Here is a 71,070-nt window from a genome sequence, read left to right as displayed (position 1 = left end):
TGATCTGTTCTGCTTCATTATTTTTTTCCCAACAAAATCAGTATATCTTTTTGTTGGCACTCTGATTTAGCTGATTCCATGTATTTAATACTGAGACACTAAATTAAAAAAATATATATATGCAACAAGATTCAAAGTACTGGTGGATTGTATATTAAATACTTGATGATATGCTAAAAATTTGTGTAGTGAAAGAGATTAAAACTTAAGCCTCTATGTTTTTTGGGAAAAGGAAAAGGAAAAAATAAAAAACAATATGAGAACCATGTTTAAATAAAATACAAGTCAATTAATTGTTACATGCATCATGCTAGGTTCCAAAATGGCAAAACTGTAACCATATAATCATATATTATTGTAAATGTTCATTGTTACAAACTTACAATGAATAATTAATTTTCCACAAAAGTTGAGGACCAGTTTTTCAAGATCTAAGAACAATATACGGCAGCATCAACATTATATACTTGAAAGCCACCTTTGAGCACTGAGCACTCGTATAAAAAATTTACAAGACGTAACAAGACAACGTTGTTATTTGTTGCCATGATCGGTCACTCAGAAAATACAAACCAGATTAATACACTTCACAATTTTTGGGCCTTGCTTAATACTTAACGTGATCAAAATGAATGCTAGTGACTTAAAGAAGTCAAAATTCATTATCAAAATAGTTTCCGTGGCTGCAATTCGGTTTTAGGTAAAAGAGTTTTTCTTGTAGACTTGCAAGGGTTTTATTATCCACTTAAGGTTGCGTGCTGACATATCAGTGTATGTGGTCTCTGATACGCACGTCATGGCACGGATATGGTCCCCGATACACACGTATACGCACCGATACGGAAAAAAAAAAAAAAACCATTCTGATACACTTGATCTTAGCCAAAAGGCCTAGAAATGAACAAGTTTCAACGGTGTTATGCATGAATTATCTTATGGTGTGTTTGGGTGCCAAGGAATAGTAGGGTCAATAGGGTTAGTGATTATTCCAAATTCGGTTTAGCAACTATTCCATGTTTGGGTGAAAAAATAGCTATTCTCAACACTCATGGGTTGGCTCGAGTTAGCTGCTATCTGCTAACCCATTGAAATGTTAGTTTAGCGGCTATTCCGAATTCAGAGTTAGCACGACATTTTCACTAACCTCACTCTCAATCCAAACGTACTGTATAACAACTCCCAAAGTTCCAGCAGAGGTGTGTGGGACTAAGCATTCCGACCTTTCGCTTCTAAACAAACTGACCGCTTCTCTCTGTAAATTAAATGGGCCTTTGAGGTAATACATCCAGATATACAATTAGTGTTTCTTTTTTATTCTTCCTTTACTATTAAGGCCCAATTACTACACATGCTTAGTCCAATTGAAGGCCCATTTTAACTTATTTCACCATATCGTCAATTTTTGTCCATTTTAAACTCTGGTTGGTTCGTTCAGACAACCGTCAACAGGCATCGACCCCATAAAAGTATTGAATTAAAAAATATAATTAAAAAAATAAAAAGATAATATATATAATTACCGTATTGTATTCTAGATTAACCAAAATTCCTATATTAATGTATCCGATACAATACCTATATACTCGTATCTATGCAACATAAATTATCGGAGTGGAGGCGTTTGGAGAGTCCGTATCCGGTATCCTCTTGAAATATCTCAAACTTTTGATGAGTGATTTAAAGCAAGTCAAATTTTATTCGGTGTCTATTTGAAATGGTGGGCCACTATTTATATGTTTTGAGATTCGTGAAGAGAGGATTTGAATAGTTCAGATTTTTCACAATGGGGATACTTCCTTTTTTAGAGAAAAAGTGTTATAGGGATATAAAATAAACAATATTCTATCTTTTATTTTCTTTTTTTGAAAAATAGACGATTTTTTTTTCCGTGCCTATATAATAAAGAAGGGCTATTTAATGTAGGCTAGAATTTTATGATGCGATATTCAATTGAGATCATAATATATTGACTTGTCAAATTGCTATAAGATGACTTTTTTTATATATGATCTGGTACAAAATGGATAATTGGAATGTAAAAATGGTATAAATAATTAACTTGAAGATAATTTATTATTTAACTAATAAAAGCTCCGTGTAGATAAGTCATGACGTCAATTTGTATCATATATCATGTTGCCTCAGTTACGTTTAAATGTTTAATATAATTATTATTTATTAAATAACACCGATACACTCTAACACTTTTACATGCTATTTTCGAAAATTAAACATTTCTCTCTGCACTGAGTCAATAATTGTGGTTAGATATATCTTTTACATGCCAGTGACTGTGATTTGAGAGCCTTCGTCATGGATGCTAAAAAAAAGCTTTTGTCATGATGTTCGACAAAAATGAATAACAAAATGATTTGATCATAAAAAAATAAAAAATTATACAAACACAAAATTTGGTGACTTTCCGAACATTACAGTTTTGTTTCCCTCATTCTTTTCACATCGCGTATTAGTTTGATTCTTAATCATTTACAAGCTACACTATGACCTGTCTATGGTAAAAAAACGTCCATTTAGACTGATTAATCAGCCGATTAGTTGTTGGCGGTGACCAAACTGTTATTCTCAATTAATCACTTGACGATACTTTGTTTGTCCGGCGACCGCATACCGTTATTTACAACAATGGTCTATGCTCGTCACAAGATTCTCATACTCACAAGATTATTCTGATGGGTCGACGAACTGTGTGGATTGAATAAACACCGCGAATGTTTTGAGTGGACCAACACTTTCGAGTTTACATTGACTGAATCAAATATTTTCATATTTTACGGTTTAAATTTGATTGTGCGATTGACAGTAATTGAAAGGGAAGTATCGTGCAAAATAAGCAACTCATCAAAACTCATTGTCCACAGAATAGGAGGTAGAAGTCGGGCAACAGTCGATCTGAAATGGACCACTGAAGAAAACCAAAGAATTAGTCTTACATATGGAAAACTACAGCACCTGCTCTCTGTATCTCTCTCTCTAAATTGAAGCTTTGCAGGTTGGGAACTTGCAATAGATGTGAACCAGAACAGGAAAAAAAACACAACGACCATAAGAGAGATGATGAAAAGAGTGCATCGTTCAATGGTAACACTAACAATATTCTGCCTTTTGTATCTTCTCTTCTTCTGCGTATTATCAGCCATGGCCGAAGATGTTGATAATCTAATTTCTTTCAAGAATTCTCTCTCAAATCCTAATTTGTTATCCAACTGGAACCGTGATGAACCATAATTTAATGCATTATTTGACATACAGTTGAGCTCAAAATTTATCCTAATTATCATGATTTATTGTATTTTATTTATCATTTCGTTCATTTTTAATTAATGTTAGTCGAGACACAAGATACTGCGCAAGTTGTTAATTATTGCATAATTGGAGCACGAAACCGCGCGATCTGCATGTGCACAAAAGATCAAGAATATCAAGCCGAATAAAGAAACTAATGGATCTATGATTTTGCTGCCAACTAATGCATTTCATATTTGGTTGCCACATCAATTCTTACCAATTAATTCAATTAAGGCATTTCTGATTGGTGACCGAGATTTGGCAGGGGCTATTAATTAGAGGTTGATTTAATTATGGCAGATTGGTGCATTTATCTCTTATGGCAAATTAAGGCAATTGGATTGCTGGGCATATGGCGAATTGATTTTCTTACCAAAGTTTTCATGGGATGAGAGTAGGATATATATTCGGCTCTGCCAAATTAGAGGGACTATCTTTACTTTAGCATTTTTATTTTACACTTTGAATAATTGAGATAATTTGGCCAGAGGCAAAATTGAAGAAGGGGAGTTCGGCCAAAGGCAAAGTGAAGGAAGCTAGAGCCGTGTTTGATTTAAGGGAGTCTTTATTCTTATTTTTCTTTTATTTTTCTGATTTTAATGGAATCAAATATGACTTGTGCTTGTGTTGAAAGTATGCTTGGCTAAATATTTTATCTAGGAATATGGGAGTAACTTGATATTTTTGTTATGTTAATTTAGTTGTTTGAATTTTATTTGTGGTTGTGATGTTGATTTGTTTATGAATGCTTGAATGGTTTGTTTAGTTATTTCTTATTTTATTAAGGGATCTGCTAATAATAAATTGAGACCGAAAGGAGAAATTTATATTAGAAGTACTTTTTAAAATAGCGATAGTTATGCAAACAATATTAGATGAATTTGTTGATGGACCGAAAGGAGAAATTGAATTGCTAGAACAACATAAACAAACTTAAGTACTCGGAGCTATGAAAGTAGTCCAAAAGACTTTTGGGGAAAACACGGGTTATCAAATAGCTTAATGGATTTAGATTAAAACCGGTAAGCCACGGACGTAGGAGACCTATTTAATCTAGATACGGTGCGAAGCCGCGAAAGTGGATAAACATCTACCTTAGGATAACACCCCCTCAATAATTGCAACCCAAATATTATAAAAACAATTAGAAATACATAATTAAAAGTATCATAGTGAAACCATAATCCTAGATATTCATTCCCTCTGATTTTTCTCATCATTTACTGTTTCTGGAGTTCAATCTGCATTCTGTTGCATTCAGATAATTCAATCTGCATTCTGTCTGGAATTCAGGCTGAGGTTCTGGAATTTAGTCTGCATTAGTTTATAATTCATCCTGCACTTAGTTAATTCATCCAGCATTTTTATAATTCAATTTATAAAAAATCACTCAATATTTGCTTGTCTAGATTATTGAAAACCGGTAAACCAGTACTTGCAATACCTCTCTATGGTTCGATACCCAAATTACTAAACGATAAGGTCATGCGTTTGTGACCGAATTGTATTGGGATTAGGGATTAAATTGATAAGCTACCAAAATCACATCAAACCGCATGCATGGAGTATGTGAATTTCAAGGCGTAACATGTAAAGGAAGTCATGTGTCCTCTCTGACAATTCGAGGGCTGTCACTCCAAGCAGACTTTAGTTCAGTCTTAGCTCACATCCTCTCTCCTGGAAACCTAGAAATGATCTCTCTCCATTTTACCAATCTCACTGGATCCATCTCAGCCCTTGCAAATTGCACCATACGACTCAAAGAACTGGATCTATCCAGAAACAGCCTTAGAGGCTTTCTTTATGATACAACTCTCCAATAACTATATTGGCCAGTCCTACAATCATACCTCTCCAGTTCTCTGCGGCTTGAAGATGCTTTATCTCTCCTATAACAAGATTACAACCAACAAAGATCTCCAGTTCTTATTTTCTAAGCTCGGCTTACTGAATCATCTGGACCTCGCTCACAACAATATACAAGGCGCAATACCAAAGATTACCCATTGCACTTTCTTGCAATTTCTTGACCTGTCCTTCAATGAACTCTCTAGTACAGTACCAGCCGGTACGTTCTCGAGTTGCCTCAATTTAACTTATCTAAACCTCTCATCCAACCATTTTACCGGTAAGGCCCCACCCGATATAGAGGCATGCATGAATATCAACACGCTGAGCCTCTCCAACAATAATTTTTCTAGTGTATCCCCCATCTTGTCCATGGTTGCCATACCGAGACTCCAGGTTCTAGAGTTGGCATTAAATAACTTCAATGGTAGTTTACCCAAATCTATTCTAAAATTTACAAGTCTCAAGTTATTGGATCTTAGTGCAAATAGCTTATCAGGCTCAATACCCCGATCTTTGTGCACTGGGAGTGCCTTTAGATTAGAAGTGTTATACTTACAGGATAACTATTTTACTGGGTATATACCTTATTCACTTTGCAACTGTACCAACTTAGTCTCACTTGATCTGAGCTTGAACTTGCTTTCTGGGTCCATACCTAAATCTCTAGGATCCCTAATAAGCCGAAATTGTATCTATTGAAACCTAGGGTTTGTTATGTAAATTAAGCCAAGTTTTGTTGCAATTAGGTTTGATTAGGTTAGAAATGTCCAAAAGTTCAAGTTACTGCCCTAGTTATGTTTATCTTGCAAGTAATCAAGTGTTTGGAGCTTAACAGAGCAAAACGGGTGATTTGTAGCAAGTCAGCATGAAGTTGGAGCAGTTTCACTTTCATTGCGGTCCGAAATGATTTCATTGCGGCCCGAAATCAACCCAGCAAATTTCCAGGTTTCAGATGGCTTTCCTGGACTCTCATTTGCAGTCTGCAATAGGTTTTATTGCGGCCCGCAATGAGTTTACAGTTTCTGCACGACAAAGGGTTAACTGCCTGCACTCATTGCGACCCGCAATAAGGCGGTTCCAGAGCCCGAATTTGCTATTTTTAGGGATTTATTTATGGGCTCCGCTGGGCCATATAAAAGGAGACCTGTAGAATAGATTAAGGACGGTTTTTTTAGAAAGAAGGAAGAAGAGAACATCATTTTCATCGATCGGTTTTATTATTTTCTTTCCTTTGGAACTCTTTTACTTGTTTATTCCATTTGTGCTTTAGCCATGAACGGCTAAAAGTCTTTCTAGGGTTAATTAGGGCTGTACTTGAAACTTTTGTTATGATTTAGTTGCTTTTATCTCATATCTTCTTGTTCTTTGTTATGACCAATTCTTTATTTTATTTGAGTGTGAAGACTTAGTTGAAATCGCATGAAATCTTAGGATTTTGTATTTGCAATTGAGAAATTGAATATTAGGTCCAGACCATAAAGAATTGGGTATTTGATAGGCTAAGTACCGAGAGGTGACGCTTGTCTTATACGGGCTTCACCCAATAGTTTAGAAAATTGTGCCAAGTACCGAGAGGTGAAAGATAGCTTTCTAGATTAATTGGGACAATAAAGAACTTAATGACTTTAGATTAGCGTAGCTAAGTACCGAGAGGTGACGTTTATTCTAATTTAAAGATGGTATTAATATAGATATATCACTTTGTACCTACAACATCCAACTGTGCATTCATAAATATAAGAACAAATTTAACAAACCAATTAATCATAACACTAGTAGATAGCAACCCTAAGAAACCCTAATTTCTCATACTTGTTAAAAATCAGATTTCGCTTTCAGATTTTAGTTTAATTCAGTTTAATCGCAATCAAACCAACCTTTTGAACAAACAAAAATCTTTTTTTATTTTCTTTTACTAAATTAAATTGTTAGGTTAGATTTGATATTCCAACTTATCCCTATGGAGACGATCCTTAAGTACTACTTGATAAGGTTGTATACTTGCAACCGGATTGAGTGCAATTTAGGATTTATTACTTGTATTACAATCAACACATCACCCTCTCCAACTTTAAGGATCTTATAATGTGGCAGAATAATTTGCATGGTGAGATACCAGCTGAGTTGTCATCCCTCAAGTTACTCAAAAATCTACTTTTGGACTACAATAATCTAACAGGTGCAATACCTGATCAGGTCGATGCCCATTTGGATTGGTAAGCTAGAAAAGCTTGTGCTTTTATATTGAGTATTTTGTAGATAGGGAATTGCGATTATTTTATACTTTTTATGCCTTTAAATTTATAAACCTAAATACTCAAAGAAAGGTTAGTTGCAAGCGCACAACCTATCATTCTAGTACTTTGGGTATCGATCCACAAGGAAATCGGGAAATACTAATCTTTAACTCTATCGATTCGTTTCAGATTTGTGAAAGAAAGTAAAATTAAATGGGGAGTTTTTTTCTAACAATCCTAAGGTTTTGGGTTCAATACCCAAGAAGAGGAGGTTTAAAACAATAAAAGTAAAAAAGGAAAGTAAAATCGAATCTTGGTTGCTTTCAAGAATTGGAAGATCTAGGGGCATTTGGTCTACAGTCCTTTGTTAATTATATCTATTCGGTATTTGTTTAAGTTCATGTATGATTTGATGAGGTTTCTAACCTAATATGTCATTAAGGGTCACTTTCGTGAATTAATAACGTGTCTAAGTAATTCGGACTTCACGATTAGGTCCTTCACCCTAGCTACCTAGACCATAAGCTCTTGTTAGTCTCTCATCTCCTCAAATATTGGTACTTCACAATTAAGTCCATCATACCAATACCCGATTCGATTTTAGATGTCCTAATTAGGGTTTGGCTTCACGGTTAGGTCATTCACCAAGTTCCTAACCTTAATTTCTATAGTTCCGGCTTAGATTAAATTGGTTACAATCTTAATCTAAACCTAAAGTATTTGCATTCATAATTTGGTACTATCCTATTGATCACAGTCAATTTTGGTTCTTTCGAATCCAAAACGGGATACAACAATTCAAGTACTAATTATGTAATTAACGCAAATGATAAATCACAGAAATTAACATCAAATCCCATAAAACAATCATAACAAAAACAAATATCCGAATAAAATAGAATTAAACAAGTTCATGTATTGACCTAAACCCCTAGAGAGGAAAACTAGCCTCTCATGGAGATGCAAGAATTCAACAAAAGATTCATTACAAAGATTGGCTAAAATAAAGAGAAATTAAATAGAGAAATATATTACACCCTTATCTAGATGAATAACCCTTATTCTTGCCTTCTTCTTGAAATCTTCTTCTTCCTCCTCCTTGAATTGCTTCCTTGATTACAGAATTTTACGCTAAGTATTGGTGAAGAAGAGATTTTGAGAGATGAAATTGATCTTTGCGAAGAGATGCCTTAAATGGAGAATGAACTCCCTTTTTTATAGCCAAAGACTATGTCCAATTAAGAGGCTAGGAAGTGGAGTTAGTGGGTGCTATATTTGGATTGTTTCCCAGGATTGCCTTGTCCACATTTGGCTATCAAAACTCGTCCTTGGTGCGCCAAAAATAGAAACCGTGTTGAAAACGTGTAATTTTGGCTTTCTGCGAGTTTAGTGCATCCGACTGACTCCAAATTTCCTTTTTTAGTTTCTCATGCTATAGAACTTCTTTCTAGCTTTCCAAAAAGTGGTCTTATGCCCAAAACGGAGTTACGAGTCAAAAGTTATGGCTATTTTAAGTTCAGACTCCAGTTATGCGTTCTACTACAGTGCGGCCAGGCCACCCGCACTGGGCTCGGTTTTTCCTGTGCGTCCAGATTTCGGCCGCATCGTAATCCATGCGTCCGCACGGATTTTGATGAATATCTTATTATACCTTTTTAAAATTGGCGCGCATCCAGAAATCCATCTAAGTACTTAGTGCAGCTGTATCGTAAACCGTGCGTTTGCACTGAGCATTTTTCTTCGTTTTTCTTCATTTTCTGCAAATTAAAATCAAACAAACGCAGTAACTTGATCCTAGGTATATTCTATTCACTTTATATTCAAAATACAAGATATTTGATATTATTTTGTGATAAAAATCAGATCGAATATGTATATAATTTAGGCCTATCATTTTAATACTTGGAAATAATTCCTTCACTGGGTCGATACCACTAGGGCTTGGTGACTGTAAGAGCCTGGGATATTTAGATTTGAGCAGCAACCAACTCAATGGGGCTATTCCACCTGCTTTGGCAAAACAATCCAATGAACTTGCGGCAGATATTGCAGGAGATGATCGCCCATTTTTTAGCAAGATAACTAATGATGATAGACTATGCCATCATATGAATATCTTTCTAAAGTTTGATAGGATTCGGTATAATGACATGTTGCGTGTGCCAAGTATAAGTTATACGGCTCGTATTAGCAGAACTAATTCGTCTATCCTTAGAACTAGAAAAATTACGTTAGCAGAACTAATTCGTATTAGGGAGAGGATGTCTCTATCCTTACATAACTCAAGCATGAGTTTCCTGGGTGTGCGCAACTCATCTATTATCTCCTCACTCGTTGCTTGAGGAGTGTCATCTATCTCCGGTTACCTGGAGTAGATCGGTGGCCGATGAGGAAGGTCCTCCTCTCTATAAAGAGGGGTTTGTATTATCTTAATTGGCTTGACCGCCACTCTGTGTTTGAACCCACCGACCATGAATGTGATTCGTTTGGGGATCCTACTTAGATCGTCAGTGGCGATAGCAACCGTCCAGCCAAAGAAGTCGACTGAGTTCCTCTGTTCCACTGTTCCAAGGAACAAGCCAAAGGAGCTAACCGCCCTTACAACTTCTTTCTCACGCCATAAATTAATGGGGACCTCCAACTCGAGCAGGACCTTGTATGCTGGGTTGATGACTGATGCAGCATGGTATGGGCTCCATTGTTGATATGTGATGCATGTTTCCCATTGTTTTGTTGGGGTAGCCTTGATGACGTGTCCGGGGACAGTCCTGCTAGTAGGATGATGAGGAATGAGTTGATGTTGAGGCCAGCAATGGAGATCTCATTAGCGGAGACTAGGTTGGATTGCAGTACAAGAGCTAGGACCTCCTCAGGTGTAAGGTCCTCTTCCCGGTTTCTTACACAGAGGATAACTCCCCTTTCTAGTTTGGTCATCTATACCCCATAGGCTTCATCTCTATCAACAAAGCATGTGATCTTCTCAGGTCTATTGTCTGGCAGCAATGAAGGGGAAGACGGGTACGGGCCAGAAAGGAGATCCTTGAAGGAAGGCTTAGTATGGGAGAGGGGAAGGGTCATGTTGTGTAGGTTGGTTGGTTTCTTTGGTTGTCCCCTGACCGGACCATCCTTAGTGCACTTGTTCCCTTGGTGACCATCCTCCCAACATCGGCCGCACTTGACCGGGTTAGGACACATGGCGTAGGTGTTGGAGTTTCGGGGTGCTATAACCAAAACCCGTTTAGGCTTAAGGGTCATGTTCGGCAACAAGGCTTTAGCTTCCTTAGAGTGGCTTTAGCTTTCTTAGTTGCTTAAGCTAGCCGAACAATAATTCCTTAGACAAGCTTAGAGCACCTTTCTTAAGCTTCCTTAGAGCAAATTCTTAAGCCAAAAAAAACATAGGCTTAGGAAAAAGTGCCTCCTTAGAGCCTTACTTTAGCATCTTTATACACTTAAGCTTCATTACTCTAAGCCTTTGTTAGCCGAACATCTCCTCCTTAGCACAGCTTAAACTCTTAAGCTGCAACACTCTAATCTTCGTTGCCGAACATGACCAAGGTGTGGAATGACCGTAGAACAAAAATTTCTACGGCCAACTTAAGCTCAGGATTAAACGGGGTATGTCAGGAAACTTTCCAAGGCGCTCCACCTTCAGTATTCCTTTGGCATCAAAACCCAATTTAATCCTTTTACAGATCTACTCCATGATTGATTTCTAAAACTTTAATCTACTTACCAATTAAATAGATTAATATAGCATATTTATACCTTGTTTCCAAATCACAGTTGGAATGCAGACCGAGCAAGTAGAGCCTCGCCAGGGAAGGAATCGACTCGGAGTATCACACGTGTGATACCTCTATCGGTTATCCACCAGGACTAACCGGAGAGCGGTTTATTTCTTCTGCCAGAAATACCGTAAATCGCGGAATTCTGCAAAACACTATTCACGGGGAAAAAGACGAAAACCCGTAAACACGAATTTTCGGTTGCTCAGTTTCATCAATATGCAAAACTGACATACCGCTAAATTCGGTAAAACATTATTCATCGATCCCTTAAATATACTCCACAACAACCCGCAAGATTATACGTCAACTACGTATAACTTTCTTTTCTCAACCGAAACACTATTTGGGAGAGAAACCGAGAAAGAGAGAAAATACCGATCCGTTTCGACACGAAACGGTATGAGTGAATTAGCGATTTTTCTCTCTACATGCACCCCTCTATTTATAGGCTTTTGAGGAGGTTCGCAAAAGATCGAAATACCCCTCAACTTATGCCTATTTACAAGATATGCCATTGAATGGATAAGGATGACATGTCATGTGGATAAGATCGATGACGTGTCATCTGGATAGGATCGATGACATGTCATGCGGATAAGCACGAATCTGAAAAGACCCGAATGCCCTCGGCCCGAACACAAATAATATTTGTATAATTATTCTGAACAATTATATATATTTTTCTGCGGTTGTTTGTTTCGGTATCGATGACGTGTCATCTGGATAGGATCGATGACATGTCATGCGGATAAGAAGAATCTGAAAAGACCCGAATGCCCTCGGCCCGAATACAAATAATATTCGTATAATTATTCTGAACAATTATATATATTTTCTTGCGGTTTGTTGTTTCGGTAATTTATACAACGTGTCCTGCACATTTATAAATTAACCGGTTAACTTTTATACAACGTGTCACACACGTTTATAAATTAACCAATGTTTTTGCTTGTTATTTTTACATAACATTTATAATTTAATTATAACACATATAATTAATTATAACCATCTTACTATTGATCATAACCAATTTATAATCAATCACAATAAGATTCTCCGATTAACTCCTATATGGTGTGACCCAATAGGATCTGTGTTATGTTGGTAAATAGAGTTAAAACTGTTTTAACTTCTATAATCATGGGTGGCATCTGGCAACACATCATGACCATCCAATTACACAGATGATGTTGTACTGTACAATATCACGATCCAGTAAACAATTTACTTGTGTCTGTTCTTCTGTCTCATAGCTATCAGATCAGTTTCAAGGTAGATGTGTGTCATCCTTGCTAACTGAATCTTTTCTTGATCTTGATCAGATTATCAAATATAATTACTCTTGTAATTATACCGCTAGCAGATAATCTAACTCTATCAAGGGGCCCAGTGATGCTATAGCTCATATAGAGATACGAGGGACAAATAGTATTCTTGATAAACTATCACTTCCTCAGCTAAGCTATACATATGGAAAAGCTACCGTTATGACTGCTTTTTACGGACAGCGGTAGATAACAATCACACATACATATTTCTCAGTGGGAACGATAAATACCTCATACTGTAGAACGTGACACTGAATGAAAACATAAATGACACGAACACAATTCTATTTAATGTTTCATTCGGTGTCTGTCAAATACCATGTTTCTAGAATATGTATCTATGTGATTAAAATGACATCTCGTGTTAGATGGTTTGTAAAACTTAACCATCTTTTAATCCACATACTAACCTTATCGCGGTAATTAGTGTTCCTGCTAATTACCTTGGTCAGTGACCTTTTAAGAGTATATATCATCTATATTATGGAGTTTCACAATTTCAGTCATGAACTCGAAATGATTCATAAATTCAATAATACTCAAGGCAACAAAATGATATTAATCATCCAATTCATGAACAAAGTTTTATGATAAATTATCGTATTATTGACTTCTAGATTATTACACTAACAGTAGGTGTGTCCTCTCTTGCAACAGCGGAAGCATCGTCCTCTCCTCTCCGGAAATGCAGTAGATGGCGGGAACCTCAGGGTGGTAGGGCTATGAGGAGAGGTGTAGTAGGAAGGGTTGGCTAGCCGTGGAGTGGTTACCGGGGTGGTTTTGGTGTTTTGAAGTGGGCAAGGAGGGGTGGTTGCTGGGGGTTGGGGGAAGGGGAAGGCAGTCACTTAGGCATAGGAGGCAGAGTAGGGAGAGTAGATCATGGTTGAGGCGGTGGGGTTCGGGGAGGTGAGGTTCTAGTGTTTTGGAAAGCTTCAGCGGTACTGAACAACTTTCTATTCGCTCTCCCTCTCCATTTTTCCCTTTACACCTTGTTTGGATGGAGAGTAGAGGAAGGGAGGGAATGGAAAGAAACAAAAACTTTCTGTTGAATCGTGTTTGGTTGTTAAAATTATATCGGAGGTGAAGGGTATAAGAGGTGAAAGGTTTAACCTTGAATCGGTTTCCCTTTCAAATTAGGGTGTAACGGATGGAAAAAAATTTTGTTACAAATATTTTTAAAAAAAATAACACAAATGCCTAACCCTATATTTTACATATATAATTCTCATACAAGATTTTTTCCTCAAACCTACAACAGTCACCGAATTTCTTATTAACCTCCTAAATTTTAGTCAACCAAACAAAAAATAAGACGGAAATGAAAGTTACATTTATTTTCTCTCATTAATCATCCAAACACGAAGAGGTTAAATATGTTAATCTTCCTTTCTATTCCATTTCATTCCCTTCTATTCTTAACCTCCTATTCCTTCCTCTACTCTCCATCCAAACATGGTGTTAAGTTCCCTCAATCAGCTTAATTTTAGGTGGGAGATATAATATGCCCGATATTTAATGCCTTGCCTTAAATGGTCCAACTACCCAAGTCCTGATGAATGCGAAAACAATTCATTTTTGAAAAGAATAGTGGTTCATTGTATCTCTTTCTGTGATAACTTTTTTAGCAAGTCACTAAATGTAGGACCCAATAAATTTTTCATTGACAAATCCGTACTGAAATCAATTGCTATACAGACCACTTCAGACAGATCAATTGTTCAATGTATGATCATTCCCCAACTACATAATCATCGGTATCGTCTGAAGTAGCTTAATTTTTGTACATCAAAACCGTCCAATCAGAATCCTGGCCAATCCGGTCCAAGATATAATGTATGGATCCTGTGTCAGAAAATATTTGACAATCCGGATCTAAACTCAAAATTTGTGTTACTATAGGGTATCTAATTATGTTCATTCCCCACTAGTGTATTGAAAACGAGCCGAACCGGGTGAATACGGGTCAAACCCGCGAGGGCAGGGGGTTGGCACGAACACGAGTTTCTCGGGTCCGCGGGTAGCTCGGGTAGGGTAGCACGGGTATATTTTCAAAAACCCTACCCTGGTCCGGCTCAACCCCCGGGTAGCACGGGTCCACGGGTTGGTTCGGGCGGGTACGGGTCCGGTCCGGACCGACTTTTTTTTTGTGCTTTTTTTGTTTCCTTTTTTCTTTTTTTCTTTTTCTATTTATGTTTTTTTTTAACCAATAAAATATAAAACAAAATTTATTTAAACTAAAATTCATTTGATATGACATGATTGCATATTTGAACTCAATAATTTTGTTATAATAAAATATAAATCAAAATTACGAATTATTTTGAAATCATAAGAAATCTAAATTAATACTTGGTTAAATAAATGTATTGTCCTTTTTTAAGTATCAATTTTGGAAACGAAAGGTATAAACATTTTTATTATCAAGTATAAACATTTTATGAGAGAAGTACAAAGATATTTGTTTGATGTAGATAAACTATGTGGATAAAGAGTATAGTTATTTGTTATCACTTCTCTATTTATTTAGTTTTCAAAATAACGGCCATTTTTATTAATATCCCTAAAAAAAATCAAAATTTTAAAAATGCCCATGTCTCCCATTTTTTTTTAAACATGCCCTGACCGCCAGAATTACGGGCAGCCCATTCCTCTAATGAGGCGCCAGCCCCTGGGGCGCCCCACTAGGCCTGTGAGGCGCCACCGCCCCAGGCACCCCATGGTATTTTCTTTTTTGTTTTTTTGTTTTTTTTAGAGATCTTAGTGTTTTGATTTGAATAATTTTGTGAAAAAAAAAGTTTTCTTATTTAGAGTGTATGCCAAAAAATAAAATATTTGATATATTTACGAAGTGATGTCGTAAATTTTTATAACTTTAATTTTTTTTTTTTAGTGAACTTTGATTTTATTTGTCATTTGGATATCACAAGTCTAAATATAACACTAATTAAGGACTTGGGCTTTATTATGGTTTTTACAATATATGTATAATATATACATATACATACACATAGACATACACATAGACATACACATATACACAGACACACATATACAAATATACATATACATATACTAGTATTTTGATTTAAATAATTTTGATCTAAACAAGATTAGAGTGTATGCCAAAAAATAAAACATTTGGATATATTTATGAAGTGGTGTCGTAAATTCATATAATATGCAATAATTTTTTTTTTTACGAAATTGATTTTCAGTGATTCGTATAAAAGTTATACAGATTCAATTAATTTTATGTATAAATATTTTCTTATAATTTTGAACGAAAATTTTAACTGAGAATTTTTATTCCCTATTATGTATGCACATATATGTTAATCAATGGATTCTTATTGGAGATGCAATATGTTGGAGACCTTTAACCAAGAGGCATCATGTCATGGATCACATGGGAGCTCCTTTTTTGGTATCTTGGATCTAATACGCCTTAGTTTGTATGAAATTTCGGTCCAAACTAGATCATAACCAAGCATTTTGGCAATTTGAGCCCAACTTGCCGAATTTTGGGCCAAACCTTGATCACATGGTTACTATATAAGTGGTAAGGACATAACTTTTATACAAACATTGTATTGGATTCAGAGGAGTATATGTTATGTTTTATCACATGGGATTGCATGTGTACAAAAGGCAATATGTATATATGTTGCATGAATTGTAATCTTCTACCTTTTTTTGTTACTAACTAATATTAAATTATAATTGTATTATGGACCAAAGCAAAAGTGTATGTGTATGTGTATACTAATATTATTTGTTAGTTGGATATCACAAGTCTAAATATAACACTAATTAAGGACTTGGCCTTTATTCATAATAGTAGTTTAGAGCTACTAAAATAGTATGTATATATATGTAGCTTTGTATATGTATATGTATATATGTGTATGTGTATGTGTATGTGTATGTGTATGTGTATGTGTATGTGTATGTGTATGTGTGTATGTTTTTGTGTGTGTGTGTGTGTATGTATATGTGTATATGTGTATATTATACATATATTATAAAAACCTTAATTAGTGTTATATTTAGACTTGTGATATCTAACTGACAAATAAAATCAAAGTGAAAAATCAAAGTTCACTGAAAAAATAAAAAATAAAAAATCATAGTTATAAAGAGTTACGACATCACTTCATAAATATATCAAATGTTTTATTTTTTGGCATTAACTCTAAACAAGAAATGTAAAATTGATTTAAAAACATTGATTTCAAACCATCTTAATAAATAATAAAAAAAATCAAAAAATGTAAAATTTGGTCTCCAAGTACATTTTAATATAGATTAAACATCTAATAGTTTGGATTTGTTGTTTAAACATCAAATACGAAGATATATATGACCTTGTAAGCACTTAGGTCGAAGTGCTACCGGTAGCAATTTAGCCATACTCTGTATATATATATCATGTCATTAATTACGAGAACGAAGCTCTCCTGCGACACAGTTTGATTGAAATTAGCATTTCCATCAGCTTCACTTGCTAGTATTTTGCAGCACAAACCACTGAAACTTAGTATTTGCATATCTACTCTTGATTAAGCTCACTGTTCGCATATGCACTTTTGTATCGTAGTAATATCAAGTGGCGATAAACATTGTACAAATAATTAATACCAATGAGTTATAAAATAAAGAAGTCAAAATACAGTCTTTTGCCTAACCAAATAATATAAATTATGACAAATTAATAAATAGTAAGGTTTCTCATAAGAAGCTACAGTTCTCTGAGATGCAAATATAACTTTGGGGTTATGTATCCAAAATTTTCTTTTCCAGGCCCAAGGTCATAGCCTCATAGGCGATAATAATTTCTCCTTTTCTCTTCTTCTTTTTTTTTTCTACTCTCAGCTGCATATTTGAATAAATTTTTACTGATTCAAAATCAAAACTCAACACAGTTCCTTTTTATGATGCCAATGAACACATTTATTTTTTATTGACCATTAACTGCACTGAAGAGATTGAACAACTGCTACTAGAAATCTCAAGAAATATTTGGTGCATATCAATAATTAACACCGATTATTTGTAGGAAACAATGGCCAAATTGATTAACTAATTAAACTTGAAGAAAGCTATGAACGCCACCGGCAGCCCTCTTCATTACCTCGTCGACAAAGGCCTGAATATTGCGATCAGATGACCCACCCTTTGCCACTGCTGTATTGGCAGTCTCCTTCCATTTCGCAGCATTTTCTTTCATCCCCTTAGCACCTGACCCATCCATTACTTCCTCAATTGCCGCATGCAAAGCATTACGCTGCACCGGCGCTTTTAGTCTTACTCCAACCTTATAAATGTCGACCAAGAACTTGGCGTCGGTTACTTGATCCCCCCATTGTGGATACGCTATGACTGGTACACCTGCTGTTAAAGTCTCCAATACCGAGTTCCAACCGCAATGTGTCAGAAAGCAACCAGTTGAGCTGTGATTTAGCACACTCTCTTGTGGGCTCCATCCTACCACCATGCCTCTTCCCTTGACCTCTTCATGGAATCCTTGTGGTAAAAGTTCACGACAGTCAGGCCTTACAACCCACAAGAACGGTCGCCCATTGGTTGTTAGCGCGTGAGCCATCTCTGCCATTTCCTCTTTGGTTAAAGTAACTATGCTGCCTAAGGAGATGTAAATTACTGAATGAGGTGCTTGTCTGTCGAGCCACTCCAAGCAGTCAGTGGCTTTAATTAGGTCGCCTCGCAGGTTAGACCCAGAGTTGTCCTCCTGTTCTACAAGGGGCCCAACCGGGATGAGTTGAGCATATTTGGAAATGGCATCGATGGCTTCTGGCTCAAGCTCGGTAAAAGAATTAACGAACACCCTCGAAGCTTTATTGATATTACGAAATTGCTCAAGGATCGCCTTGGTGAGGGATTTATAGGGGCTGGAAGGGAGAAGGAAGGATGGGATCTCCTCGGGAGTCATGGTGGGGATTCCTGGGAGGCAAACTGAGATGTTGGGGTTAGTCTCTGCCGGGAACTCACCCAAACCGTGGTGGTAGTGGTAGTAGGTGGAGAAGACGGCACATGACTGGACCCAGAGCACAGCACAAGGAATGCCCATATCTGTAGCCACATCAACCGCCCACGGGATGAACGGATTGTTGACAACATATGTTACCTGAAATCTCCACAAGTTTAATTAATTAGGCTTTATATTTAGTATAACAATATCATAGAAATAACTGTAGTGGAGCAGTTCATGACTATGATTATGCTATGAAAAGTGAGTTACGTTGGCTTGAAATAATTAGTGTGAAACTGTTAGGACCCTTAGCAGCTTCTTAAAATAATTAGTGTACGTGAAACTTTTTTTTGAAGGTAGAAAGTGAGCTTTCCTTTTTTCGTTTACCTTTTCTCTTTTTCTTGTGAATAATTATTGTACATAAACTTTTTTTTTTATCAATATATTGTTGGCCTAGGCCAACGTAACCTTGAAAAAAGAAAGAAAGTAGAAACGCTGTCTTAATTAACACGATGTATAGTTTTAACTAAAAAGTCAGCTAAATGTATAGTTTTATTTTTGACAAGTGATTACCGGTCGTCTGGCCATTGATTGTTTTCTGATCAAATCGGCAAAGGCAGCTGGACCGAGGGTATCCAGGTTGAGCATGCTCTCTTCAAGAACGTGCTTCTGGTCATTCTTATCCCAATTGAGGTTAAGGAACTCGAAACGAAGTTGGCCATTGCCGACCGGGACCCCATCATCAGCAGAGACCACATGATCAGACGAGGAGATAATTTTGTGGCCAGTGTCGGAAGTGGTGGAGAAGGTGATGAGAACGCCCTTGGCTGCGATCTGCTTCGCCAGACGGAGCAGCGGGTTGACGTGGCCTTGACCCGGGAAGGAGATCATGAGCACATGTGGCATAGGAGGCTCTGATCCCATCTTGAACTGCACGTCGTCTCTCTTTCTCTCCTCCTTAATTAATTTGCTTGGACCTCTGCTTTCTGGTTTGAGCCTTGAGGTTTTGTTTTATGGTGCAATTGTGTGGTCAAAGAGAAAAAGAGATCGAGATTTCGAATGTAGTGTTGGACTTGGAGCAGAGAGCCAAAGGCTTTAGACAGATAGAGGAGTCTCTTTCAATTTGTCCACGTTTGAATGAGATTAATTTGGCAGGTTTATAGCTAGGGATACACTTCTAGATTTATATATAGTCACGGTACAGGACTACTGGGTTATGATTCAACAACCACTAAATGATTTTTATCTGACAACTGGCAGAACTCACTGCTACAAAAATGATCATTATACACTGCACATTGTACACGGATTTAATAATTTTACCTAAAAACCGTTGATAAATTGTAATTTTTTAGAAACCCGAAATATCTGTAGGATCTCTATACGGATGTTTATTAAAGAATCAGTGTAGAAAGCCTTGAGAGAGCTACACGGACGTTTATTAGGAACTGTACACAGATTATTATTTAAATAACAGTGTAGAAAGCCTTGAGAGAGCTACACGGATATTTATTAAAGAACCGTGTAGAAAGGTAAGAATTGTACACGGATGTTTGTTTAAATAGCAGTGTAGAAAGCTTGAGAGAGCAACACGGACGTTTAATAAAGAGCCGTGTAGAAAGGTGAAAATTGTACACGGTTTTTTGTTTAAATAACAGTATAGAAAGCCTTGAGAGAGCTACACGAATTTTTTACTTAAAAATCCGTGTAGAAAGGTTATTCTAGGGTTTTGGTTATATAAAAGACCTTCTCCTTCCAGCAGCGCCGTTTTGATCAATTAATACTCTCTCTCTCTCTCTCCTTCCAGCAGTGCCATTTTGATTTCTGTGCACAAGGAGCTAGGATCTGAGATCTTTGAAGTTAATTTGTATTTCTCCTCTCTATCTTGCTAAGCTTAGTCATGTATATATATATATATATATATATATATATATTTCTCTTTTCTGTTACTAGCTTATTATTGCTTATTTAGGTCAATTATTAATTAATGCATGCATGCTTGATTTGTTAAGATAATGTAAATAATTAGTGTAATGTGGACCATTTTTTGAAAGTGAGAGGTAAAGAAAACGCCTAAGGTCTCCATCATCAGATCTGAGAAAAACCGTTGAAGATCAGTACTAACGCTTCCGCCTAAAGATGTCTGCACTTCAGAACTGTAAGATTTAAATTACTTTGCTATTTTATTTTGAATTTACGGATTCTGGATTGCTTGTGTTTTTTTAATTGCAAAACACGTCATGAATTATTAAGACTATCATTTGGTATCAGAGCCATCGTAAATTCATATAATATGCAATATTTTTTTTTTACGAAATTGATTTTCAATGGTTCGTATAAAAGCTAGACAGATTCAACTAATTTTATATATAAATATTTTCTTATAATTTTGGATGAAAATTTTAAAGGAGAATTTTTATTCCCTATTATGTATGCACATATATGTTAATCAATGGATTCTTATTGGAGATGCAATATGTTGGAAACCTTTAACCAAGAGGCATCATGTCATGGATCACATGGGAGCTCCTTTTTTGGTATCTTGGATCTAATACGCCTTAGTTTGTATGAAATTTCGGTCCAAACTATATCATAAACAAGCATTTTGGCAATTTCGGTCCAAACCTTGATCACATGGTTACTAAGTGGTAAGGACATAACTTTTATACAAACATTGTATTGGATTCAGAGGAGTATATGTTATGTTTTATCACATGGGATTGCATGTGTACAAAAGGCAATATGTATATATGTTGCATGAATTGTAATTTTCTACCTTTTTTTGTTACTAACTAATATTAAATTATAATTGTATTATGGACCAAAGCAAAAGTGTATGTGTATGTGTATACTAATATTATTTGTTAGTTGGATATCACAAGTCTAAATATAGCACTAATTAACGACTTGGCCTTTATTCAAAATAGTAGTTTAGAGCTACTAAAATAGTATGTGTATATATGTAGCTTTGTATATGTATATGTATATATGTGTATGTGTGTATGTTTTTGTGTGTGTGTGTGTATGTGTATGTGTGTGTGTGTATGTATATGTGTATATGTGTATATTATACATATATTATAAAAACCTTAATTAGTGTTATATTTAGACTTGTGATATCCAACTGACAAATAAAATCAAAGTTCACTGAAAAAATAAAAAATCATAGTTATAAAGAGTTACGACATCACTTCATAAATATATCAAATGTTTTATTTTTTGGCATACACTCTAAACAAGAAAACTTTTTCTTCACAAAATTATTTAAATCAAAATACTAGTATATGTATATGTGTATGTGTATGTGTATGTGTATGTGTATGTGTGTATATTATACATATATTATAAAAACCATAATAAAGGCCAAGTCCTTATTAGTGTTATATTTAGACTTGTGATATCCAACTGACAAATAAAATCAAAGTTCACCAAAAAAATAAAAATTAAAAAAATTAACGTTATAAAAATTTACGACATCACTTCGTAAATATATCAAATATTTTATTTTTTGGCATACACTCTAAATAAGAAAACTTTTTTTTCACAAAATTATTTAAATCAAAACACTAAGATCTCTAAAAATAAAATTACCATGGGGCGCCTGGGGGGGTGGCGCCTCACAGGCCTAGTGGGGCGCCCCAAGGGCTGGCGCCTCACTAGAGGAATGGGCCGCCCGTAATTCTGGCGGTCAGTGCCTGTTTAAAAAAAAATGGAAGACAGGGGTCTTTTTAAAATTTTGATTTTTTTAGGGATATTAATAAAAATGACCGTCAAAATAACTGAACTGATGTATCAAAATATTAACTCAACTTTTCGCTAAAATAGTCAAGTCTGTTTTCCTCTCATAAATAAACATTTGTATTATTTTAAATAATATTGAAGTAAAAGTCTCATCATATTGTTAGTACCAGCATTCTCTCGCATTCTCTTGCATTCTCACTATATTGCTAGTTACCAGCAAAAAGATTTACCAACAGTAAATCAATTTTACGTGATAACATTTCTAACATATTCAAATACAAATAGTATTATTTTTGTATACAGCAAAAAAATTTACAACATTATTCAAATGTACTCGAAGAGTATATTTTACTCTATATTGCTAGTTAAGCAAAAAGATTTACCAGCAATAATACAAATTGTATGCATGATAAAATTTCATGACAACTGTTTGTTGACAAGTTAGAACCAAGTTTTTAAAAGACACATGTAGACTTGCAATTAAACCGTTTGACTATTTTATACTTCTCTAGCGTTAAAATTTCCTAAGGACACATCGTCGTTAATACAGTAAAAAGTGCTCAAATAGATTAAACTGTTAAATGACTCTCAATTGTTAAATGTTTTCTAAAAGCTTGCTTATAATTATAATACATTTTAAAAGTTTTTCATAGAAAACCTTGATTCACCATTTGGATTTGGATCTCTCATAAATTTATTTACTAAATTAATTTAGGTAGCGTATGTTATGTATAGATGTATATAACTTCTTTTTTTAGGTTTTATAAGTTTTTCAAAATCATGCAATTCTCCCCTAAAATTCATACTATGACAGAATCCTTCTAAAAATAAAAACTCTCGATTAACCTCATAATATCATATTTTGCTCTTTATGAATTATTATAATATTTACATTTTTGGAGGAAACATATGTAATTTGAATATTTAGAAGGACAATTATGAGGGTTCTAATTTTTTAAGTGTAAATATGGTATTATAAATTGTTCAAGTTTTAAAAAGTATATATGCAATTCGGAAATAAATCTGCTACAATCCTTTGTAAGTTTAAAAAGGTAGCAGATTTATTTCCATGCAACTCTCTCTTTTTATTTTATTTTATTTGTTTAATACATGTACAGTAGCATTTTGAGGGTCCCTATGCAAACTTATTCTTTTTAATTATAAATAATTCAAGTTTTCATTTTTTTGAGGAAATAAAATTTGAATTTTAAAAAAAATTTGAATATTTTGTGGGTCCGGACGGATACAGGCGGGAGGGTATGGTCCAGGCAGGTTCGGGCGGGCAGATTCGGACAAACGGGTAGGCGGTCCGGTTCGAATTACAGTTTTTTTTTTTTTTTCTAAAAAACTAATTCCGGCCGATTTTAATTCTTACCTGAGTTACTCACTACTCATCCGTTCCAAATTCAGCCACGGGTACGGTCCGGTCAGATATGGACCACAGGCGGTCCGGTGCAGATCCGACCGGACGGGCTATTTCAATACACTATTCCCCCACCTACACAATGATCGAACAAACAGATTCCCTGCAGTAATTCAAATTCTGAATTTAGATCACAACAGTCCGATTAGAACCCAGGCCAAACCGACCAGAGGTACAATTACGGGCTCTTTGAATTTCGTGCCAAAACAGATCTGACGGTCTAGATCTAAACTCAAAATTTGAGTTACTTTAGGTATAATGAATTGCACCTACACAGAGAAATTAAATTTCTTTACTCAACAGTCAACTGTCAACACATGTATCCAGTTTCCACCATCAACTCCGTCAACCCCGCCACCAAATTTAAAAAATCCATAAGAAACGACGGGAGGAAGAGGAGGAAGAGGAGGAAGACGGAGAGAAAAATTGAATCTCGACTTATGGCTTCCTATTCCTCCAAGGGGACATCACTCCTCTGTCATCGCCAAGTGGAGTTGATATTTTTACTCCTCTTTACTCTTCTTCTAGGGTTAGGTTTGACAAATTACACGGCGGAGGCTTTTGCGGTACCATTCCGGCCGAAGGATCTGTTGCCGATCCTCCCCAAGCCGATCTTATGGCCTGTTATGAACCATATCCATAGCGCCGTTGATTTTCTCCCCTACTACGTCGGATCGATCGTTCCTGGTAACAACACGATTAATTGGAAAGGTACCTGTTTTTTAGAAAATCAGGCTTACCTCGAGCTTACTGGAGGTGATAGGGAGGAGGGTCTTGGTGGGGGTGTTCTTCATTTTAAGGTCTGAAATCAATTTGTGTTGTTGTTGTTATTCTCTTTTGTTAACTGTTTGAATTTTACTGATCAATAGGCGAATTTGTTTGTTTCTGATATGTAATTAAAAGTAAAATTGCTAATTGAGCTTGAGGAGCATTAGTCCAGTGAAATAAAGAAGAGGAGGAAATCATCATTGTTAATTTATGGGAAGTAGTGATTTAACTATTGAGATTGCATCTGTTGCAATGAAAGGTGAATTGAATGTTATGATTAAAGAAGAGAGTTTTTCTGATTTGAATGTTGGAGAGAATTAAAATGAGATTTTTGTTTAGCAACAATACCTAGTCTATCCAACTCAAGTTCCTTTTTCTAACTTGTAGCCTCGGCCGCCTGCTTTCATTACTAAAAGGCAAAATCTCTTTACAGACACAATGTATGAAACTAGTGTCCCATGAACTAGAAAAACCCCTCTCTGGCACTGTATGTCAGCAGCGGATTGTTTTTAAAATATAGACATCAGAGGTAGTGAAACTCTGCTTATGCGATGAAGCAGAGAGACAGTAGTTTCTGAAAATACGGACACATTAAGTTGCATTGTTTACTTTTTGTGTGCAGACTGATAGAGCTCATAGCTGGACGTGTATGGACCTTTATGTTATTGCAACCCCGTACAGGGTAACATGGGATTACTACTACTCTGCTCGGGACCACACTTTTGAGATCAAGTCGTGGGAAGAAAAGGCAGAAATGGAATATGTAAGGTTTTATTAATTACAACAAGTTTTGAATATATTGTGGTTGGGAAACTATTATTTTAGAGAGTACCCTTTCATGTAAAAGGTATTTCTTTGGCATATGAAACCAAACAAATTACTGTGGTTCAGTGTTTCTACTCTTCCATCTCTGATTTTGGGGGCGGATCTGAAGGTAATGCAGGGGGTTCTTAGCCCATGATTTTAAAAAATTTCATGATTTAGAATTAACTTTTTTTGCATTATCAGGTGAAACAACATGGTATCTCTGTCTTCCTTATGCCGGCTGGGATGCTTGGAACCTTTTTATCTCTGGTAGATGTGATACCTCTGTTCTCAAACACAGTATGGGGTCAGTATGCCAACATGGCATTTTTGAAGCAGCACATGGGGGCCACATTCAAGAGAAGATCTAAGCCTTGGGTTACAAGCATTAAGCCAGAGGACGTGCACTCAGGTGATTTTCTTGCTGTGTCCAAGATAAGGGGTCGGTGGGGTGGGTTTGAAACATTAGAGAAATGGGTCACTGGTGCTTTTGCAGGACATACTGCTGTCTGCTTGAAGGATGAGAAAGGTGATCTGTGGGTTGGTGAATCTGGCCATGACAATGGAAAGGTAATTTCATAAATTTTTCTTTTTATTAAAGGGCCCTGGTACACCCCCAGCATCTTCTAGATGCTATTCTCGAGAATTAAACCTGCGTCTCTCCGTAGATAAAAAAGGTAATTTCTTAATTTATTCTCCTTGCTTCGGTTAAATAATATGATAGGTTTCATTGACCCTAATTCTTTGATCAGCCTGCTACCAGCCTCAAAACTTGTTGTAATAAATAAAATTAAAAAATGTAGATGTTTTCTCTATCATTTAGAACTCTAATAGGCAGATATAATATTTGGCATAACTTGAAAATTAATTGATTCTCCATCACAGACCATTAAAAATTTAGAACTGAACCAGATAAGTTTGAGGGAGATCAAGTGATATTCAAATTATACCAAATATATATATATATATATATGCAGCCTATAAAATGGTGGAGAACACATCCAAAATATCTTTGATTTATTCGGGTGCTGACGCCCTTTGTCACTGTGGCCAAGTTGAATTTCAAAATATCAAATCATTAATGAAGTGTTTGATCTCATTGTTTACACCTATTTAGATTTGGTGTACCAAGATTTTTGAACTGAAGTTCAGGTAATAGTTGTATATTGTTTTCCACTTTAAACTGTACGAATAGATGGAATGCATGTTTTTCAAATATGTATACGACGGGTATGTTTGGATGGGAAGTGGGGTTTAGCTAGAATAGCAAGCTAACCCAGAATTTGATAATAGCACTAACCCAACGAATTGTAGGAATAGATAATAGTGACCTAACCCGAGCTATTTCTATTGTTCGGAACATCTGACTTTTCATCCAAACGTAGAGTAGCAAAACAACTTTTTCGCTATTCTAGCTATTCCTTCATCACCCAAACATTGATTTGTTCGGTTTCGTGAAGATGTCGACCAAAATTTTGAATAGAATATATCCTATAGGATTTGAATACATCTTCTCAATTTAGTGAAATATGAATGATATATATTAAGCAAGCCGGGAAAAAGGAGGGGAGGGTTGTGATAGGTGTGGCGAGCCAACGTAAATACAACCTTTTTATGGAAATGAAACCCTCCGGTTGGGTTCCATTTCTTGTTGTTGTTGTTTTGCTTAGCCGCCTTACATGTAACTCTCAATAATTATGTCCAATTTAGTTCACCAGCTAAAGTAGTCAGATTTTATTCAGACGAGGAAAAAAATATTCTTTTAGATTCTCTCTGTACCTTTACAGGGGGAGGAGATCATTGTTGTAATACCATGGGAAGAATGGTGGGAGTTGGCATTGAAGGACAGCTCCAACCCTCAGATTGCTCTGCTGCCTCTTCATCCTCACGTACGTGCCAAATTCAATAACACTGCAGCATGGGCCTATGCTAGGAGCATGACTGGAAAACCTTACGGGTATCATAACATGATATTTAGCTGGATCGACACTATCACAGATAATTTCCCACCACCTATTGATGTTAACTTGGTACTTAGTCTTTGCTTATATCAATTTAATTAGTCAAAACATAGAAATAGTTATTATTGTATGAGAGGTGATACATGTGTCCTTGTAAGATGTTCATTAATGTGGGTCTTACATAAGTTAATTACTCCTGGAGTTTGTACTTGGTATAGTAATGAGAACCTTTGCTAATTATTCCTGCAAACTGGAATGGTTGATTTAGCATTCTTATGATTTTGATGGAACAAACTACATGTAGTGTAAACTAAAGTACTTTGTAGAGGTATTTGACTGTTGTATACAAAATATGTCAAAAACTAGATAAATTTGGTAGTTCGAAACACAGTTGATAAAATGAAAGTACCCAAAGTTAAGCTTATTTATTGAAGTAATCTCAGCACAGTTCATATTGTTCATGTTACCTTTCTCAAATATGTGTACACACTATGCGGTTCCCTGTACCATATTCTGGTATACCGCTCCCTCTGAGATGATACAGTTTTTCAATTACATGGAGATATCTGAATGGAAATCAGACTGTGGAGCTTCTTAAAATGCAACAGTATGTATGGCAGGGCTTCATTGCACATTAATTTCGTGATTTTTCTTTACAGGTGATTGCGGGGATGTCTATGTGGACTAGGTTGCAACCTGCTAATGCTGCTGACATGTGGAATGAAGCACTTAACAAACGGCTTGGGACTGAGGTTTTAAAATTTATTGTTGTTAACATCTTTCCTGTTAAGAGAGATCTGCAAATTTTACCTTTCCATAAAAGAGATGAACTGATAAGCTTGTTCTTCCCATTAGGGTTTGGATCTTCACCAGATAATTGCTGAGACAGAGACGCGTGGGATGAGCTTTGAACAATTGCTTATTATCCCCGAGAAAGATGAATGGGTGTACAGTGATGGCAAATCTACCACTTGTGTTGCTTTTATCCTTGAAATGTACAAAGAGGCTGGTGTATTTGCTCCTTTCTCGGAGTCCATACAAGTCACCGAGTTCACTGTAAGTTTTGTGAATCAGTCATTTCAATTACTAGTCTGCTTTGTTGTTCAAGCCCATTTTTTTTACGTAACTTGTATGGCAAATGGTTCAAAGTTACCTGTTCTTTTCCAAGTGTTTCAACATTTTCTGCTAAAACGTTTTACCACCTTGTAGATATGAAGTAACGAGGCTACGGTACTATGCGTACCGCATATTGGTCCGTACTATGGATCAATATCTCTATTTTTATAGTCCAAAAAGTTGATCTGAACTGTTCAACATGATCTCCATGTAAAAATGTTCTTGTATATCAAGAATTTACATTTTTTAGGATTTTTCTACTATTTTTTTTTAGATAGGTAGAAAATCATTTGATCTTTAAAACCATTCAAAAGTAATTATTTTCTACCTATCTAAAAAATAGTAAAACAATTCTAAAAAATATAAAATTTAGTCCGCAAGTAAATTTTTTATATGGAAATCATATTGAATGGTTCAGATTGACTATTTGAACTTTGAAAACAAAAACCTTGATTCATAGTATGGACCAATCTGCGCTATGCATAGTACCATAACCTCACACAAGGATATTAATTCCAGAACTTCTATTGGTTGCTTATTTATTTCTGTTGAGAAAGCTCTTCCATTTACTGTGTATAAATAAAGCAGCAATTATGACAAATTCAATATTAATATTTTTCAATAATCCTCTTAAGTGTTATCAATATGGTCGATTCAAATTGTATTAACTTCTTTCTGTTTATACTTAAAAATAAATGCTGGTTATTCTGATCTGGCATTCGTATTTCTAGATCCGTGATGCATATCAGTTGAATATATTTGAGAACAATCAAACACGGCTGCCAAGCTGGTGTAGATCCAAGGGTGAAGATATGCCTTTCTGCCAAATTTTGGGAGAATACCTAATGGAGTTGCCAGGATACAACACTTTGAAACATTACTCGAACATGAATGAGAACTGCCCCTCTTTACCACCCACCTACGAACGACCCAAGCATTGTTGAATGAGTGCAAAAAGCTACAAAACAGTGATGTTTGTTGCAAATATGTTTTTGTGATATTTGTATAATGTATATCACCACAAGTAAATTGACTTTACAGGGACTGTTTTCATAGAATTCAGGGCACATTGGTTACGTATTTGTAAGGTTCAATTAAGTGCATTACTTGTTAGCTTAGCTCAAAATAAAGCAGGCTATTTCACATATTTTAAACTAATCTTCTACTGAGATCCGTTTGTATAGATAGATCATGGATGCCTGGTAACTGACGTTGCAATCCTTCCATCAATTGCCTGTGGAAGATTGTTAACCCTGGTAAATCTGTTAGGCTACAAATCTGCCATCAGTATGTTAACATGGCATTGCAAAATCATTTCGTAATTGATACCATCGAAGCGTTACTGCGTTAGGCAACCAAGCCCCCATTTAAATATGTTGACGTGTTGTAAAATCATGTGACTGACAGGTGACAATTCTCGACTTTCAAACTAACAAAAAAAAAATACATTTGTCCGTATTTTCTCGGTAAAACATCTTTCATTAAAACTTGATGGCACTGTTATAGTTTCATTTTTCTCGTACGTGAAATTTTGTGTGAACTTAGTCAACTCTTGCAACTTGCAAATTAAATGATAACCATCACAAGAAAATGGTCCAAATCTCACACTAGAGAAAAACATTATTCAAGTGTGCATGGGCATGGGCATTTATTTTATTACTAAAATAGCATCCATTACATTATTGCACGAAAAAGAGCTTATTGGATGAAGCACATGATTTTTAAAATGAATTTTATCAGCAATACACAACATGTCTAAAGCTTGGATGGTGAAGGGTACCAACCCCAAGGGTCACTCGATGTGTACTCAGTAACTTGCTTCACAGATAAGTAGTTGTCAAGTCCCCTACATACACAAACACAAAATATTAAAAAAATGGAGGTCTTTAACAGTAAACAATAAGGGTATAATGGGGAATTTGTTTAGTAACTGACCATTCGCCAAGCTCACGACCAAATCCACTGCGCTTGTTTCCTCCCCATGGTGCTTGACAGAAACACGGCTGTGAGCAGTTTATCCATATAATCCCAGCTGGAATAGCCTGGTAGGTAAAAAATTCACAGGAAGAATAATTCAAAATTTTAATTTATTTTGTGTTATGACCAGTACACTACCAAAAGGCCACTTTAACAAGTCTTGATCCAAGGAAATATGGTTCCGAAGGAGTTAATTGAACAAACTGTGGCTATTGGACACAGACTAATCAATCCAAAAGACAAACAAAATGAATCTGTTAATGGATCTGAGGTTGAAAACATATACCTCAGTTACTCTTTGGCAACGATCTCGGTCGTTGGAAAGTACAGCACCAGCTAAGCCATAACTACATAAAAAGAAAAATAATGTTATTACTAAGCATATTGTTTTCTAAAGCAACACAAACTCATTCAAGTTTAAAAAGGGGATTCATATAACATCCATCAAAACTATTAACTTGCATGTTATACCCATTACCAAGACATATCCAAACAACATTTGTAATATTCCTAATAGAACAAAATGAGCACTCTTTCCGCACTATTCAAATTAGCATTGTTTTTGCACTATTCTCAACCCACCAACCCAAATAGCACTATTCTTACAATATTCCTTTGACGATCCAAACATAACCTCAAGATCAAAATTGGCAAGGAAAAAAGCACCCAGTTTTAACCTGTGCCAGCCCAGTACAGTACAAATCATCCAAGATTATTATGGAGATCATGGGCCTAATATTTAATGAGTAGGGTTCAAATGCCTCATTCGTGCCTCACATCCTTATCTCTGTTTTCAAAGTCCAAATAGTCGATCCGAACCGCTCAACATGATCTCCATATTAAAATGTGCTTGGAGACCAAATTGTATAATTTTTGGAAAGTTTCTAATATTTATTTAGATAGGTACCAAATCACTATTTTTGGATGACTATTTGAACTTCAAAATCGGAGATAAGGATGTGAGGCATGAAAAACATGAGGCATTTGAACCATACTCATATTTAATAATTAATACTAAAATACATGCAATCTGAAACTACATGAGACTTGAAGATAGGGAGTAATTGCCTGTAAATCGGCAACAATGATAAAGACAGAACTCATAACTCACAATAGAAAAGATTCCAAAACACGAAATAGGCAAGGTGTAAAAGGTAACTTACTGGGTATCATTTGCTAATTCAATAGCTTCATCTTCAGAACTGAATTCTTTAACACAGAGAACTGGTCCAAACACCTCTTCCCTCCATATTTGCATAGACGTATCAACATCAGTTATGATAGCTGGTTCAATGAAGTACCCTTTCTCTAGATGCTGCCATATTTTAATAAGATTTTAATTAATAAATAACAAAAATGAACAGCGCAAAAAGATTATTTTTTAAACAATTAAATGCAATTTACCTTGGGGCGAGAACCCCCAGATAGAATTGTAGCACCCTCGCTCTTGGCAGTTGCGATGCACTTCTTGATCTTCTCATACTAAAAAAATGAACCAAGAGGCTTAGCATGTAATATTTCAATTCTATTGATCAATAGCAATTTTAGGTATTAGAAAGGGAACCTTTTATATATAGTCAAATACCTGGCCTTCACTGACAACAGGCCCAAGCCTGCAGCCTTCTTCTAAAGGATCAGACACTTTGATGTTTTTGGCCCATGTGACCATTCTGTCTAGGAATTCCTTGGCTATATTTTTCTACATATTTGGGGAAAGTGAAAAATTCTTAAAACTTGTAAATAAATGAAATATGCAAAGTTTTAGTTTCTTATGACTGAATAGATGATTAAATTAAAAAGAAGTTCAAGATCAATGAATCAACTTACATTGAACAAAAACAAGTACCAAAATGTGTAATATATCAAGGAGGTTTGAAATTACAAAGTATATTACAGTTTTGAGCTCTGCACTCGTATATCAAATGTTCACTTTTTTTCTTTTGATAAAATAATAAAATATAGATGATAAAATTATTTTATAGCAGTTCTTAAGGTCAATGAAACTCCTCAAAATGTCTGATATTAAATGCTTAAGCATGGAGATGAAAAAATATAATTACATGTAATATAAGTCGAGAAGTAGCACTGCATATTTGTCCGTTTGTCCAGAAGCACCCAAACAATGTCCATTCCACAGCTAGTTTCAATATGTACAATAATCAGTATAAACATTGATAGAATGCATCATAGCATCAGAGAGAGAGAGATAGAGACCTTTGTCAATATCGACATCATCAAAGACAATAATGGGACTTTTGCCACCAAGCTCCAAGGAAACAGGCTGGGAAATATCAAAACAAGCGTCAGAGACACAATCTCAAAAAAATTAAATGCTGGTTTCCTAAAATACTGTAAGATTTAACAGATACTATCAAAGCATAATTTGGCAGTGATTTATTTGTCTTTAATTAGTGGACTTAAAACCCTGTCATGATGAACTGGGCTTTTCAACAGTTTTATTGGTCCATTCTGTTAGCAAGCCTATCTCATATCTGTAGACCAAAAGAAAAATGAAGAAAACTGTGGAAACAACAGCCTATGATATGTTACAAGGACTTCAGTTGTTGTAAACATGAAAAATAGTTAATAGAACAGAGCTTTTATAATCCTCTATTATCATTGGTAAACGCTAAATAGAAAATGTTGCACCATAATTTTTATTTATTTATTACAGATATGATCACATGGAACATGCTTTTCACAAACCTTAATCAGCTGAGCAGCAGCTGTCATAATCTTTCTGCCCGTTTCTGTGCTCCCCGTAAATGCAACCTAAACGAATAATATACTTGAATTAGATCCAACCATTTTCTTTCTATACCTCACCTAAACTAAAGAGTAATGAAAAAGATAATAATTAATAAAAAGGTGACCTTGTCAACATGTGGATGCGATGCTATAGGTGCACCAGCTTCAGGTCCCCATCCTGTGAGAATATTTAGCACACCAGCTGGGAGCCCTACTTCTCTACATATATCAGCCAGTTCCAGGCAAGTTCTGATATTGTCAGAAAAATAACAGAAACAGCTATTAGTCTATGATACAAGGATATTTCAAGAGGGAGATTAAAGCATTTTTTTTAACTCTTACACAGAGCACAACTCAGAAGGCTTTAGCACAGCAGTGCAACCAGCAGCTAAGGCTGGAGCAACCTTCCATGCAGCCATCAGCAATGGATAGTTCCTTCAGGAAAAACAAAAAATGTCAAACTTTCAATTCCCGCTATAATAACAAAAACTTTGTTGTTAATTCAGAGATCATTTATGTACCAAGGTGTAATAAGACCAACAACACCAATAGGTTCCTTCAACACATATGACTTGAAGGTTTCCATGGGAAGAGACACCGGGGCCTTCTGCTTTGCATCCAACTTTTCCCCAAGATCAGCATAATAATCGAAACACCCGGCAACATCATCCTGGAAAATTTAAGAAAATTAGCAGATAGCCGCTAGTTTATAATATACTTCTGATAGTGATTGTGAAATTTCCAGGAAAAAGGTACCATATCCCATGCTGCTTCATCAAGAGGCTTCCCACAGTCAAGTACTTCTAGCTTAGCTAACTCAGATTTCCTCTCAGTTATCTACATTCGAAATGATTCCAAGCTCCTTTTATCAATCAAAAACTATAGTACAAAACATTGCTACCTTACCAGTTAGGTACCGGTTAGGTCAGTATTGTGTGCATGGCTGTACCAGATGCATTTTGGCTGGATAGAAGCAGGATGATTTTTTTTTGTTCTTTTTTTTCCTTGGCTTATCTGGTGCTTAGAAAGGGCAGCCCAAGCTACTTGTAATCTAAACATGTAAACCTGGTGTTCGTGCAATTTTAAATTAGTTAGCAGCTTTTCATGTGTAAAATATAAATATCTCATGCATATTTCATATGTTATGGTTTCATATTATCATCCTGTATTAATCTGATATGTTGAACTATTTTCTTTCAAAACTGCATTTCATGCTAGATCGTTTGCAGATCACAATCAATGGCTCAGAAAATCAAATCAAGCTTTGAGAAACGAAAATTTCAAATTTAAGTACCACATGCTCCTTAATTATAATTCCCTTCTGCTTTAGATCCTTAATTCAATCAATTCAAGTGATGGACTTAAAAACACTAACAGTTCTAGTAAATACCAGCAAAACTCTAATTGCTCCATCTAAAGAAAAAAAAAATACTAAAAGCATGAAAAAACTGAACAATAAATTGAAGCAATAGGAAGGAACCTTGGCAGCGATTGCGCGAAGATACTTAGCGCGAACAGCACTAGGCGCGCGTGCCCAATCACGACCTTTATTCCTGGTAAGAGCGTTCCGAGCTGCCTCTACCGCTAGATCCACATCCTCAGCCGTAGCCGCCGGAATATCCCCTAATTAATCCCACACAAATCACAAATTTAAATTCCAAATCTCGAATAGATCATCAACAAACTCAAAAGTTGACAAGAGATCGGAGTGAAGTCTAGTGACAAACCGATGGCGACCTCTGTAGCGGGGTTAATTACAGGGATCCTCTTTTTAAGCACTGGTTCTCTCCATTCTCCATTGATGAACAGTTGGCGATACGGGATCGTGGCCATTGCTTATGGTCAGAGAGACGAGTTGTGTCACTGTAGACTTGCTGCTTGGAGGAAGTTAATGGATATATAGAATAGAATAAAAGCTTGAATTTTGTAATTCATACATTCTAAAGTACCTCACATTTTGTGTTTATATCTATAACGTTCGATCCGGATAGGATTGGTCTAGATTTTGATTGTACGGTCTTAAACCTAAATTCAAAATTTGAGTTACTTTAGGGATATTGACCCTGAATTTTGGGGGGTCTTACTTTTTGTTTAGTGTGCTGATTACTGGTGAGTTCCAGAGAATGTTACAGTGACGAAATTTACTACATTATCTGCTTGACTTTCTGATGTGGCCCAATTATAAGTTGACGCGTCTGAACCAGGTGAAAGATCGTAGACATATAGGAAAGAACTATTTTCCTCTTTAAAGTAGCGCAAAAAGGTAACACTTTAAAATCTTTTGAATATACTTTAAAAATTTGACGTGATAAACGAAATGCCTATTTTTAAAAATTGGACAGCTCAGGAATTTGATTCTTTTTTATTATTTAACTAATTTAATTCTTGAAGGTGCGAAACAAACACCATCTGTCACATGCTTGTTAATTGTTTATGATATCATTATGTCGGGCACTGATTGTTTGTTTTTCATTCCTTTAGTTGTAACATATTTGTTTTTTTTTGAGTTGAAGCCCATAGGCATTTATTAAAGAAACCTTAGGGTCTTTTGGCCATATTACATCAGAATTGTAAAGTACCGGTAAACTGAAATTCTAATTGAACTGAAAACTAAATCCTATTAAAAGATTACTTCTACAGCATTAAATAATTCAAAAGAAGCACTAATACGAAAATTTAAATTGAAAGATATCATTGGCCTTAACTCCCTAATTTCTTAAGCTACATCTAGCATCTGACTTCCAGCATGTGTTTTGTTTCCATTTTATCAATCTTCCATTCAGTCTCCTGTAATGAGAAAGAATCTTGTGTCCAGACTAGTTGAGATGTCCGTCATGCCAGTGAGTTCTTCCATCTCTGTACCTGAGAATATCTGTCCCGTTCTTCTTGCAATGTTTGCCAAATTATGTGGTATTGTAACCGCCTCCCTTGTTATGTGTGTAAGGGTGATTCTGCCTGTTGCATGTGCTATGAAGTGAGCACATTCTCCCACCACCTCTCTTGCCCTCCAAGATGGCACATCTACTATGTTGCCACTGTGTGTCGCCTTTACCAAATTACCACAATCTGAATATAGGTTTGCTTTGAGCTGTTGGTTACCCCTTGTATCACCCGCTATGTACTGAATTGCGTGCCAAAGTGCAAGTGCCTCCGTGTGAAATGCATCAGTGGCGACGACCGGCCGATACTGAACCCGTATCAGTCCACGTACCGGTTCATAAACAGTGATACCTATACCCGCTTTGTTCTGTGCGTCCCATGATCCATCTAGAATTATGACCATTTCGTCCCTCCTTATTTGTTGTTGCACTTCCATCAGTGGTTGTTGTTGTTGAATACGGTTTGGTTGTGTGACCGTCATATTATACGCCTGTCTTAGTACTGCTATAGGTTGCATTTTTTTCCCTCTAAATAGCTCTTCGTTCCTGCCTTTCCATATGCACCAAAGTATGTTGCAAAATGTCTCAATTTGTTGGTCCTCCAAGCTTTCCGTCAATTTGATTATTGCCGTTGTGAAATCCAGTGGTAGTGCATCTACCCGTATTGGGTACGGAGAAGCACACCATGTCGCTCTTGAACCTGTACAAAAAAAGAATAAATGCATTAGACATTCACTTTCCCCTCCACACCTTAGGCATGTTGGGTTAGTGGATTGAATCCTCCTCCTCAATTCCCCCATCGTTGCCAATCCATCATGTATTGCTCTCCAAATAAAGACCCGAACCCGCGGTATAATACCGGGCCACTTCCAGATTAACTTCCAAGCCTTGTTCTTTATTTGTGGATACTGTACACTCGGTATGGTTTTCGCTAGCTGTGCATATCCCTCCTTTGTTGTGTATTTTCCTTTAATACTCAGCTTCCAAATGAGATTGTCTCTTACCAGTGGGTTGTTACGTGGCCTAATCACCTCTTGTGTGACACACCCTGTTGCTTCTGCCCCAAAAATTAGTTCCATTTGTTGTACCTTCCAACTATTCTGTTGTTGATCATACAAATCAGAAACTTTCATATCCCTTTCCCTATTTGTCAGTGTATGTTTGGTTTCCCACATATCGTACCAGGGTTGATTAAGTGCGGGTATATTAGTTCCATCTCCTATCTGCCACTGCACTTGATTTTTTAATTCCGGTTTTAACCTCTGTATATTCCTCCATAATGCACTTGCATCATAATTTCTGTTGACAGCCCAAAAACCTCCACGTGGGAAGTATTTTGCTTTCATAATCTTAATCCATAATCGTTCCTCATTTGCTGTCACTTGCCAAACTGTCTTCATAACAAGTGTCTTGTTAAACAGGTTTATGTCCATAATTCCCAACCCTCCTTCTTCCATTGGTTTACATATCTTATGCCATGAAATTAGCGATAAGTATCTATCTTTTCCAATTTTTCCCCACAAGAATTTTCTGGTCAATGCTGTGAGGCTATTTGTGATCTTATTCGGCAGTAATGATATCGTCATATAGTACACCGGGATTGATTGTAGTGTTGATTTAATTAGTGCCAATCGGCCAGCGTGTGAAAGCAAATTCATCCGCCAACCTGCAAAGCGCCCACTAAACTTTTCCAGTAGGAGATCATTTGTACTGTCATTGACTCCCTTTTGAGTATCAATTATTGCCCCTAGGTACTTTTCTCCAGTGTCTGCCATCTTTGCCTTTAGAGCATGCAACACTGCCTCTTTACACTCTTCATCACATCTACCACTGAACCATAAAATTGATTTTTCTGGGTTGACCATGAGACCAGATTTGGCACCAAATCTTCTCAGTATTTCACTGTAGCTCTGTACTTCTTGCAAATCTGCCTGTCCCATAAGCATCAAATCATCCGCATACATGAGGTGTGTTAAAATTGGCGCTGTTGGTGCCAATTTTATTCCTTTGATTTTTCCTTGCTGCAGTTCTTTTTCAATGCTCTTTGTAAGGAACTCCATGGCCAGTATGTACAAATATGGAGACATTGGGCATCCCTGCCTAAGCCCTCGCGTCGGTTTGAGAAAGCCACTCCCTGCACCATTAACCAGAACTGTGATTTGGCTCGATTTCATGCAATTCAGCATCAGTTGTATTATGTGAAGAGGCATGTTGACTTCCTTCATCGTCTTTTCTAAAAAATCCCACCTTATTGTATCAAACGCTTTACTTATGTCTGCCTTAAACATAAACGCTTTTTCTTTGTAACTCCTACTCTCAAATGACTGAATTATTTCTCGCACCAGGATTGTGTTATCCGCGATATTTCTTCCTTTAATAAACGCGGCTTGATTAGTGGAGATAAGTTTCGCCATATGCGGTTGGATTCTATTTGCTAGCAGTTTCATGAGGAGTCTATATACCATATTTCCCACCGTAATCGGCCTATAATCTTGTGGTTTATGTGGTTCTTGAATCTTTGGTATGAGTATGATATTGCTTTTAAGCCAAAATTCTGGTACTGTAGCAGTTCGAAATGCCTCCCTGATGTTATGTATAATTGGTTGTTTCATTGTTTGCCAATATTTTTGTAGGAACCCCGCTGTCAGACCATCCGGTCCAGCAGCCTTTTCTGCTCCCATGCTGAATAGTGTATTCTTGATTTCGGCCTCATTTGGTATTGCGCACTGACCCGTATGGGCCTGGTTAGGAATTTTTCCTTCTATCAGATCTGTTAATGGGCTGAAGTAGGAATCCATTTCATCATTTGGCTGTTGACTATCTGAGCTGTATAGTTTTTGGAAGTACTCAACAAAAACTCTTCTGATCCGCTTATCATCTGAGACCGTAATCCCCTCATTTGAGAGCACATTGGAGATTAAATTCCTTCTTCTTCTCTGAGTTGCCACTGTGTGAAAAAAGGTGGTATTTCGATCTCCCTCGTACGCCCATTGAATTCTCGATCTCTGTCTCCAATAAGCTTCTAAATCCTCATCTGCCTTGATATACTCCGCCATTATGTTTGCTTCTTCTTGGTGATCTTGCTCTGTTGGGTGTTTGCTTTGTAAAACTAATAATTGTTGTTGTAACATCCTCATCCTATTCTGCGGAGTATGAGTCTGTTTTGCCCATGTTTGCATTTTTCTTTTGACTTTGTTCATTCTTTCCTCCCAATGCATCCCCCCTGTTGAATCTCATTCGGCTTGCCAAGCCTCATGAAATCCTTCTGTATTCATCCACCATTTTTTCACCCTAAATTGTTTCACTTTTGGATTTTTTTGGGATATTCTCAATAAAATTGGAGCATGGTCACTATATAGCCTTGGCATATGATTAACATACGCATTTGGGAATTGTTGTGACCACTGCACTGTTGTTAGAACTCGGTCTAATCTCTGATACACTTCAGTTGAGGTTCCTTGGTTGTTCTTCCATGTATATGCCGGTCCTTTAAAACCGAGATCTATTAAACCGGCATCTGAAATAAATTGTGTGAACCTCTTATTATTTGTATTCCAATTTGGATCTCCTCCAAACTTTTCTGTTTGATGTGCGATCGCATTAAAATCCCCTACCACTACCACCCTTTCATTTTGCCTTGCCAAATAAACAATATCTGCCCATATTTCTGGATTTCTTCGGTGACTCGGATCACCATAAACACACACCAAATGCCATTGTGGTATGTCTCTCGGTGTGACTTCTGCATGGATCATGTATCTATTATGTCTTACAACCCTTACATCCGTGTAATCATCCCATAAGAGCCAGAGTCCTCCTGAGCGGCCCATAGAAGGAACAATGAAATGATTCGATAGTGGTACTGGTTCTAATACCCTTTTGGATTTAATAAAGGAGCATTTTGTTTCACATACGAAGGCTAAGTTAGCCCCCGTCGACCGGAGTATTTTGGTTAAGAACTGTAATTTTCGCGGCCCCCCGGCACCACGACAGTTCCATGAGAGTGTACTCATTGATGCGGTGGAGGCGTTTGGCTCGCCTCCAAAGCTCTTTTCTTGTTTTTGTGTGCACTCTCCTCTGTTGGGTCATTAATGTTAAAATAGTTTTCCGGGTCATGTACCCGCACCATTTGCAACTCATCAGCCCCGGTTCTCTTAGGTTGTTGACGACCAATGTATTTCTTTTTTGGTTTTTCCCGTTGCAGTTCACTCGTTGTTCCTGCAAAAAAGAATGGTTGCTGTTGGGCCCCTTCGAATAGGCCCGTTAATGGAGGCAAATTTGTGAGATTGATTTGCTCCAAGTTGATGGGCTGCTCCTATGTATATGTAAGTTGCGGTTGCTGTAACGGGCCAAACTGTGTTTGAGGGACTGTGTCCGGTCCAATATCTGTGTTTGGTTGTGTTTGTGGAATTGGGTTTGGGTTGTTTGCATTTGACTGGTTTGGTGTCTGTATCTGTGAGTTTGATATTGGTAAATAAGCTTGGTTATTTATCCATGCCCCTATTCGTATTTCTGGTATGTTCTCTAATTCTGGTGAGTTTGCAAAACGGGGATCCTCTCTTAGACTTTCCATTCGAATCTTATCCGGGCAATCTAATCGGTCATGCCCAATTTTTGCACAGAATAGACAGACCTTTGTCAATTTTTCATAGACAAGATAAATGTTGAGAGGTCCTAGTATTGGGTGTGTGGCAATCAAGTTCTGTTTTAACTTTGCATCTACTGGAATCATCATTTTTATGCGAAAGAATTTATTACCATTTGCAAAGGCCTCGTACACGTCTGACTTCGGCTTTCCCACTTTAGTTGAAATTTCCAACAGCCCCTGTTTTGTAATTGCTTCGAGTGGGATGCCATGCCATTGTACCCACACATCTAAATTCTGCACGTGTGGGCGTATTAGATCAGCAGGACCCCTGATCCTCTGGATAGTCACTACCTCCTCCCTATACGTCCACACCCCTCTGTTCATGATTCTCAATAGTTCCTTTTCAGATGTAAATTCAACTAGGTACATGTTTATGCCGATCAAAGAGAAGGTGGTTTCCGGTTGTGTTGCCCATATACGTGTCATGTTTATCGGGAACTGTGTTTCTTGGATCTTCCTGTCTGACACGATCCTGAGCAGACCACATCTTGGCCAATCTCTCTGCGTTGTGTTGTGAAGTGGTACTTGGACTATTTCTGTTTGCGCACTGGTAGAGGAGAGTGCTGCGAAACTCGCGATGAACTCTTCATCAGATGAAGCCATATTCCTTAGTATACTGTTTTCTTGTTTTAGCTGGGTTGGTTTGATGTGTGATTTGTTCTCTGTAGTGATCTTTCTGTGCTGTGTATTTATGGGGTGGAGTAGGATATTGGCTTCGTTTATGGGCTGCACAGTGATTAATTCTTTTATGGGCTGGTTTGGGTCAGTGGTTTTTTGGATGTGTGGATGAGAATATTTATGTTTTTGTGCGCTGGGATATGTCTGTAATTGAATTTGATGTAGGTTAGGCTGATGTAGTACTGTATTGATTATTTTTTTGGTTGGTTTTGGTTTTTGGATGTGGTTGCATTTATTAGCCATCTCCTCATGTTCAGACCTGGTACCTTTGCCATTAATTGTGAGCATGCCTTCAGGCTTTAGTGCACATGCTTGTACTTGTCCTATGTGTAGGACAAATATTTGACCCACTCTAACGGTATATAAGAAAGTAACTTTCTGTATGGTTGAATTTTTCTCATGCCTTTCTTGTACCTTCTCTCTATCCAGCCATCCATTCTTTGTTTGTTGTTCATTGGGATTCCCACCTGTTTGAGATATGTTGCCTATCGGAATCAGAAACTGTCCAATCTGAACAGCCGATGTACTTTGCATCATTACTGTATTTTCTGGCCATTTTGCACTTTGATCTTTTGTCTGATTAAACTCAGTTGAGCTCGGTGCATGAACTGGTACCTTGGTAGTTGCCATGGCAGCCGGTCCATGGTGAGAGTTATGCACTATTGTATCAGATGCACTCGAATCACTTGTAGTTGTTGAGACTGTTCTACTTGAGAGATGAAACAAAATTCTTTCACTTGCCCGCATTAAACTCCATCTTGCCTGAGAAAAGGTGCCAGTTAGCCTGAACGGACCACCATCTTCTTCTATTAGTCTGGCTTCCGGTGGCACCCAGCCAATGTACTCCCACTGTGCTATACGTATGATACACTCTGTCCATCTTCTTCCAAATGGTATTGTAGTGGAGAGTGGTATTCTTTTAACATCAAGACAGGTTATCCAGAGATTTAGTACTGATCTATCATTGCCTGTGACATTAATCTCATCTATGGATTCCACTTCTCCAAATTCCGAGACTACGTATTCAATAAAAAACCGGTGCCAAAAGAACGTGGGAAAATTAAGAATGCTAATTCTAACTCTGAAAGGACTTGGGTGTATTTCAGATGTTCTCTCCATGTCCCAAAAATCAAACCAGTATCCCAGCCAATTTCCCCATTGGTTTCCAGCATTAATCACCTCCTGTCTAGTTAGTCTATTTGGGACCCTAACTACATATGTCATTTCTGTGGTTTTGAGGTATGAGAAATCCTCTTGTGTGCCCCCAAATGTTTGAAGACAGTATTGCCTTACCCGTGTTATGAACTGCTCCCCATCCTCATTTGGGTTCGATGTGTGAACGACCATAGACCGTTCGAGATCCGACAGCATTTGTGTATGGAGTTCATTTGTCGGCAAGTACACGCATCCCCTTTCTGCTCTCCGGTCAGCATATGGGAATGATCTCGCCATTTTTCCTTAGCTGTGTGGTGTGAGTTGGTAATTTAGTTGTGTATTCACTAATGAAGTGTGAGTTGTTTGGAAAGACAAAGTTTGGAGACTTCGTAAATTCTAGTAGGTAGTGATATAACTGTAGTATGAAAAGAAATTATTCAGAGTTTGGGAACGAAATTTTTCTGTGTTTTTTTGGTTGGAGTAAATAGTTGTACTATAGCATTAATAAGGAGGTTGGAGTTGTATTGAATGCTTCAGATGGGTATTCAATGCTTCTCAGGGGTTGATTTTTCTGAATTAGAGTTGGGATTTGGGTTTTTTGCATCTAGGTAATATCGCCATTGGAGGAGTCCTTGTAACATATTTGTTAATTCCAGGAGATCATAATCTCATAAACAATCCGAATATTTAATTAGGGGTAATTTCATGCGTGCCCCTCAAAACATCGAAATCACGTGTTTTCCTTCTAAAATTCATAATATCGTATTTACGCATGTAAATTTCAAAAACTCACAAATTTATCTAATTTATTGCATTTTATATTAAAACTCAATTTTTTAATTTATAAAGTACTCTTTTATCTTTTATTAAAAAAATGTAGCATGTTGAAGAGAAATATTCAGTTTTCTAATTGGTCGTGTGTGAGGACAAATGATTCATATTTTTATTGTGACATGCATAAAAACGTATGACTAAATATCGTTGTGTATGCATCATAAGTAGATAAATGAATTATTCATCCTCGTAAATCAACCTATTAGAAGGCTACACATATTACTTATTATTAATTAAAATAAAAAGTAAAATAGAAACTTTATAAATCAAAATGAGTTTTTATAGAGAAGATAATAAATTGGGTCAATTCGTGAGTTTATTAAATTTAGAGGGATAAATATGATATTATGAATTTTAGAGTGAGAAATACATAATTTTAATGTTTTTGAGATATGTACATGAAATTCTCCCACTTAATTAAACCATCTAACAAATTTTATATGGCCGAGCAGAAGTTGGAAAGGAAGAAGAAACGGCAAGAGGATTTTTTTATTTTTATGAAAAATTAGTGCCTTTAAAATGCCAACCAGTAATTTTATTAATAAAAGAAAAAAAAATTTACAATGAGTCAATATGTAATTTTTAGACCGTCCAAATGTCCAATCAAAATTCGGACCAATCCTCTCAAACAAAAAGTATATTAATGTTGGATCTTTGATGTATGATCTTCATCGCACGTACGGGTCATATTATATTCTCTATTTTTCTTTTCCGACAGCGCTATATGGATAAATGAAAAATGCATGACGTGCTCCACATAAAATAAAATAAAATTTCTTAACGCTTCCTTTTCTCCTCTTCATTAAGTAATCAATGTCTCCATTATCATTAAATGATATTCCTTTTACTATATGTATATTCAAAACGCATAACATGACATGGCTCCATTATCACATGTTGCTCATGAACAAGCTTTTTAGACAGACTTCCTTTTGTATTTTCTTATTTAAGATTCTAGAAAGAACTATAAATTATAATTGCTTGTATAAATGAGATCAAATAAACATTTAACAAATATATTGACGATCAAATAAACATTTAGAGGCTTGAGAAATAAAATTTAAAAAGCCTACAAAAATTTACTGTAAAAAAAATTTAATAAGTTACATGTAAAATTTAAAGATTTGGTACAATTACTTTGTAAAACAAAATTTGAAGAGCCTGCAAATTTTTACTGTAAAAAAAAATAATAAGCAACATATAAAATTTAAAGCATTGAGAAGCAAAATGTGAAGTGCTTACGGACAGTCTTCCACAGGCAATTGATAGAAGGGTTGCTACAAGATTATTTTAACATGTGTGAAAAAGCCTGCTTTATTTTGAACTTAGCCAACAAGTACTGCACTAATCAAACCTTACAAGCACAAAACCAATATGCCCTGAATTCTATGAAAACTGTCTCTGTGTCAAGTCAAATTAATTACTTGTGCTGATATACATAATACAAGTAACATATTTACAACAAGCATCATTGTTTGGTCACTTGCATTCATTCAACAATACTCAGGTCTCTTGTAGGTGGGTGGTAAAGAGGGGCAGTTCTCATTCATGTTTGGGTAAGGCTTTAAAGTGTTGTATCCCGGCAACTCCATTAGGTATTCTCCCAAAATTTGGCAGAAAGGCAGATCTTCACCCTTGGATCTACACCAGCTTGGCAGCCGTGTTTGATTGTTCTCAAATATATTCAATTGGTATGCATCACGGATCTAGAAATAAGAATACCAGATCAGATTAAAAAAACCAGCATTTATTTTAAAGTAAACAGAAAGAAGTTAATCCAATGTTGAATCGACCATGTTGATAATACTAGAAGGATTGTTGAATGCATGTGGTGGATCTAACTAGTCACAAAAGAAAGCACCGTAATTGCTGCTTTATTTATACACAGTAAACAGGAGAACATTCTCATGAGAAATAAATAAGCAACCAATAGATATTATTACTTTATATCTACAAGGTGGTAAAACAAAATCCACACAAATTCTGTAATAAAAATGGGCTTGAACGCAAAAGCAGACCAGTAATTGAAAAACCTGATTTAAATAACTTACAGTGAACTCGGTGACTTGTATGGACTCTGAGAAAGGAGCAAATACACCAGCCTCTTTGTACGTTTCAAGGATAAAAGCAACACAAGTGGTTGATTTGCCATCACTGTACACCCATTCATCTTTCTCAGGCATAATAAGCAATTGTTCAAAACTCATCCCACGCTTCTCTGTCTCAACAATTATCTGGTAAAGATCCAAACCCTAATGGGAAGAATGAGCTTATCAGTCAATCATCTTTTATAGAAACTAAATAATACCGGCCATCTAAATTAAATGACCAACAAATTTGCGGGAAAGATGCTAACAACAGTAAATTTAAAACCTCAGTTCCAAGCCGTTTGTTAAGTGCTTCATTCCACATGTTGGCCGCATAAGCAGGTTGCAACCTAGTCCACATCGACATCATCGCCATCACCTGAAAAGAAAAATCAATAAATTAATGTAAAATGGAGCCCTGCCGTACATACTACTGCATTTTAAGAAGCTCCACAGTCTTATTTTCATTCAGATCTCTCCATCTAATTGCAAAATTGAGTGGTATATCAGAATATGGTACAGAGGACCGCATAGTGTATACACTATACAGGAATGTAACATGAACAAATGTGAATCGTGCATGCTGGGATTATCTAAATAAATAAGCTTAACTTTGGGGACTTTTCATTTAAGCAACTGTGTTTTTTTTTCTCTGTAAATATCCAACTACCGTATTTATCTAGCTTTTGACATATTTTGTATACAACCGTCAAATATCTCTAGAAAAGTACTTTTAGTTTATACTACATGTAGTTTGTTACATAAAAATTCTAAGAATGCTAAGTCAATAAATCCAGTTTGCATAAATATTAGGAAAGGTTCTCATTACTGTACCAAGCACAAACTCCAGGAGTTATTAACTTATTTAAGACCCACATTAATGAACATCAAGGACACATGTATCACCTCATACTCAAAAAGAACATGATATAATAAACTATGTTTATGTTTTGACCAAATAAATTGATATAAGCAAAGACTTAGTACCAAGTTAGCATCAAGAGGTGGCGGGAAATTATCTGCGATAGTGTCGATCCAGCTAAATATCATGTTATGATACCCGTAAGGTTTTCCAGCCATGCTCCTAGCATAGGCCCATGCTGCAGTGTTATTGAATCTGGCCCGCACATCAGGATGAAGAGGCAGCAGAGCAATCTGAGGGTTGGAGCTGTCCTTCAATGCCAACTCCCACCATTCTTCCCATGGTATTACAACAATGATTGTCTCCCCCTGTAAAGGTACAGAGAGAATCTAAAAGAATATTCTTTTTCTCCTTATCTGAATAAGCTCTGACCACTTTAGCAGGTGAACTAAATTGGACATAATTATTGAGAGTTCCATGTAAGACGGCTAAGCAAAACCAAAACATAAACTATAGAAATGAAACAATATATATCATATTTCACTTTGAGAAGATGCATTCAAATCCTATAGGATATATTCTATTCAAAATTTCAATCGACAACTTCATAAAATCAGAACAAATCAATACATGTACATATTTGAAAAACATGCATTCCATCTATTTGTACAGTTTAAAGAGGAAAACAATTTACAACTATTACTTGTACTTCAGTTCAAAAGTATCAGTACACCGAATCTAAATAGGTGTAAACAATGAGGTCAAACACTTCATTAATGATGGATATTTTGAAATTTACCTTGTCAACAGTGACAAAGTGCGTCAACACCTGAATAAATCAAAGATATTTTGGATGCGTTCTCCACCATTTTAATAGACTGCACATATATATTTGGTATAATTTGAATATCACTTGACACCAACTAATTTTCAATTTACGCCAACTATTATATCTGACCTATTGGAGTTCTAAATGATAGAGAAAACATATTGGATTTTTTTTTTTTTTAATTTATTATGACAAGTTTTGATGTTGGTTGTCAGGCTGGTCAATAAAACCTATCATATTATTTAACTGGGCCCAAGCAAGGAGAATAAATTACCAAATTACCTTTTCATTGTCATGGCCAGATTCGCCAACCCACAGATCACCTTTCTCATCCTTCAAGCAGACAGCAGTATGTCCTGCAAATGCCCCAGTGACCCATTTCTCTAATGTTTCATACCCGCCCCACTGGCCCCTTATCTTGGACAAAGCAAGAAAATCACCTGAGTGCACATCCTCTGGTTTAATGCTTGTAACCCAAGGCTTTGATCTTCTCTTGAATGCGGCCCCCATGTGCTGCTTCAAAAATGCCAAGTTGGCACTCTGACCCCATCCTGTGTTTGAGAACAGAGGTATCACATCAACCAGAGATAACAAGGTTCCCAGCATCCCAGCCGGCATAAGGAAGACAGAGATACCATGTTGTTTCACCTGATCATGCAAAAAAAAAAGTTAATTCTAAATCAGACAGGTGTTGAAACATAAAATCATAATGTATAGCATAATGTGTTGTCGCTGGGATTTGAACCCAAGTCTCCACAACCACAAAATGAAATTTAACTGCTAGGCTACAAACACACATTTAAAATTATATGAGGGATGCTGAACTATATAAAAACTTTAATAAACAAAATTTTAATTAAATTTCTATACACATGATGAAATTTTTAATAATCATGGGAGTGGCTAAGCACCCCCTGCACTACCTTAAGATCTGCCCCTGAAATTAGAGATGGAAGAGTAGAAAAACTGAACCTTTTACAAAAAAAAAAAGTATGCCAAAAAAATACCTTTAAAAATAATAGTTTCTCAATCACAATATATGCAAAACTTGTAGTAATTAGGGCTGCTAATGAGTCGAGCCGGCTCGCGAATCAATGAGTTGAGCGGCTCAATATTTCATAACGAATTGGATTCGAAATAGAAAAAAGCTCGAACTCGACTCGGCTCACTTTTGAAAGAAAAAAACTCGGCTCGGCTCGGCTCATAGAAACACTTGGCTCGATTCGGCTCGGCTCACGAGCTCGCGAGTCGGCTCATATTTTTAATTATGAGAAAGAATAGTGCTTTACCTAAAGTTCACGGACTTTTTTATCCTAGCATTAAAATTAAAATTGAATCTTTCATTAGGTAAAAAGTAAATGATTCTCTTTTAAATTTGAAAAAAATTATATGATGCTCTTTAGTATTTGACAAATTAAAGCAAATGAAAATACATTCGGGCTGAAATTTCAAATTTTAAATTTCAAATTTCAAACTTTTTTCAAATTTCAAAATTTCAAATTAATTTTTTTTTCAATTTTTTTTTTCAAATTTCAAATTTTAAAATTTCAGCAGAACTGTCATTTTCTTTTTGAACTTTTGATATGTTGGCGTTTTGTTATTTCTGTATGTATTTTGATTTTTTAGTTTGTAGGTACGTATTGTAATTTTTCTATTTCTTTTTAAAAGCAAGGTCTGGTCCATCTGGACAACGAGGCGAGTTTTTTGGTAGAGGGAACAAAAAAAGGTTAGTATATTGAGATTTGTTTAGTTCCACCTTTTGTAATATGTATTTCAGTCTAATTTACATAATTTAAATTTAGTGCTTCAAAATAACACTTGCCAGGTACCAGTACTAAATTAAAGGCAATTAAACAATCTCTTACAAAGACTAGTCAAGTTGGATGTCAATGCCTAGTATCAGTTTTCAAAGATTGGTGAATTTTAGGTAAAGCGCTATTCTTTTTCATAAGTAAAAATATGAGTCGACTCGTGAGCCGGCTCGCGACTCGAACTTTTTTCTTTCAAAAGCGAGCCGAGCCGAGTTTGAGCCGAACCTTAATCATTAGCAGCCCTAGTAGTAATTAATAAAACCTTACATATTCCATTTCTGCCTTTTCTTCCCATGACTTGATCTCCAAGGTGTGTTCTTGAGCAGAGTAGTAGTAATCCCATGTTACCCTGTATGGGGTTGCAATAACATAAAGATCCATACATGTCCAGCTATGAGCTCTATCAGTCTGCACACAAAAAGTAAACAACACAACTTAACGTCTCGGTGTTTTCAAGGGAGGGTTATATTGACAATTAACTAATTTTGAAAACTATGAGCCCATGAGAATTGACACCAAAATTTGTCAAAATTGGAAAATAAAAATACAGATGTGTTGTACATATTAATAATTTAGATACAACTTAGTCAAGTTCAGTAACACAACAACCAAGCCTTTAGTCCCAAACAAGTTTGGGTAGGCTAGAAATGAAAGCCAATAGTAGTCACAAAGTCTTCGGATGGGTTTCATTTCCATAGAAAAGGCTGTTTTTTTACCGCTGGCTCGCCACACCTATCACGACCCTTCTCCTCTATCCTGGCCTGGGACAAGCTATGCAGAAATTATACAGGCGGAGTTCAGTAACACAAACTGCTAATTTTTCTTTTTCAAATTGCACCAAATTTAAAAGCTTATTTATATCATAGAAAACATATCTAAGTTATTAATATGTGGTATTGCAACCATGCACCAGTCAGCTTCCCATCTGTAACAAGCACCATGTTGAATTCTGATTTTGCAACAATCAACCCCCTACTCAAATTTATAGTGAGCTTTAATCATCATCGTTAACTATTTACTGAAAATGACTAAAATACCCTCGGGCTTTTTTATTCTTGTTAAACTTGTGCAAAATAATAAAAGAATATTTAACCCAAATTGACTATCTTTTAATTATTATTATTGAAAATTCTTTTCTGTCCATAGTAGTTTTTAATATATTGAAAAAATTGGCAATACTGCATGCAATAAAAAATAAAAAGTAAATAGTAATGTAACTATCATTCAGTTTTAAAATAATATCTTTCTAGGAAGAAATATAATAATTTGTCTCTAGATTTTTTTTTTTTGGCGGGGCATATGAAAACATAGAAGATTCGTGGGCATTGCAATCATATCTATCAAATTTTAATGGTATTTACGCAAACTAACCATAAATTCGGATAGGAGGAAGATGATTTGCCACAAAACAAGAAGTTAGCAGAGGGGCAGGGTTGGTGTGGTGGCATTTATTTATATTTAATTTTATAATTTGGTAAGCATTGTGTCAGTTATCAGATGATCTTGTTGTCAATGTAACCCATCCATATGTAAAACCTCTAATTTGAATACTTTGTTTGAACTTTGGGTTAATATTCTTCAAATTGTAGCTAGTACTAACAAAACACTCAATTGGATTGAATGACATCTCCTGATTTGAATGTGGTATGAATTCTACAAGTACTGAAACAGTTATCTTAGTTTTCCACAAAGAATGCTAAACTTATTGAAATACATCTACAATTTAAAATAGTATATCTCACAAAAATAAAATCCAATTTGAATGCCAACCAGGACAGATCTTAATTTTGAATTAGAAAACAATCTGCTGCTTACATACAGGGGCCAGAATGGGGTTTTTCTAGATTAGTTTGATACATGGTGTCTGTAAAAACATTTTGCCTTTTGGTAAAAATAGTTTACAATTTTAACAGTTGAAAGAGGAACTTGAGTTGAAAAAACTATGGTATTGTTGCCCCCAAAAAAAAAAAAAAAGTTTCTCATTTGAATTCATCTAACATTCAAATATAGAAAAACTCTCTTCTTTCATCCTAACATTCAATTCACCGTTCATTGCAACGGATGCAATCTCCATAGTGAAATTACTCCTTCCCATAAATTAACAATGATGATTTTCCTCTTGATTATTTCACTGGACACATGCTCCTCAAAAATCAATTAGCAATTTTACTATTAGTTACAGATTAGAAACAAACCAATTCGTCTAATGACCAGTAAAATTCAAAGATAATAACAACAAATACACACAAATTGATTTCACACCTTAAAATGAAGAACGCCCCCACCAAGACCCTCCTCCCTGTCGCCTCCAGTAAGCTCAAGGCGAGCCTGATTTTCTAAAAAACAGGTACCTTTCCAATTAATCGTGGTGTTACCAGGAACGATCGATCCGACGTAATAGGGGAGAAGATCAACGGCGCTATGGATTGTGTTCATCACAGGCCATGAGATTTGCTTCGGGAGGATCGGCAACAGATCCTTCGGCCGGAAAGGTACTGCAAAAGCCTCCGCCGAGTTATTTGTTAAGCCTAACGCTGGAAGAAGAGTAAAGAGGAGTAAAAATATCAAGTCCACTTGGCGAGGACAGAGGAGTGATGTCCCCTTGGGGGAACACGAACCCATAAGTCGAGCTTCCATTTTTCTCTTCTTTCTTCTCCTCCCGTCGTTTCTTATGGATTTCTTAAATTTGACCACGAAAACAACGAGGCATTTTAAAATGGAGGTTTTTTAATCTACTCTGTACCTACTCGGCTACTCCTACTTGTTTACTGATATTTTTTAATGCTAGTCAAGTGTCCGTGCGTTGCAACGGAGATCAAAATATAAAAAAAAAAAAAAAAAAAAATGATGCACGGCTTCTAAATGGGATGAGAAACAAAATTAAAAAAAAAAGATGAAATGGGCTAAATCCATGTAAATTTGATGGCCTAAATCAAATGGAATTGATTGCTGACTAAATCAAACCAAACACAAAAGATTGGATCAGCCGAATTAAAATTGCTACATGGGCCGAAGTGAATAACAATGAAAGAAAGAAAAAATCACGGCAACCTAGTTTTAATTAAAGGAGGTGAATTTGGACAAAATAAAATAATAGCCCATGCCAAACCAAAGCAAAGAATTGGGCTGGCCTGTGACTAACGCAGAAAACAAAATTGAAATGAAGCTCTCATTCAAACTGACGTGAGGCCCCCACATCCCTTCAACCAACCAGCATTCAGCTCAAATCAAATATCGCTGAATTTGAATGATATGCTCCTAGCGACTCAAGCTCTCTCCCTTTAAACGCGGCTCATGAAAGACCACTTGCAGGACAGCCTCACGGCTCATTCTACACCATACTCGCAACATCTCAAGCCTCGGGAAGAAGCGCGCACAACAACAGAGAGAAAAACGCATCTTCTCTTGGTTCTAAATGAAACAATTTTTATGTATCTTTTCATGTGGCGAGTATGTTTTAAACTAAATTTCAATTTTTACACGGTTAATAACATGACACAAATACATAATATCTAAATTTGTGACTAATGGCTGAGATTTTGATATACTTTTGATCAGCGGCTGAGATCTATTAAATCAATGGCTGAGATTTTGTCTAGGTGAATAGAAGCTTGGAACCTAAATTTTTTTGCGTGCTATTTAGTACTGAGGATTGGTGGGTTTGTGAAGCAAGGGAAATAAATCTGCTGTTATTTCAAAAGAATATCTGGAATCTGTTATTCTGATCCCAACCGTTGATCTTCACTGAGATTTGTGCTAAAAAATTATTCGTTGAGATTCGTGCATGGATAAATCCAAACGGTTGAGATCGGAATACAGAAAATTTATTTCCGTGAAGCAAGTTACCGAGTATACATAGTCCGCATCTTCTGCATTAACTCAAAATTAACTCAAAAGGCTATCTTGCATCTCCGCCGTTTTCTTCATTTTTATTTTTTAAGTATTAATAAAAAATCAAAAATATATACCTCATATATTTCAACTGTTATAATTACATATATCACGGTGAAAAAAGATAATTTATTTTTTATATTTATTTTGTATATTGTCAATGTTTGAATTTCTTCATTCGGTCTTAATTTTATCAAAGAAAATATATATCCGAGTTTGTACCATGTTTGTTGCTTTAACTTTTAATTCAAATTTTAACTGTTTATAACTATCAAGTCATTGAGAAAACCAGATGGAATCTCACAAAAATTATTCAAGTTGTTGTGTAAAGCTCCATTAGAAGTAAATTTGGTCTCCAAACACATATTAACATGGAGAACAAGATGAACGGTTTGGATCGACCGTTAGAATTTTGAAAACTCGAATATTGAGCCATAGCACCATAATCCTCTATGCAACCCATAGCACCATAGCCTTACTCTAAATTTATAATCAACACATCATATCAATCTCATCACTATTTATACCATGTTTGGATGGAGAGTATAGGAAGGAGGAGAGGTGAAGAATAGAAGGGAATAGAATGGAATAGAAAGGAAGGTTAATATTTAACATCTTCGTGTTTGAATGATTAATGAGGAAAAATAAATTTAACTTTTCTTTCATTTTTTTTAGTGTTTGGTTGATTAAAATTTAGAATATTAATGAGAAATTCAGTGGCTTTTGTAGGATTGTGACAAAAAACTAAGAAATATATAAGTAAGATATAAGATTGGACATTTATGTTATTTTTTCTAAAATTATTTGCAACAAAAAAAATTTCCACCCGGTATACCTCAAATTGGAAAGAAAACCAATTATATTGATTACAATGATACAATGCTAAACCTTTTACCTCCTATACCTTTCACTTCCGACATAATTTTGTCAACCAAAAACAATTCGACGGAAAGTTTTCTTTTCTTTTCATTACCTCCCTTCCTCTACTCTTCATCCAAACAAGGTGTTAGTAAACTAATAATTACTTATGAGTAAGGCTACGGTAATTTGCAACGGGCAGATCGATCAATTTGTATTATCTGTTGGGTTTTCGTGAACGGTTCAAACCCATTTAATTAGCTTAAGCTGCGGAAAGAGTAAAACAAAAATTTTTACATCTAACTTAAGCTACGGATTAAATGAATCAAGAAGATTCGTTTAATCCTATTTACAGATCTACTCCATAATTGATTTCCTAAAGCATTAAATCTATTTACAAATTAAATAGATTAATATAACAATTTATACCTTGATTCCAAATCTCAGTTGGAATGCAGACCGAGCGAGTAGAGCCTCACCAGGGATGGAATCGACTCGCAGTATCACACGTGTGATACCTCTATTGGTTATCCACCAGGACTAACCGGAGAGCGATTTACTTCTTCTGCCAGAAATACCGTAAACCGCGGAATTCTGCAGAAACACTATTCACCGAAATAGGGACAGATTAAATATATTTAAGACTCCAAGTTATTCAGTTTCACTTAAAAAGCAAAACACGAAATACCGCAGAGTTTGCAAAAATATATTTTTCCGAATCTCGTAATAACCGAAATCAGGGAAGAGAGAAAAACCGATTAACAAAGTAATCAGATTAACATGTGAATTAGCAAATTTTCTCTCTACCCTCACCCCTCTATTTATAGTGTTTTGAGGAGGTTCGCAAAAGACCAAAATACCCCTCAAAACAAATCTATTTACCAAAAGCCCTTGACACCTCATCCTTTAATATGTGAAAAGACCAAAATACCCCTTCCACACCCTTCCACACTCTTCTCCATGCTTCTACACCCCTAAGGTGTCATGCAAGGTGGCATAGGTGTGAAATGACCATTTTGCCCTTGGCCCATTAAGGCATGAATAGTAAAAGGCTTTGATTTTGGGCTTTGACTTTGGGCCTTTAATTTTAATTAAGGCTTTGATTATTTTGGGCTTTTAAACCCATAATTCAAATCCATAATTAACAATTAAAATTCCAAATCATATATATATAATTGTCATGTACAATTATATTTCTTTTCGGTTATTGTTCGGTAACTTTTATACAACGTAACGTGTACGTTTATAAATTAACCGTTGTTTCTGCTTGTCATTCTAAATGACATTTATAATTTAATTATATCACGTATAATTAATTATAACCATCTTAATATTAATTATAATCAATTTATAATTAATCAGTAAGATTCTCCGAGTAGCTCCTATATGGTGTGACCCAATAGGATCTGTGTTATGTTGGTAAACAGAGTTAAAACTGTTTTAACTTCTGTTAGTCATGGGTGGCATCTGGCAACACATCATGACCATCCAATTACACAGATGATGCTGTACTGTACAATATCACGATCCAGTAAACAATTTACTTGTGTCAGTTCTTCTGTCTCATAGCTATCAGATCAGTTTTAAGGTAGATATGTGTCATCCTTGTTAACTGTATCTTTTCTTGATCTTGAGTAGATTATCAAATATAATTACTCTTGTAATTATACCGCATGCAGATAATCTAACTCTATCAAGGGGCCCAGTGATGCTATAGCTCGTATAGAGATACGAGGGACAAATAGTATTCTTGGCAGACTATCACTTCCTCAGCTAAGTTATATATATGGAAATGCTACCGTTATGGCTGCTTTTTACGGACAGCGTTAGATAACACTTACTCATATATATTTCTTAGTGGGAACGATAAATACCTCATACTGTAGAACTTTGACACTGAATGAAAAACATAAATGACACGAACACAATTCTATTTAATGTTTCATTCGGGGTCTGTCAAATACCATGTTCCTTGAACATGTATATATGTGATTAAAATGACATCTCGTGTCAGGTGGTTTGTAAAACTTAACCATCTTTCAATCCACATACTAACCTTATAGCGGTAATTAGTGTTCCTGCTAATTACCTTGGTTAGTGACCTTTTAAGATTAAGAGTATATATCATCTATATTATGGAGTTTCACAATTTCAGTCATGAACTCGAAATGATCCATAAATGCAATAATACTCAAGGCAACAAAATGATTTATAAATAAACATTCAATTCATGAACAAAGCTTTATGATTAATTATCGTATTATTGACTTCTAGATTATTACAAACTAACATTATCATCATTATATGTAACTTGTATTGTGTTTGTGCCTTGCACCGTAAACATATTATGAGAGAACAAAAAAAAAATCTCATACGAAATAATATATTTTTTATAAAAAAATAAATTAATAAAAGAATAATTATTCAACGTTATATATTATTGATATTAAAATAGATTGGTTCTAAATTCAATTTATAAATAAAAAAATAAAGTTCAATAAAAAATAACATCGATTTAGTGCAAATGTAAGCCCATATTTAATAATACACCTATGAGCTTTCTTTTTACTCATACATACCAGTTTTTTTTAATGTTACATAACGAGGGAAACAAGAGAAGGAAAAAAAATCATCGAAGGGCTATCCTCCTCTCTCTATGTATTTGTGTATCTATAATAAAGAATAGAATTATGTTTACTTAAATAAGATCATTAAATGACAAATAACAATCTTTAAATGATATAAAAAATAAAAAGAAATACAGACATAACCAATTAATTATCAATCAATCTAAATATTTCTTAATGACACTTAAAAATGAAAAGAAATTAAGACCAATAGAAAAATCAAGTATTTGACAATCAAATCAGGGGGTTTAGGAAAGTTTGTCAATGCTAACAATCTTTTTGGCATACATCATAAACAAGAAAACTAAAACTCCAAAAAATTATTTAGATGAAAATATTAAGATATCTAAAAAAAAAAAGTTAGTCGCCCCAACGCAAAGCGGTTTGGTAGAAAAAACTGATCGCCCCACGTTTAGACGATCAGAGCATTTTTAAAATAAAAATTAAGATGACCGATTTGATATTTTCTTTATTTTTTAGATATTAATAAAAAAATCGGTGACGTAACGGATACAATTTTAGTAATAAAATAAAGGGAAATATTTTGTTCCCAAGTCTTCATTTCTGAAGTGATTTATCGACTGGTTTAATTTCTAATTACTTTTACCTGTAAAAAAAAGGGAAGATTTTTTTGCTTTTCATTATTTTCGTTTATTTTTCAGATAATTTGTGATGAATTTTGTAAATTTAAAATTACAAATATTTTATGTTTGATATTTTTTTCAAATGAAATTCATAATAAAATACTTTTGAATTATATTTGTATTACTTTTAAAAAAAAAAAATTCTACATATAAAAACATGATATGTTAATTTAAAGTCTTTAATATGCTAGATTTAAAAACATATATGCGTAGGTTTAAAGACTTCATATATTATGTATAAAGATTATATTTTATTAAGTTACGTGTAAGATTTAATAATCATCACGAATACTTACTAAAGTTATATAATTGTTTAATTCTTCCATCATTAATTGACACCCAATGTCTCTATATTATTTGCTATAACAAAATCATATATTACCGGTAAATACCGAGTATCCACATAAATATATTACAACAATATTACCTTTCTTACTGTACACTTAGTAGCCGCTATCAAGTTTTTAAAAAAAAACACACACACACACACACACAATGTTATCTCTCTCTCGGCTCAATGTTATCTACTTTCAGTCAACAATTTTATATTTCATACTATTCTAAAAAGGAAAAATGAATTCATGTTTACTTTTAGGTTGTGCTCCAGAAGTGAGGGAAAAAATTCTCATTAAAAAAAAGGAAGGGGACTGATTGGAGGTGAGGCCACCTTCGAACGATGTTTTTACCCCTCGATTTGGAGGTGACAAAAATCCTCAAAAATCAACGCTTCGTGACCTTTCTCTTCCCTCCGAATAGTAGACTTTCACCTCTGCTTTCTCTTCCATTCACCTCTTCTGGAGCAAGGAAAACTATCGGGCATACCGCACCCTCCTCTACGCACAGTGCTTTTCCTTCCTCTCCCTCCGCGCCCCTCCACATACCTCTAATTGGAGCACAGCCTTATATTAGAAAATCTTTCTTTTTTCGATTTTTGTTTTGTTTTTCTATTGGATATAAAAACTAACCATCTCATATAGGGGTGAAAAAGAGAGCATATTTAATGATTTGGCATAATGTATGTGTTCACATGACAATTTTTATAAACATTACGAAACAAAAATAAATGGAGATAATTGATGCTCTTGTGAAAATTAATGTAAGATGAACTTGATCAAATTTGAAATGATAGATGATATTTGAACCTAGTCGACAAATTTAAGATCTTCTATTTTTATTTTTTAGAAGTTTAGATGTTCTTGTTGTCCTTAATTGATGTTTTGGTTATGGTAAATATTACCAATATGTATTCGATAAATAAAATTGTGAAATAGTTATATAGTAATATAATCCATATTCCATAGAATCGTCATTAAATTTTAATTTCAATAACATCTGTTTAATCTTTTTTTATCCAATTGAAGGCAAGGGGTTTTGCGACTTCAGAACAAAAATGAGCTCAGAAGTTGGCACTTGTCATCTTGTAATTCCAATTTTTTTTTTTCACAAATACACCCTTTTTAGTATTTTTTTTTAAATATATATATTTTTTTTTAATTCAAATGATTGTAAAATTATGTTCCAAATTTTTTTTTTGTCTCATCTTTCTTTTTTATTTAGTCTGGCTCCTCTCTTGCTTCTCTTCCAATTCCACACAATGCAAAATATATAGAGGGTTGCTGAGCCCCTGGTCCCTGGATCAGAGAAGAGGACCGAAAGCACTATTTAATTTGCTTATGGCTCCAAATTGATCAAGCTCAATCGAGATAGAAATCAATCGGATTAACCTCTAGATAGCTCAATTATTAGCTCTTTTTATTTATTTATTTATTTTTGCATTAACTTAATAAACTGCAAGTGTAAAAAAAAAAACTAACAGTCATAATTTTCTAAATGAAAGTTAAATAATTATCAAGATGTTTGTTGATCTTGTAATATAATTTGAAAAAAAAACAAACATATATCTATATCCAAAAAATTGAGGATGCATCTTTTGGAGGGCTGAAAACGGAGCAGATACAGAGCGAATAGTGGTAAAAATTTATTTGAGTTGGAGAGCGAAGTTTTTGCACTTAGCTGAGTTAAAATCAATTCAGATCTATTTAGAATACAGGGGTCTATTTTGAGATTGGTGCCAGATTGAAACGGACGTCTCAGATCTCGTTCTAAGGCCAGGTATTTGCACTGGATCTGAATTCGTGACTCAGTATGTATCGATTGCGGTACAACTTCAATTTTGTTCCACAAAGAGCAACAACCCAACAAGTGTGCTGCGTCCCAGTCTGGTGGTTTGAGCAACCATCGGACCCGGGAGAGAGTGAATCACCACTCCAAATTTAAAAAAAGAAAGAGAAAAAAAGGGCGAATTACCACAATCGGAAGAATTAACAAAACAAAACCTTCAATCGAAGTATAGAAAAACCCCAATTGCATTCCTCTTCTCTCTCTCTTTCCCGCTCAATCTCTCCAGATCGACTCTAATTGAACCGAAATGGCTACGCCAGAGGCGATAATGGAGTGGCTACAGAGAGAAATGGGGTACCCTTACCCCCCTCCATCGCTGGAGCAGCTGCGCAAGATCTGTCGCGGCAACATGGTACCTGTCTGGAACTTCCTCATCCGCCGTGTCCGGTCTGAGCACACCGTTTCTACAGCGCGGCGCAACATCCTGGTGCATGGTGTGGAGGTGGATAAGAGCCTGAGTAGGAGGTCGAGGGCAAAGGGGGGAAAGGGTTACGAGGAAACTGAGAGGAGAGAGAGGGATCTGGCTGAGGAAGAGGTGGAGAGGCTGAGAGGAATTGTTAGGACGCAGAGGAAGGAGTTGAAAGCCAGAATTGCGGAGGTTGCGAAACTGGAGTCAGAAAGGAAGAGAACACTTGATGAGAGGTCCAATGCAAGGTGTGCTACAGTGGATTCTCTTAGTTGATTTTAGTTAGTTTTGTTCTGAATTGTAGTTTGTGCCTATATTAAGAGAATTCAGTTGCAAAAGTAGAGGGTTTGGGTTATGAATTTGATTGACCGGGCAGTAGATAATCATGTTGCTCATAATCATATAGACGGCAAAATTATATTCAGAACTATATGTTATTTCTGTACTTATTCCTTTTGCTTGAATGAATTAGGCATCGGCATGTGATGCTTGAGGCATATGACCAACAATGCGGCGAGGCATCAAAAATATTTGCAGAGTACCAAAGGCGCCTTCACCAATTTGTCAACAAAGCAAGAGACGTGCGTAGACTGAGCACAGGCACCTCGGTAGACTCCACTGACAATCTCCAATCACCAATTGACAAAGAGCCTCTCTACTATACAGTCAAGGGCGGTAATAAGTTCTCTAATGATCTTTTTCTCACAGAGACTTCTCCCGAAAGAAGCGTTCGAAAGGCATGTGATACTCTTGCCGGGTGCATGATTGAGAGAATACGTATATCTTTTCCTGCATATGAAGGGAATGGGATTAGTTCAACTTGTCAGATGGATGTTGCAAAACTGGGATCTGACATGGATGGTGAGATACCAGAGGATGTAAGAGCGGTTGCTTCGGAAGCACTGAGAAACCCCTCTTTGTTGCTTCACTCTGTCACTATGCATACTTCACGTGTCAAAGCTATTATCCACAGAGAAACAGAAAAGATTGACATTCGAGCTGATTCAGAGCTATTGAGGTACTTACATGGTGCCAGAATTTCCTTTTCTTGAAGTATCATCTAGGTAATGTTTTCCTTCTAATTTTATTCTCAGGTACAAGTACGAAAATGATCAAGTTATCGATGCAGCTACTACTGACGCCAGCTCACCCCTACCATACCAGCTGTATGGCAATGGAAAGGCTGGTTCAGAACTGTCGACTAAAGGAACTTTAGATCAGCTTCTCGAGAGACAGGTTTTTACATATATTTTAGGTCTTTAGTATCTTTAAGTTTCGGGCGGTTGTAAGTTGCTCACACTTGAAATTGACCTTATTCTTTTGTTAACTTTTGCAGAAAGCACATGTGCAGCAGTTTTTGGAGACAGAAGATGCACTAAACAAGGCTGCAGAAGCTAAAGCCATGTGCCAGAAGCTTTTGAAACGTCTAAATGGAGCCAGTGATACAGCTGTCCTATCTCAGAAACTTCCAACAGCAAATATTTCCCAAGGGAATAACAGGGCTTTTGAGGTATTTGAAATGTCATCTCACATTTCTTTTGAAATGTCGTATTGCATTCTGATTTAATGTCATCTCACATTTCTTTTTGGTGGAATTACAGCTTGATGTCTTGGCCAAAGAAAGGGAAGTTGCTGGGCTGAGAGCAAGCTTGAATACCTTAACAGCAGAGGTCAAACGCCTAAACAAGCTATGTGCTGAGTGGAAGGAGGCAGAGGACTCCTTAAAAAGGAAATGGAAGAAAATTGAGGAGTTTGATGCCCGCCGATCTGAGCTCGAATCCATCTATACTGCTCTTCTCCGTGCCATTATGGTGAATCTAGCTCTTTGTTTATTATTTTATTTGGAGTGAGGCTATGGTAATATGCATATTACACAGAAGTCCGCACTATGGACTCGTATCACTGTTTTTAAAGTTCAAAAAGTCGACCTGAACCGTTCAACATGATCTTCATATGAAAGTGTAATTGCAAACCAAATTTTTCATTTTTTATAAATTTTTACTATTTTCTTAGATATGTAGAAAATCACTTCATTTGAAAATTCTGGACCATCCAAAAGCAGTGAAACAAATAGTAAAAAAAAAATTCTAAAAAATATAAAATTTTCTCTCTCCAAGTACATTTTCATATGGAGATGGTGTTTAACGGTTTAAATCGATTGTTTGAACTTTAAATTGAGATATGGATCCATAGCATGGGTCGATCTGTAATATGCATATTACCATAGCCTCCCTTTTTTATTTTTATTTATTGATTTGCCAACTTGCCCATCTCATAATATCATTTATTAATAAATCTGTATTTTGTGTCATTGTAGGATGCATCTGCATTTTGGGAACAACAGCCATTGGCCGCAAGAGACTATGCATCAAGGACAATTGTTCCAGCATGCAAGGCTGTGGTTGAATTGTCAACTACTGCTAAAGATCTTATAGAGCGAGAACTCTCTGCCTTTTCACAGAGTCTTGACAATAGCTTGTACATGTTACCAGCCACTCCTCAGGTCTGTTGATTCTCACTCCAGGCCTCTGGTACATTTTGCCAAACTTTGGATCAAATTTCTGGTTAATTAGCATATGAAGATCTTGGTCCTTTAATTTAAAGAATCATATTAGGTGTTGATTTTCTTTTTTCCCTGTTGCTTTAGGTATCTGCATGCCTCAACTGTCCCTCTTAGCCCCCCTTTCCCTTATTAATATTTTGACAGTAAAAATCTCATTAAGAGTGAGGCTATGGTATTATGCATAGCTCATATTGGTCAGTACTATGGATCAATATCTCCATTTTTATTTTGACAGTAGAAATCTCATTAAGAGTGAGGCTATGGTATTATGCATAGCGCATATTGGTCAGTACTATGGATCAATATCTCCATTTTTAAAGTCCAAATAACGATCGGAACTATTCAACATTATCTCCATATTAGAATGTACCTTTGGTTAAAATTTTACATTTTTTAGAATTTTTTTACTATTTTTTTTAGATAGGTAGAAAATCACTTGATCTAAAGATTCTAGACCACTCAAAAGTAGTGATTTTCTTCCTATCTAAGAAAATAGTAAAAAAAATATAAAGAAAATCCAAAATTTTTGTCTGCAAGTACATTTTCACGTGGAAATCACTTTGAACGATTCAGAATGAGTATTTGAAATTTGAAAACAAAAATATTGATCCGTAGTATGGACCAATCTGCGCTATGCATAGTACTGGTAGCCTCAGTCATTAATTAATATAAAATGCAAGAAATTTTAATTAATTTCTTCAAACAGGCTCTTTTGGAAGCATTTGGTGCAAATGGAGCCACTGGAGCAGAAGCATTTGCAGCTGCAGAAAAGGGTGCAACTGTACTTACAGCAAGGGCTGGTTCCAGAGATCCCTCTTCAATTCCTTCTATATCTCGCATCTCAGCTACTCTCCGACACAATTCAGGTAAGTTTACCTTAAAAAACAAACACTGTTGTTATTTTTTTGTTGCTCCTTTCACCAACCAAGCTATTAATTCTTCTACAGGTACAGAAGGCACGGATTCAGCTTTAGCATCAGTTTTAGAGTCTCTTGAGTTCTGTTTGAAGCCGTGTGGGTCTGAGGCTAGTATCTTGGAGGATTTGTCAAAGGCAATTGATCTCGCTCATACACAAAGGGACCTTGTTGACAATGGTCGTGTTTTGTTAAACCGTGCACATGGTGTGCAACAACAATACGAGAGGTACAAATTCTTCCAATTCCATTTTGCTTTAATTCAGAATCCTATTAAGTGGTGATGGGTTATGGTTTCAAATTTTTGTTTTGTTGACACATTTCTTCTTTTCTAGGATGGCCAATTACTGTATGAAACTAGCATCGGAACAAGAGAGAGTTGTAACGGAAATATGGTTGCCAGAGCTTAGCAATGCTTTTGAGGGAGGTTGTGAAAGCCTCAACAATGACTGTCGTCGTGTCATGGGCTTGGTTAGTACTTTTTGCTCTTTTTTTCTTTGAAAAGAAAACTTGAAACCAACACCAACCAATGACTAGTTCTATATATTCCATTTTCTATGATCATTATTCATGTGATGAATTGAGACTACCTATCCCTTCTTGATTGACTCGCCTTACCTTCCAAGTTATATGTTCATACTCTTTCATTAATTGTTGTACTTTCCCACTTCAAAAAGATTGTTTTATCTTAACCTCTCTCCTTTTTTTTTTTTTCTTGGAATTGCCTAGAAGTATATCTTAATTAGTTTACGCGAAGATTTTGAGTTCATTTTTATTTCCTTTTTAATATTTTTTTTTTCTCAAAAGAAGCAACAGTGTGATTTCTATTTTGCCTGCTTGAATTTTGTTGCACAGGTGGAAGAGTGGTGGGAGCAGCCGGCTGCTACTGTTGTGGATTGGGTTACACTTGATGGAGAGAATGTTGGTGCTTGGCTCAACCGAGTAAAGAAACTGCAATCAATTTTGTACGAGAGATCTCGTGATCGCCTGGAAGTGGGGCACTAGAAATTTACTTTGAGAGCCTTTTTTATTCTCTTGATCTTTTGGTTTGATAATTATGTCTAGATCGTTGTGTAGTCTTTTGGCATGAAAACAGAAAACTGAATTCAAAATATATTCTGTAAGTTCTAATTCTAGTTTAGTATTGTGATTTGTTTGTATTGGGCATTTCTTTCAATCATGGTTGTAAACATGATGACGGCTCTAGTTTGGTTGATGCTTTTACATATAATACAAAATTGTGCTTCGCACTCTTTTGTTCTGGTAGTGATAACGAATATTTGGTGTTAAAGCATAGAAGTTTATCCAATACTTCAAGGTTTATTCAGATATCACACTGTTACATAAACTGGCATAAACTCTGTCAACTATGAGAAAAATAATATAATAAATTGATGATCTGTGATCTAAGCGCATATAAGAACCAATTAAACATCTAAATCCTTTAAAACAACATATTAGTTAACATCACTTGTTCAAACTGATAGAAAAAATAAACAAAATTACAAAAAAATGAAAACAATGAGCAAATCAGGTCATCACAGGCTTCCCACATAGTTTTGGAAACGGATCACTCTTGCTAAGAACACACACTTTGCTTTTGTGTGCAAAGTATCCTTTAACAAGATTCTTATATATAAGCATAGTAACTATACACTCTCCCTGCAAGTTCAAAAAAATCGTCATTTTATTTGCAACTGATTTTCAAAAAATCATTAGCAAAATTTAAAGTAAAAAAACTATGAAAGAAATTAACACATACCTCATCAGTATCAATCTCTATTCCAAGCCATTTCAATGCCTTGATAATTGTATCCAACTTAATTTGATGAGCCTTGTCTGGATCTTTTTGCTTTTGAATCATATATCTACAAAAATACACAAGGAATGTTTTTTTTTATCAACATACACAAGGAATATTTTTTCAAAATAAAAGCCCAAAGCGTATTATGTCATGAGAATGTATTTACTTACATCTTTTTAACTAATCTTTGATAAACTATGAGTTCTAGCTTCTCCAGCACAAGATAAACACCTGATCTCAAAAATCTATTCATCACAAAAAAAGAGTCAATGTAGTATCAGACAACAATGAATGAGGATTTTACAAAAACAACTCTTTTATGTGACACTTCTTGACAACATTTCTTCATGCATCATGAATTCAAAATTCAAAGTTCAAATTTCAAATGACAAACCCAAACTATATTATTACGAGCAAAAATCAATAAAATTTCAGTTAATTTTTTTTAAGGTCAATGAAATTTAAGTTTAAGAGTCAATTTGGCACAAGATGAAGCAAATAAGAATTCAAAACATAAGATTAATCCTAGCTGACAGTTGATTTTCCGACTTCTTTCTTGATCTTATATCTTTTTATGCATATGAACAGGATGGATGAGTTAGCATTGTGACTTGCAATTTCAAAACCTCATTATCAATGCAATAAAGGGATGTGACCAAAAGTTCTATTTGGATCCCTTGTAATAACAAAGAGGCTGCAGTGTTTCTAAATAAACTTTTGCAGCTGTTTACCGTTTTTGAAAAACAACCGTCATATCTTCAGGAAGAAAACGTATGCATAAATCTGACAGAGATAAACTTTTATTAGAATAAAGACAGGAAAATTACTGTTCTTCATGCTCTTGAAGAGCTTGTCTCAGCAACCTGACATCTCCTGTTTTCAATGCATCTATGACACCTGAATACTGCAACAACAAACAATAATCAGCAAAAGAAAATAATAAGTTTACATGGTTGGCATGTGTAGGCTATGCCACTGTTTTATATTGGAAAAAAGTGGTACCTCCATTAGATTATACTTCTTTAGAAGCGACATCTTAGGTAATATACCAATTGAGAGCTTCACAGGTATTAGATACTTCAAAATCATTCTATTCAAAAGCAAACAAATATAAAAATTAGCATATTTTTTCCAAATTGAGATGACCAATTGATCTTTGAAACAACTTGGATGATTACATGATAACTAGAAATATAGAATGTAAAAAAAAATACCTCATATTTGACATATTTAGAGGATCAGAACGTGCCAAACTATATGTCAGCTTCTGATCAGCCTATTCACATAAGAAAACAAATACCTGTTTATGTTACAAATGAAATACTTAAAGCCCCCATATTTTCAAATCAAATGAAAGACATGGTATTAATTTATACTCACAGCAAGAAAATTTTCATTAAAAACCTCCAAACGACCTGTGTAATACATATAAGTCACCTGTGAGACAATTTAAGAAAAAATGTGAAAAAAAACAAACACAAAAACCAAATATTGCAACTTATAGAAAGCACATCTAAAGCAAACAATAAAATTCAAAATGAAAACCTTGTCTTTTACAGGAAACTCCTCAAAATCAAATATACGAGCAGTCTCTATGCTCCTTATCACACTACGGCATAGATGAACTGTGCCAAGCTGCAGGTTTAAGCTAAATGTTAATTTTACTTTTGATCACCAACTAATATCTCTATGCTAGGCTCCTTCATAGGGAGAGAGAGAAAGAGAGAAAGAGAGAGAGAGAGACCTTAAAGTATATTTTAAATAATTGGCAAGTGATATACAGAGCTCCAACACGCTTGGGTCCTTTTCCCTGTTTGAGATATATTGTTAAATTGTTTTAATGATTAAACAATACAAGCACGTATATACACTGTAAACACAATGCAAAACTAAGTAGTTACACAGACTCATGTAATGACAAGTTGTATAGCTAATCAGAGGCAGCAACATTCCACAAAAAATCTTAGCTTATACTAATCTGTCTACCAGTTAGTAACTAGATAACTGCTCCAGAAGGAAGTGCTGGCAAAATTCAGCTGCAAATTTAATCAACTACTCTACTTTTTCCTATTCCTTTGCCTTTTAAAACTGTGGTGAAACAAAAGCCAATGTATCCATGAAGTATAGTATAATACAGAGAAGTATTATAAAGTGGCCATGAATATCATAATAGAAGTATGGTACAAAATCAATACCGCTAGAGCACCAAAAACTTTCATCAGGAAGGATCCAGCACCCTTTAACTTCTCTGGACTCTTTCCACTTGACGCAAGTTCTCGGTCTCCCTACATGAAATTCAAATAAATCCCCAATTAGAACACAAAAATGGAAAAAAAAATGACATTCTATATAAATTTAGAACTTCAGCAAGTACCTTTTCAGCAAGCAATCTTATTTCGAGCGCAATGGTTTGCACTGTCTCCATTGCCCACGGCGTTTCCCAGTTACGGAACTCCTGCAAAAACGAACTGAAATTTCGCCAATAAAACCCTACTCAGAGATTATTTATGTGACCAATCAAGAAAGAGGAAAGAGGTTAAAAAAGATTGGTTACTTGGCGGCTTTCTCGTAGGAGGAATACGCTTCGGCGAAGCGTCCAAGGCGGTGGCTTTGTATTGATCGGAGAAGAGGAAGGAGAATCTCGGCGAACTGCGCGATGTGGTCAGACTGGGAGACGAGGCGAGATGAGTCGGAAAAGTTGGAGAGGGCATCAGCCAAGGGAAGGAGTGAGGCGGCGGAGGAGACAGCGAGGAGCGGGCGGAGCGTGGCGCCGTCCTGCCTGGCGATGGCGTCGGCGAAACGGTTGAGGTATCCGGCGATGCGGCGCTGCGACTCGGCCAAGCTCAGGAACGCAGCCATAGTCGACTGGTTATACTGTTTAACGAGTGCCAATGGCCAATTGCCCAATGCGAATTCGTATCCTCTGCATTAAATCAAAAATGAATCTTTAATGCATCTGGCTTTTAACATCCGTACGGACTAAATCCGCACTTATATTATATTACTAGTATTCTTACCATGCGTTGCAAATTTGCAATGAAACAATATTATAAAATAAAGAATATCAAAATTTTGATTTATAATTTGAATTTCAAACTTTTTATACAAATAAAGAGATTTGATAAAAAAAAATGACTTGTAGAAATATATACATCTCATAGACAAAAGCCAAAAGGACAAAAAATAATTAGAAAAAATCAATTTGTATAAATAAATTAATTGCTCCATTTTGTGACACTAATTATAATTAATGTTATTAAAATTCTTCCTCAATATATGTTCTCTATATAATTAACAACTGAAACTAATAACGAACCGGAACAATCTAATAAAAATAATATTTTATCTTATCAAAATTGAAGAAGTAAAATTGTAAAAATATTTACTATATCTTAAATTGAGCTATCCGTATTTGCAAAATTATAACGGATAAGGTACGGTTTGATCACTAACTATATGTAGTTATATGTATCCGACTATTTACACCCTTAAACCACAACAAAGGTACCATATATTCTTAAATTGATTTCTTAAACTGCATATACATACCAATGATTTATTACTTGTATTTTTTTTTTTGTTAAACTAATGATTTATTACTTATATTTTTAGTTGTATAGTATTGATATATGATCTTGTTGATGAGAAGTAAACAAAGATACAGCTGGTTCAAAAGAAGTTGAAGTCGCATGATCGTTGATGCAGTACGTTCAAGGCTCTTTTAGTTTTTCTTTATCCTATATGCTTAGAAAAAATATTATCAATCTTGAGTTGGTATATTCTGATGAACAATATGCCACTATGACATGATTAGTGACTATTATTTTGATAATATGATATATGTTTTCTAACCAATAAACTTATTAAGAAAAATATTATATCTAATTTATAAATAAAAAAAGGGAAAATTAGATCCATGCCACCCCAAAATGTTTAATTTAGAAAAATGCCACCCTAAATTTTTCCTTTTGCTAAATGCCACTCCAAATCACATATATTCATAAAATTGCCACAAATACCATACTATTATACATTTGTAAATAAACAATTTACAGTAGAAATGAAGTAGAAATGAACTGACCAAAATAGCCTTCTCTTCTAACGCGAGTCCTCTCCGATCTTTTCTCCGTTCAATTTGTATGAACTATTATCCGTGGCACTATCCCCCTTTTCTCTTCTAATGCAATTCCCCCATTGAGAAACCGTGGCAACTGATGAGGATTCCTTATCTCCAACCCTAAACCTCGCCTCCTCTCCGCTCACCTCCTCTCCGTTCGCCTCCACCTTCAGCCTGCCTCTTCTCCGTCGTCCTCTCCACTCCGCCTTCCTGGGAGGCTTCAACTGGGAGGGCTCACCACTAGCGACTGGGAGGAGAGGAGCTCTCCTCGTCTTTCTTGGAGAAGAAATTAAAGACGACGGGTAGACGACAGGTGATTTCTTGGATCTGTGAGGGTATTTTTCGGATGGACCCATTAGAGGTGTAGAAATGAAAGGGTAAGGGCATTTTTAGGATATACAAAAATACTACTCAAAATACAATATATTTTGTTTATTTTTTATTACAAATGTATAATGGTATGGTATTTGTGGCGATTTTATGAATATATGTGATTTGGAGTGGCATTTAGCAAAAAGAAAAGTTTAGGGTGGCATTTTTCTAAATTAAACATTTTGGGGTGGCATGGATCTAATTTTCCCATAAAAAATATATAGATATTATTCTTTACTACATTAGTAATATATTTTTAATTACTTGAATTATATTCATATAAGTATCCGTCAAATGTATCCATATTTGTTTAATATATGATCTGTATTCGTATTTGTATCTGTATCTGTATTAAAAAAATTATAACAAATAATAAAACGGTTTGATCACTATCTGATCCGTATTCGATCGTTTACACTCCAAAATCTGGAATAAGGAAAAACTTGATTGTTTTTTTTTTCTTCAGAAAGTTAGTGAACCAAACCAACAAAATCTGGCTCTTTCAATCTTTGTGAGCGGGCATCGTTGTCTTCTTTTGATGAGTGGGTACAAATAATACATAAATGTCAAAGTTTAAAATTAATTTTAAGATACATAAACGGAGCGAATAATTCATAGAAACACTCTAATATAATGGATCTTAAGAAGAAATGCATAATAAATTCATCACATAATTAATGTCACCGATGTTATAAATGGAGATTAATTATCTAATGACATGCGCATCGACACTTCATGAAGGAAGTAACAAAACATAACATAGAATAAACGAATTAAATAAGCGGAGATTCATAGGAGATGCCCTAAGAGGGTGATTTTTAATTAGTTTCAATATAATGTCTTACTCAAAAAAATTAAAAAGACCAAATATACCAAAGACAATTTGTACGTGTCACTTTTATATCTCATGAAAGCACTCGATTTATGCTTCATGTAAGAAATTGTTCCTTGTTGACGAAAAACGACAAAAGTTGGATCGCTAACGTCAAAACATATTTTGATTCAATAAACAACAATGTGATTCTTGGATGTGATTCGATATACAACCTTCATATAATTTTTCAAGACAATACTATCCCAGGATATGTCATCCGCCATTACTGTTTTTTCCTCTAGCTACTAAACCACAAGTAATTGAATAGAACGTTGTTTGATCATTGACATCAATTTATGCCTGAAGAATTAATACAAGAACGACAACACATTCATACAAGATAGAAATACAGGTTTTCTTAGTTATAGTTTAAAAAACAAAAACAAAAAATTTCATCACAAAAACAAGGAGCGTTGTGAAGCGAGCATGGCTTGCTTTTTTCATTAAGGAAAAAGATTGTTCGGTTGCTGCAATGAGAGCACATTTATTTAATTCTACCGTAATTGAGATCGCCACGATGATATCATATTCTATAACAAAAGTAAGAATTGAACCGTCTCTGTGATCGATACCCGATAATATACTATGCGATAGGATTGTATACTTGCAATCTGAATTGAAAGTGTATTTAAAGTTAAAAAGTATAGTTTGCTATACTAAAACTTTGTACCATACGCTTTTGTGTGAACAAGTTTTTGACGCCGTTGCCTATGAATAAAAATTAATGTATGCATGTGTTCTTTGTAAAAAGAGATCCATCAGTGAATAAAAGAAATCCAAAAATAATTGAATACAATGTTGTTCGCCCTTCACATAAATTTATACCTGAAGAATTAATACAAAAATGACAACATATATTCATGCAAGATAAAAAATACAAGAAGAGAGCCATGCCACTGGTGATCGAGCTACGCCAAAGCTCTAGACTCAATATGAAAATAGATGAATAGGGCCAAGCGTTATTTACTCGCTCGAAAAGACATAAAGGCACCTCTGGTACTA

The 71,070-nt window shown here is 35.5% G+C and overlaps 6 protein-coding genes and 1 long non-coding RNA gene across 7 annotated transcripts; 3 read left to right on the top strand and 4 right to left on the bottom strand.

The window, feature by feature from the left end:
- The first annotated feature begins 2,892 nt into the window (after nucleotides 1-2,892).
- LOC144575762 (uncharacterized) lies at nucleotides 2,893-4,034 on the top strand. Its single transcript, XR_013518521.1, has 2 exons — nucleotides 2,893-3,099; nucleotides 3,349-4,034. It is a non-coding gene; the product is annotated as an uncharacterized LOC144575762 (long non-coding RNA).
- Nucleotides 4,035-17,445: 13,411 nt separating this feature from the next.
- On the bottom strand, nucleotides 17,446-19,512 carry LOC144575961 (gallate 1-beta-glucosyltransferase 84A24-like). Its single transcript, XM_078326232.1, has 2 exons — nucleotides 19,070-19,512; nucleotides 17,446-18,652 (listed from the first exon to the last, which is right to left on the bottom strand). The coding sequence occupies exons 1-2, from the start codon at nucleotides 19,418-19,420 to the stop codon at nucleotides 17,594-17,596; spliced, it is 1,410 nt and encodes a 469-aa protein (XP_078182358.1). The 5' UTR covers nucleotides 19,421-19,512; the 3' UTR covers nucleotides 17,446-17,593.
- Nucleotides 19,513-23,920: 4,408 nt separating this feature from the next.
- Nucleotides 23,921-29,483, top strand: LOC144575382 (uncharacterized). Its single transcript, XM_078325497.1, has 7 exons — nucleotides 23,921-24,460; nucleotides 25,051-25,191; nucleotides 25,437-25,802; nucleotides 27,020-27,262; nucleotides 27,853-27,945; nucleotides 28,049-28,249; nucleotides 29,041-29,483. Exons 1-7 carry the CDS (start codon nucleotides 23,978-23,980, stop codon nucleotides 29,251-29,253), a joined length of 1,740 nt encoding a protein of 579 aa, XP_078181623.1. The 5' UTR covers nucleotides 23,921-23,977; the 3' UTR covers nucleotides 29,254-29,483.
- Nucleotides 29,484-29,944: 461 nt separating this feature from the next.
- Nucleotides 29,945-34,935, bottom strand: LOC144575960 (aminoaldehyde dehydrogenase 2, peroxisomal). The gene is made up of 15 exons (XM_078326231.1): nucleotides 34,762-34,935; nucleotides 34,515-34,657; nucleotides 33,791-33,871; nucleotides 33,556-33,704; nucleotides 33,377-33,469; nucleotides 33,160-33,283; nucleotides 32,993-33,058; nucleotides 32,501-32,567; nucleotides 32,347-32,423; nucleotides 31,872-31,985; nucleotides 31,691-31,768; nucleotides 31,450-31,601; nucleotides 30,573-30,633; nucleotides 30,245-30,351; nucleotides 29,945-30,155 (listed from the first exon to the last, which is right to left on the bottom strand). The coding sequence occupies exons 1-15, from the start codon at nucleotides 34,865-34,867 to the stop codon at nucleotides 30,065-30,067; spliced, it is 1,509 nt and encodes a 502-aa protein (XP_078182357.1). The 5' UTR covers nucleotides 34,868-34,935; the 3' UTR covers nucleotides 29,945-30,064.
- Nucleotides 34,936-44,513: 9,578 nt separating this feature from the next.
- On the bottom strand, nucleotides 44,514-51,530 carry LOC144575959 (zinc finger MYND domain protein). The gene is made up of 7 exons (XM_078326230.1): nucleotides 51,080-51,530; nucleotides 49,085-49,225; nucleotides 47,289-47,654; nucleotides 46,303-46,545; nucleotides 45,602-45,694; nucleotides 45,280-45,480; nucleotides 44,514-44,934 (listed from the first exon to the last, which is right to left on the bottom strand). Exons 1-7 carry the CDS (start codon nucleotides 51,452-51,454, stop codon nucleotides 44,722-44,724), a joined length of 1,632 nt encoding a protein of 543 aa, XP_078182356.1. The 5' UTR covers nucleotides 51,455-51,530; the 3' UTR covers nucleotides 44,514-44,721.
- Nucleotides 51,531-58,983: 7,453 nt separating this feature from the next.
- AUG5 (HAUS augmin-like complex subunit) lies at nucleotides 58,984-64,154 on the top strand. Its single transcript, XM_078326228.1, has 10 exons — nucleotides 58,984-59,672; nucleotides 59,897-60,442; nucleotides 60,519-60,660; nucleotides 60,761-60,934; nucleotides 61,026-61,235; nucleotides 61,742-61,927; nucleotides 62,694-62,853; nucleotides 62,935-63,130; nucleotides 63,237-63,372; nucleotides 63,757-64,154. Exons 1-10 carry the CDS (start codon nucleotides 59,266-59,268, stop codon nucleotides 63,904-63,906), a joined length of 2,307 nt encoding a protein of 768 aa, XP_078182354.1. The 5' UTR covers nucleotides 58,984-59,265; the 3' UTR covers nucleotides 63,907-64,154.
- A 56-nt stretch (nucleotides 64,155-64,210) lies between these two features.
- Nucleotides 64,211-67,612, bottom strand: EER5 (proteasome family protein). Its single transcript, XM_078326229.1, has 12 exons — nucleotides 67,260-67,612; nucleotides 67,080-67,173; nucleotides 66,901-66,990; nucleotides 66,450-66,515; nucleotides 66,251-66,340; nucleotides 66,086-66,142; nucleotides 65,920-65,981; nucleotides 65,708-65,795; nucleotides 65,533-65,609; nucleotides 64,876-64,950; nucleotides 64,664-64,769; nucleotides 64,211-64,563 (listed from the first exon to the last, which is right to left on the bottom strand). Exons 1-12 carry the CDS (start codon nucleotides 67,562-67,564, stop codon nucleotides 64,432-64,434), a joined length of 1,242 nt encoding a protein of 413 aa, XP_078182355.1. The 5' UTR covers nucleotides 67,565-67,612; the 3' UTR covers nucleotides 64,211-64,431.
- Between the last annotated feature and the right edge of the window lie 3,458 nt (nucleotides 67,613-71,070).

The sequence above is a fragment of the Carex rostrata genome, chromosome 24 (genome assembly GCF_964058835.1).
Source record: "Carex rostrata chromosome 24, lpCarRost1.2, whole genome shotgun sequence".
Classification (NCBI taxonomy): Eukaryota; Viridiplantae; Streptophyta; class Magnoliopsida; order Poales; family Cyperaceae; genus Carex; species Carex rostrata.
The sequence above is the reverse complement of the archived record's forward strand: the minus strand, read 5'-3'. Positions and strand labels throughout refer to the sequence as shown.

Coding starts and splice junctions, on each gene's coding strand:
- EER5 (XM_078326229.1), bottom strand. CDS start 67,564: ATGGCTGCGTTCCTGAGCTTGGCCGAGTCGCAGCGCCGCATCGCCGGA. Junction 66,341..66,449: donor TATTTAAAATATACTTTAAG/GTCTCTCTCTCT, acceptor TTAAACCTGCAG/CTTGGCACAGTTCATCTATG. Junction 64,770..64,875: donor CAAAGATTAGTTAAAAAGAT/GTAAGTAAATAC, acceptor GTATTTTTGTAG/ATATATGATTCAAAAGCAAA.
- LOC144575382 (XM_078325497.1), top strand. CDS start 23,978: ATGTATCCAGTTTCCACCATCAACTCCGTCAACCCCGCCACCAAATTT. Junction 24,461..25,050: donor GGGGTGTTCTTCATTTTAAG/GTCTGAAATCAA, acceptor TTTTGTGTGCAG/ACTGATAGAGCTCATAGCTG. Junction 27,263..27,852: donor CACCTATTGATGTTAACTTG/GTACTTAGTCTT, acceptor TTTTCTTTACAG/GTGATTGCGGGGATGTCTAT.
- LOC144575960 (XM_078326231.1), bottom strand. CDS start 34,867: ATGGCCACGATCCCGTATCGCCAACTGTTCATCAATGGAGAATGGAGA. Junction 33,872..34,514: donor TTCGCGCAATCGCTGCCAAG/GTTCCTTCCTAT, acceptor TTTCGAATGTAG/ATAACTGAGAGGAAATCTGA. Junction 32,568..32,992: donor CTGCTGCTCAGCTGATTAAG/GTTTGTGAAAAG, acceptor GATATTTCCCAG/CCTGTTTCCTTGGAGCTTGG.
- LOC144575961 (XM_078326232.1), bottom strand. CDS start 19,420: ATGGGATCAGAGCCTCCTATGCCACATGTGCTCATGATCTCCTTCCCG. Junction 18,653..19,069: donor AATCAATGGCCAGACGACCG/GTAATCACTTGT, acceptor TGGAGATTTCAG/GTAACATATGTTGTCAACAA.
- AUG5 (XM_078326228.1), top strand. CDS start 59,266: ATGGCTACGCCAGAGGCGATAATGGAGTGGCTACAGAGAGAAATGGGG. Junction 61,928..62,693: donor TGTTACCAGCCACTCCTCAG/GTCTGTTGATTC, acceptor TTCTTCAAACAG/GCTCTTTTGGAAGCATTTGG. Junction 63,131..63,236: donor GTGCAACAACAATACGAGAG/GTACAAATTCTT, acceptor CTTCTTTTCTAG/GATGGCCAATTACTGTATGA.
- LOC144575959 (XM_078326230.1), bottom strand. CDS start 51,454: ATGGAAGCTCGACTTATGGGTTCGTGTTCCCCCAAGGGGACATCACTC. Junction 47,655..49,084: donor AAAAGGCAGAAATGGAATAT/GTAAGGTTTTAT, acceptor TTGCATGATCAG/GTGAAACAACATGGTATCTC. Junction 45,481..45,601: donor ACAAACGGCTTGGAACTGAG/GTTTTAAATTTA, acceptor TCTTCCCATTAG/GGTTTGGATCTTTACCAGAT.